Source organism: Monodon monoceros, unplaced genomic scaffold, assembly GCF_005190385.1.
Source record: "Monodon monoceros isolate NGI ecotype Baffin Bay Population unplaced genomic scaffold, NGI_Narwhal_1 Super_Scaffold_14, whole genome shotgun sequence".
NCBI classification, from domain to species: Eukaryota; Metazoa; Chordata; class Mammalia; order Artiodactyla; family Monodontidae; genus Monodon; species Monodon monoceros.
The window spans coordinates 3,589,763-3,661,851 of NW_021703770.1; positions in this window are offsets into that span (position 1 = coordinate 3,589,763).

Genomic DNA, 72,089 nt, shown 5'->3' on the forward strand with positions numbered 1-72,089 from the left:
TTTTTCTTTTAGCGAAGCTATGATATGTAAATCTTTTGAGTAAATGTTCTACTCTTTAATCGGTTTGTTGAGACTGCATGTTCCTAGATGGCAGCATCATCGCTGCAGTCTAAATAATCGGCAAAGACAGGGCTGCAAAGCTGTGTGCACTCAGGGCGTAGAGTCTGACAGACGGTGTACAACTTAATAAAGAAACCACTAGGTGGCGGTGTTGCCTTGCATTCTAGGGCAAGGGCAGTTCCAGACTCTCCCCATCCACCATTGGTAGGGCAAAATCAATAAAGCCTTTCCAAACAGGTGCATTGGTTTCTGTCTAAGCCGGTGAATTGATCAGTAATTTCTACTCTGATAAAGACGATATACTTTCACAAAGGCCATGAGAAATAAAAATGCCTCTCTTTGCCAACAATGTATAGGGATTTTCCCAAGAGAAATACAACTGTTTTTGCCAAAAAAAAAAGAGTATTTTGACATGGAATTTTAATCTATTTTGTAAAATGTGGTATATGACATCAATCTCTTGGCCTTTACATTGTCATTAACCTTTACTATCTTTGTTTTTTGGTTTGTTTTTTTTTTTTTTTTTTTGGCCACGTGGCATGGCATGCAGGATCTTAGCATGCTGGGGTTCTTAGTTCCCTGACCAGGGATGGAACCAGTGGCCCCTGCAATGGAAGCCCGAATCCTAACCACTGGACTGCCAGGGAAGTCCCGTTATCATTTTAAACAGGGTATTTGCTATGTCTGAGTTTCAGTCTCTTTATACGTAAAGATCAGGAGTTTGGTATGTATTATTGCTAAGGTGACATCGTAATTGGAGGTGATGCACCTCTCAGGTGTAGGTCTGTAGGACCTGCAGTCAGGTTTTAGGTTCTGCCACTGCACGTCTCTTTGCCTCTGGCACCGTGCCCCAGGGGCTATGAAATATGAGGTGTGGGGAATGGTACGATGGGCCTGTCTAGGCAAAATCTACCGTGAGGAAGGGGATGCATGACTGTTTGATTTCGGGCACCACTGTCCAACACAAATACAATGCAAGCCACATATGTAATTACGTTTTTTTCTAATAGTTACGTTTTTTTAAGTGAAAGAGAAAGGTAAATTAATTTTAATAATACATTCATGTAATCCAATATATCTAAAATGTTATCATGTCAGCATGTAATCAACATAACAAATTTATTAATGAGGTTGCTTACATTCTTTGTCATTTTACTAAATCTTAGACATGAGTGTGTATTTCACACTTTTAGCACATTTCAATCCGGATGCTGTATTTTCCTAGGGAATATGTGATCTCTGCTGAGGTTTCATAAAAATTGCAGTTGCAAAAGTAAATCCACATACCCAAGTTTTTGCAAACATAATGAAATGTTTTCCAGTAACTGAATATCAGATTTTTAAAAATTTAATTAATTACAATGAAATAAAACTAAAAATTCATTTCTTCAGATGTGCGTGCTGTGTGGGAAGTGCTCAATAACCATAAGAGTCTACAGGCTGCTGTACTTAAAATTTAAGGCATTGCACCACGCTGAAAATAATCTCCGTGGATCTTACTATAAATACCGGAGACACTCATTCTATAACCTCCTAAGGAATTTCCTGAACTGAGAACAACTGTATCACTGGCATAACTCATCTCCCCAGCATGACTGGACATCTTTTGAAAGAAGGTACCTTATATTTATTAATTTTTAAAATTCTAGCACAGTATTTGTCACACTTCAGAAATTTGATAAATATGTGTTGATTTAAATTGAATAATGAATCCCTTTACAGGTAGAATATATTCTGTGAAAATTAATGAAATTCATTAATTTTTATTGTGATGTTCCTGGCATTTGTCAAAGATGACTGCTTGTTGATTGGTATCCAGCTAATAACCTCTCCTTATGACCCCAAAAGTCTCAATTTAAATGAAGTTCACAGAAATGGCCAACATCAGATCATCTGACTGAGAGACATAAAAAAGAAACGAAACTTGCATTTTATTACATTTATATTCTTCCCCTGACAATTATTGAACTTTGCGAATCTCAACCTCATTACCTTTGGATAGGAGCCAACTGTCTTCAAGGAAAGAGTACTAAAAATTAATGATGGTGAATTGCAGGGAAAAAAAGTAGTGGAAAGGAGACATATGCTTAATGATGACATATTACTGCAGAAAAATGCAGGAGTTTGCACAAGTGCTGTTGACAGGAATTGGACAGGGGATGCTGTTAGCTCAAGTGGGCAGAGTTGGGAACCTCACAGGTCCTCTCGAAGCTACTTTGTGAAACTGACCATATTTGATATGCATCATTACTTCCTGGTTGGTGAGGTTCAGCATGTAATGGGACCGTGTCTCAAAGAAAGAACTGCAGGGGGAGGCGTCTTTCTTTATTTCCTTTCAATTGAATCTAGCTGCGTCTGAGTTTAGCACAAACATATGGAACATTTGAACACCCATACACCCAGCTCACCATCTTGGGTGCTGAGATGGCTGCATTATTAAATTTCTTGCCCAGAATAACAAAATAGTTTTTACTGTAGTCAGGAAATAATGGAATCTGAATGAAAGGCATTTTCTCTTTTCCAGAATAGAAAGGGTGTCCATCTCAATGTTATCAAAGGAACGTTCCCTCAGCATGCTGTATTCAGATGCTTTGTTTTCTGGAGTGGATAAAGGGCACTTGGAGTTTATTTTGAGAGAAAATGATGGGAGATATAAAGTTTAGTACAAGCATCTGGAATTTGTAAATACACCCACACCCACTTTACCTTGTCTATTTGAATTCCCATGAATCTTAAGGGAGTGACTTCCTCGTGATCCTTTAATGTTAATGGGATTTCATTTATCCAAACCAAATAAGAGGTTTATCCAACTTCTTATTTGGTTTGGATAAATGAAATAATCTTTAATAATCTAAAAAAAGATTACTAAAATTAAAGTGGGATTAGGGAAATAGATTGCAGAAACAGCCTTGATCCTGCCCAAATCCACAGTCAATCGTACCTGCAAGCTCATTAAAGCATGAGCATAAGGCAGGAAAAATAATCAATATATCAAAGAACATTTCATTGTTAGCCAGGCTTGACAATCAAACACTGAAACAAAGATTTGAGTCTCAAAGCTGACCATTCTCTTTTTAGAATCTTTTTAGAACTAGGTCTTGTCAGGTCAAACTCAGGAAGTGGGCGTAGAAGCAGCAACACACACACACACACCTATAAGTGGAGCATTTAATACACAGTGACCCTTGCCTCTTGGAGATATGGCCCAATCCGTGTTGAGATATGACCAATCCAGACATCTTGGGGAAAAGTGGATAAGAGAGGAATTCCTTCCTGTGCATTCTCACACAGTTGATGAAAGAATCCATCTTTATTTAAAACACACTTGAAATTGCCAAGATTTAGAATGGAAGGAGAATTTTCAAGGCCTCAGCAACCCTGCATGTGACCCCAGTCTCAGCTGTCTTCCTGCAATTGGGTTGAAGAGAGTGGTTTAACACTTTGATTCTTGCTGTCCCTGTTCTGGCCCCCAGGGGTCGCTCTTCCTTCCTCATTTTTCCAGCCCAACCATGCCCTCATACATGTTCTCTTTTATACTTAGCAATGCTGAGATGGACTGCACACACTACCATTCCTTAATAAGTAGAAAAGCCCAAAATACGGAAAATAAACAAAGATAGTACACAAAATATGAAAAAAATATGGCCCAGTTCTATCTGAAATAAACGTTCCTGCTCATCCTGGCTATGTCCATGGAATTCCTACCTGACCTGTCACAGCACAGATGAACTCCTTTGTTACCCTGTTTGCGGATGAATCTCCTCCCCAGAGTACTTGTTTTAGTTAAATTACAGACCATTTTGTAGCCTCACTTGCTGTAGAGTCACTTACAAGGCTGTCTTCCTCCCTTGCCTGATGTCGAACTCAATGCTAGGCTGTGTCTTGCCCTACAGCAGCGGTACGCAGAGGAACAAACAAACACATAACGTAAAACACACGCTTCAAATTGAAGTCTACAACTTATTAGAATGTAACTTTAGACTCATTTTATTCATCTTTATAATGGAAGTAACCATAATATCAACTTCATCATTCTTGAAAAGGGTTGAATGAATCTCAGTTTTCCTGGACCTAAAACATAGTAAGTTATTACTCATGTTTGTTAATTGACTAAACTACTGAATGAATGAAAAATTCATGTGAATGTCCACAACTACCTATAAACATCATGCAGGTGTGTATTTATTTTATTTTTTACAAATTTTGAGATAATTTAGATTCACATACAGTTGTAACAATCTGAAGAGATCCGTTATATGTACCCTTTATCCAGTTTCCCCAATTGTAACATCTGTGTAGTGATTTTAAGAATCTAAGTATTCCCCTACTCTAGCCTGATAGCAGGGTCTCAAGCTCAGTGAAATTTGAATTGGAATGGCATGAGCTAGGACTCAGAGCGGAAACTCTTGCCTCTGGCATCTTTATAACTGCTCCTCGCCAAGTGAGCAATGAAACTTCTGAAGGAAAAAAGGACGAGCATGTTCCTAAGACCGTCTTGCTTCTCTCCATCACTTGCAGGCTCCTAAGCCATCTCATGATTTGTATCCAAGACTTGGGTTGACCAGTTGCCCCAGTAGCACTGGAAAGAGTATGTTGTTTCTGCTCTGAGGAATTTGACAAAGTGTCATTCATGCGGCAGTGGCAAAAGGAATGCTATTCTCCATCCCTGAGGAGAGTTGGATGCCACAATCATAGCTGGAAAGCTGGGCACAGCTTGTGGACAAGTACTTGAAGCTCACAATCTGCCCTGCTAGAGCCTTGCCAGAGACAAGGCAGCTTGAACTAAAGGAAAACAGAGCAGCACAGGAACACTGAGTGTTTATACTGATACGTAATACATACACAGCGGTTCACATTTAGGTTTGTTTTATTCAAGCAAAATGCCAGTTCTAGTGGATTGAGTGGCCCCAAAGAACGCAACTCCTCAAAGCACCATGCAGTCCTTCATTCATGGATTTTCTTCCCACTTCTCAATGCTACTGGAAAGGCTTTACTCTACTTTAAAAATACACTGAATAATGAATAAGTGAATTCCACTTGGAAAGCTTTTCTTCATGGCATTTTCTCCACACCCTGACCCTCTCTCTGAGCTGCCAGATACCTTGCACTTAAACTCAAAACATTGTAGTTGCTTACATATACATTTCCCTCTATTCTACCAGCAGCTCGTTAAGGACATGGACCATTTAGTATACAAATTTTTATTTGCAGAACTTGGTGATATCCAGCACTTAGTAGGTGATCAATTAATGTTTGTTGATATAAAGAAATGAAATTATGAAATTCTTATTCTACTGTTTTCTTATTTTATTCTTTAAATTGAAGTATAGTTGATTTACAATGTTGTGTTACTTTCAGGTGTACAGCAAAGTGATTCCGTTATATATATATATATATATTCTTTTTTATATTCTTTTCCCTTCTAAGTTATTACAAAATACTGAGTACAGTTCCCTGTGCTATACAGTAGGTCCTTGTTGGGTATCTATTATATATATAGTATTGTTGAACTAGATAATATGGTCTCTATTCTTAATGGAATATGTGGTGAATTTACAACAAAAGGTAACATTTAAATTAATGCAATTAAATCCACAATTTATGACAGTCATGCCTCTTGCTAGTCTTATGAAAACAGAAAGTGTCATTTGCTAAAATTGGCATTCCCAACCTGAATGGTTTGTTTGAGGAGACTGAGAGTCTGCATTTTGCAGAAAGGGTTGTATACCAGTGCTGGACTTGCTTGATTTCACACGGCCTTTCCCCGTTTGCAAACTCCTCACATTTGAGCTTGACATCCCACACCTGGTCAATGGACATTGCCATGAAAGTTGAGAAAGCTGAAAAAGAGATTCTGGTTACTTCTATAAATATTTCCTCTATAATTATTTGAGTTGATGGACTTTATTAGCTCATCTCATTTGGACACAAACTTTAATTTCTGCAAATTGACTTCTAGTTCAGGGCTTGTTTCGCTTATTTCATTACAACATGGGCAAGTGTTAACTCTTACTTTTCCAAGGGGTTATGTGTGTCTTATTACAGAACACTGCTGACTCGGGTGAGAGGTGTCTCCATTTTCTAGTTAAAATTACTGGGGCTTATTGATTTGTTCAGATAAAGGATCTGAACTTAGATCTTCCAGCTCTAAATACCTAGCTCAGCTCTATTTATCCAAAGCTTCTTCACACGTCTACAATTGCAAGTAAGTGGGAAAGAGTGCCAACATTTCAGCCTAATTCTGGGAGCTGGGGTGGGAGAGGGGAGGAAAAGAGGAAATAAAAGGCAATGACTTTTTGGAAGCAGAAACCGCTTCAGATTAATTTATGATAGAAGGTGCTTATCAAGCAAAGTGTCTAGACTGATCAAGGCTCTCAGAGTGTCATGCTCCATTTAAGACATCATTGAAAGAAACGGTCACTGACAAGTATAGCACTGGGGACTCTTTGGGAGCGATTTATATGCCTAAAAGATGGGGTCGGCTTTCTTCATCTGATGTTGCTTTTTGCTTCCTTTCCCATCAAGATAACATGACAAACATGAAAGGCATCAGGAGGTAGGGGACCTACGTTTTATACCTGTTCTGGGCAGTATTAGTATCTACTGTCACTACTCATTGGTGACTGTTCACAATAGAATGGAAATTAATTAAAACTAACTAAAATGAAAAATTCTGTTCCTCAGCTGCACTAGCCACATTACAGGGGCTCAGTAGGGAAATGTTTTACGTGAACGTTTTCATCATCACAAAAGGTTCTACTAAGCAGGGCTGTTCCAGACACAACACCATTAGCTACTATCTATAAAATCCTGGGCACAGTACTTACCAAGCATTCAATTCTACATTTGTAAAATCTCTTATTCCACCCCCCGCACCAAAAAAAATACATGAGCAATAAACTCTCATTAGATTTGGAGATTCTGGGGATATAAATCTTGTTTTATTTAGGGTACTGTCTTCAGAGGCCCATACAGGCATGATATACACTAGCTACCCTATATGTGTTTGCTAAAAGAATAAGCAAATGTATGGCTATTTTTGTTTTCCTATTAGTGCTAGGATTTGTCATATTTCTCCAGCCAGTTCTATTCATTTACTAGGAAATCTATTCAACTGCTAAGAAAAGGGACACAAAAGATTTAACCGTGCATTAGGCTCATCCATTTATTATTTAATTTTATTTCCTTCAATAAGTCTACAGAAGAAAATAGTACCATATTAGGAGATTTGCCCAGAAATAACTAGTAAATGGAAGTATCAAGAGTCACAGTCAGGTTTATCGAAAAGGAAACTCATGTGTGTCCTATCACCCCAGTTTTCTTCTCCAAGTTAACATACCATTCTAGGAGGACCAAGAATAATATGTTCTTATTTAGAATTACAACAGGTTACTCACAGTGTTTAACATTTATACAGTGCTTCTATTTCTGGAAATAAAGTTGTCCCTTGACCTTAGGGATAACACACTATCCTCAAGATTCTTCAAATCTTTCTAACTGTCTCCTTTCAAGTTTTCTTTCATGGGTTCATCTTCCACTGATCCAGACTCAAATGTAGGAACGCATCAGAGGTCTTTCCTTACCTTCCTTGTCATCTCCAACCATAGCTTCCAGGCTGACTACCAAAATCCATATGAACAATCCTTTATTAACAATATAGACGATGATTTCATGAGTTTGGTTTCCCATCTCCTCCACCTTTTCCCCTTTCCTCAATCTTTTCCTCGTTGTTTTCTAGGTTCATACTTAGAATTTACTACTAAAATGTTCCCTCTTTATAATCAGATTATGACATTCTTCTGTTTAATACCCTTTAGTAAAGTCTCATTGCACTCATAATAAAGTTCCAATGCTGAACCATCCTGAATGAGGACCCCTTTAAATTCCATCAGTCTTCTCGTCCACTTCATCCACACCTTGCCCTTGCTGGTGCTCATCACTGGAATGCTACCGTCACTCACCGCTCTTTGCATTTCAGGTGCCTTCATAGCCTTCCACTCTTGGCATTAAATATTTATATAAAGTCTGTCTCCTAATTATCATGCCTCAGGACACAGCTTATTTTACAGTTCTTTTCCCCAATTTGTATCTATTCAATTCATGTGTTTATTAGTTACTGGTGCTTCGTCCTTTGCCCTCCTAGAATGTAAACTCCAGACTGGCATCTTTGTTGTTTAACTTGCTCTCCATCATCACCTCAGCACCTTACACAGAGTAGGCATTGAATAGATACTGATGATAGCATTATTTGGGTAATATTATTAGAAGCGTTTTTTGTACTATGAGGAGTCATGTCTATTATTTATTGGATGACTTTACATCCAATCACAAGTGTTTTCCATTAGGTAATCAAAACATCTTTGATACAAATAAGTCAGGAAGAGATCTTTGATGTCATTAAGATGGTTTTATCGCCAGGGAGCCCAAGGATGCCAAAATCTATCTCTGCCAATCACTTACTCTTCCCCAGAGGTTTTAAAAACAGATGCGCATATAAACCACAAGAGAAAAGAAAAGGTGTAATAATTAGCTGCTTCCTGGCTTTATTCACATAATCCCCGGGCAAAATCTGGTAATCTGGACCAGAACACCAAGTCTGGAAAAGCATTCACTCCTCTAATCCTATTCTACTCATCTAACATTAAAAATGTGCCATATGGAGGGTCAGGTGACTGAAAAAAAGGAAGGGGAGCAGAGGACAGGGAGGGGGTAGAGAGTCCTCCTCCTGCTATTGTAGACCCTGACACTTCAGCATGTAATTGGGAGAAGACAGAAACCATGTCCAAACTCAGGACCTTTAAATGACTCTGACCCCATCCACTCTCCAACACAGATCAGGTGGCGCAGAATTCTTTTTCCTGTGCTAACAAGAAGGAAAAGCAAAAGTGAGAACCATTAAGAACATCTGCTTCCCTGTAATCTGCTCTCTGAATGGTCTTTGCAGGCATGAAATTTTATATTTTCAGGTAAAGATGTCAGCGACTGTTAGGTTGGGGGATGGGACATTTTGGATGGGAGGGATAAAGAGGTCCTCTCTGACAAGGTGATGTTTGACCTGACACCTCATTGAAGTGATGGAGGAGACTATGTGAACTTCGGAGGAGAGAGAACTCCAGGCAGATCCTCCAGGATCAGGAGCAAGGGCCTTAAGGTGCAGGGCTGCTAGATGCTTCAGGAGGAGTAGGAAGGGCAGTGCTGCCAGAGCAGAGAAAACGAGGCTGGAGCGGTAAAGGAGGAGGTCCAATAATAACCAAACAACAGAGTATACAAGAATTTAGGGACTTTTTTTTTTATAAATTTATTTATTTATTAATTATTTTTGGCTGCGTTGGGTCTTCGTTGCTGCACACGGGCTTTCTCTAGTTCCGGCAATTCGTTGCGGTGCACGGGCTTCTCATTGCGGTGGCTTCTCTTACTGCGAAGCATGGGCTCTAGGCACGCGGGCTTCAGTAGTTGTGGCACAGGGGCTCAGTAGTTGTGGCTCGCAGGCTCTAGAGCGCAGGCTCAGTAGTTGTGGTGCACGGGCTTAGTTGCTCTGCGGCATGTGGGATCTTCCCAGACCAGGACTCGAACCCGTGTCCCCTGCATTGGCAGGCAGATTCTTAACCACTGCGCCACCAGGGAAGCCCATGAATTTAGGGACTTTAAGTTTCCTTTTGAGTGAGACAGGAAACCATAACTCATGTGGAGCAGAAGAATAATTGATTAAGCATTCATTTTTTAATCAAAAATAAAAGAAATGAGACTATGAAGTTAAGCGAGTAGACCGAGTGAATTCGGTCTGTAAGGGTGGGACCAGCGTTTGAACTCAGGTCTTCTGGAAGTGCAAACAGTACCATTCCAATGGCTGCTTCTCATAGAACCGAGTAGCTTGAATCAAGGCAGAACGTTGGAAATGCAATAAGCAAGGAAAAGTCAAGTTCGGCAAAGCAGAGGAGCCACTGGACACAACAGAGCTTATGATGTTATGTTTGTGGTTTTATAATTTTTTTTAATTGTGTGGGTACCCTATCCCTTAGAAGATGAATAGATGTAAGAAGTGTCCTTATGGTCATTTGGGGGCGGGGGGCGGGATGGTAAAGAAACACTTAATGACTACATTTATCCTCTGACTCCCTTCAGGCCTGAAATGGCCCAATTTCACTCCCCCTGGCTGACTTCTGTCCTGACTGCGCAGGAGAGAGGACAAATCAGGACCACTTACTTTGTCAGTCAGGTTGCAGGACTGCTAGCCATGTCCAAAATATTTGTCTTTGTTGGGAGTAGCTATTTCATGGCTTCACTAGCTGAAAATTTGATTTAATTTTACAGTCTTGAGAATACAAAATAAATAAGGCTAAAAGCCGCCACGTCAGATACATCTTTCAAGGGTTCTGCCAAAATCCGTCAACCTGAGCCTCTAAATAACAAGTGACAAATGTGGTGTTGACACATTTTTTCTTTTCCCAGTGAATAATTAACAGCAAATGTCAGGGAAGGCTGGTGAAATAATTTCAAACAAATAAAAACCTACTTCCAACTCATTTCAAGCATCCATAGCCCTCTCCACTGTAGACACACTTATGAAACAAAGCAAAGTCTTTGCAAAATTATCAGAAGACGGGGTGCCTTCTAGGTTTGGTGGAATTCTTTCTCTCTTAACATTGTCATAGTGAAAATACATACAGAGTAACAGTGTGGAGAGGTAGCTCAGTGAAGGGCGTGTGTTAATTCTATGGCAGTGGGGGCAGTGTGGTGTGAAATAAGCAGGTCCTTTTAAGCCAAATACACGCAAGTTCAAATCTTCGTAAAAACACCTTCTCCTACTGTGACTTTGAGCTCTTGAATTCACATCTCAGTTTTCTAACTTCTTAAACAGGAGTAATAACCCCTCGTTTGCAAGGCTGTTGGAAGTTTGAGATAACGTGTGCTTACTTTGTGAGGGTCAGAACAAGTGACACTGACAGATTCTCCAGGAGTAAGTGGAAAGATTGGTGAGCGAAGATGCATGGTACATCCCATCACACCTTGCACACAGTAGGTACCCACAAATTGTGCTTGCTCCCCTTCATTTTGCATTGAACACCTCTCCTTTGATAAATATTTTTGTATATATTTACTCCACGTTGTGGGGAGAACTGTGGAGTGAATGACAAGTTAATGAAATTTTCTAGGGTTATTCTTCATCTCTCAGATGGAAACTTTACAACCTGCTACAGAGGATGCTTTGTATATTAAACACAATTTTAGTTAGACCATTATACTATCCAGCTAAGAGTAAGTACTCAGTAAATGTAAATTAAATTTGAGTTATCCGAGATTCATGGTTTGTGTTTTTTTTAATCACTAAATTTAGAGTTTGTTCCTCCTAATATTTAAAAACAAAAGCTTTTCTCTGAGTACCACTAAGTACCTTTCATAGCAGAAAAATTGTAAAAATACAGTTCACCTTGGAAGAGATTCATTAACTAATTTTACATCTACTCTTAAATTACACAGTTTGCACAAACTTCATATCAGAAGAGAATTAGCAATAAAGACTGACATGGAAATCATTATGCTTACTTCCTGATGGGAAATCTATAAAAACCTATGACTATTCCTTGCCCTAAAGATTTTTTTAAAAAACTTATTTTTTAGTTAAAAAAGATGATTTTAAGGTTTATTCCCACAGCTGCCTTCCTGATGAAAATAGAGTAATTTTGTATCCGGATGAAATGTCATATTTTTACAGTGGTACTTATCAGTATATTTGTCAATTAATGTTTTTAAATTGGTTCAGCTATAAACAAACTAGACCAGACATAACCATTTTTACTTGGTATCATGAAAAAATCATCTTAAAGTGTTTTTAATTTTCACTTGAAATTTTATTTTTTTAACTTTTTATTTTATATTGGGAGTATAGCCCATTAACAAGGTTGTGATAGTTTCAGGCGCACAGCAAAGCGACTCAGCCATACGTATACATGTATCCATTCTCCCCCAGACTCCCCTCCCATCCAGGCTGCCACGTAACATTGAGCAGAGTTCCCTGTGCTATACAGTAGGTCCTTGTTGGTTATCCATCTTATTTTATTTTTTTTAAAGATTTTTTTTGATGTGGACCATTTTTAAAGTCTTTATTGAATTTGTTACAATACTGCTTCTGTTTTATGTTTTGGGTTTTGGCCGCAAGACATGCGGGATCTTAGCTCCCCAACCAGGGATTGAACTTGCACCCCCTGCATTGGAAGGCGAAGTCTTAACCACTGGACAGCCAGGGAAGTCTCAGGTTATCCATTTAAAATATAGCAGTGTGTACATCTCGATCCCAAACTCCCTAACTATCCCTTCCCCCCACCATTCTCCCCTGTAAGTTCATTCTCTAAGTCTGTGAGTCTGTTTCGTAATTAAGTTCATTTGTATCATTTCTTTTAGATTCTGTATATGAGAGATATCATACAATATTTCCCTTTCTCTGTCTGACTTATTTCACTCAGTATGACAATTTCTAGGTCCATCCATGTTGCTGCAAATGGCATTATTTTATTCTTTTTAATGGCTGAGTAATATACCATTGTATATGTGTACCACATCTTTATCCATTCCTCTGTTGATGGACATTTAGGTTGCTTCCCTGTCTTGGCTATTGTAAACAGTGCTTCAATGAACACTGGGGTGCATGTATCCTTTCAGACCATGTTTTTCTCTGGATATATGGCCAGGAGTAGGATTGTAGGGACATATGGTAGCTCTCTCTTTAGTTTTTTTAAGGAACTTCCATACATTTCTCCCTAGGGGCTGCACCAATTTACATTCCCACCAACAGTGCAGGAGGGTTCCCTCTCTCCACACCCTCTCCAGCATTTGTTGTTTGTGGATTTTTTGATGATAGTCATTTTGACTAGTGATATCTCATTGTAGTTTTTTTTTTTAATTAATAGTAATCTTTTATTTATTTATTTATTTATTTTTATATTTATTTTCGGCTGTGTTGGGTCTTCATTTCTGTGTGAGGGCTTTCTCTAGTTGCGGCGAGCGGGGGCCACTCTTCATCGCGGTGCGCGGGCCTCTTCACTATCGCGGCCTCTCTTGTTGCGGAGCACAGGCTCCAGACGCGCAGGCTCAGTAGTTGTGGCTCACGGGCCTAGTTGCTCCACGGCATGTGGGATCTTCCCAGACCAGGGCTCGAACCAGTGTCCCCTGCATTAGCAGGCAGATTCTCAACCACTGCGCCACCAGGGAAGCCCCTCATTGTAGTTTTGATTTGCATTTCTCTAATAATTAGTGATGATGAACATCTTTTCATGTGCCACTTGGCCATTTTTACGTCTTCTTTGGAGAAATGTCTATTTAGGTCTTCTGCCCATTTTTTTATTGGGTTTTTTGTTTTGATGATATTAAGCCTCATGAGCTGTTTGTACATTTTGGAGACTAATCCCTTGTCAGTCACATCATTTGCAAATATTTTTTCCCAATCAGTGGGTTGTCTTTTCATTTGCTTATGGTTTCCTTTGCTGTGCAAAAGCTTTTGAGTTTAATTAGATCCCACTTGTTTATTTTTGTTCTTATTTCCATTATTATGCGAGATGGATCGAAAACGATATTGCTGCGATTTATGTCAGAGAATGCTCTGACTATGTTCTCCTCTAGGAGTTTTACAGTGTCCGGTCTCACGTTTTGGTCTTGAAGCCATTTTGAGCTTATTTTTGTGTATGGTGTCAAAGAATGCTCTCATTTCATTTTTTTACATGTAACTGTCCAGTTTTCCCAGCACCATTTGTTGAAGAGACTGTCTTTCCACAATTGTGTAGTCTTGCCTCCTTTGTTGTAGATTAATTGACCGTAGGTGGGTGGGTTTATTTCTGGGCTTTCTACCCCTGTTCCACTGGTCTCTATTTCTATTTTTGCGTGCAATTTTGTTATATTTTTTACATACTTCTAAGTTTAAGGTTCGTTTACAAATGTACCCCTTTACAGCAGAAGACAGCCAACTATGGACTACCGCCTATTTCTGTGTGGCCCTCAAAAGTAAGAATGCTTCTTACACATTTAAATGATTTTTAAAAATCAAAAGAAGAGCAATTTTTTGTGATAGGTGAAAATTATACAAAATTCAAATTTCAGTGTCCATAAAGTCTTATTGAACACAGCCATGCTCATTTGTTTACATAGTATCTATCACTACTTTCTTGCTACGTGGTGAAGCCAAGCAAGTAATTGTTGTAGAAATTGTATGGCCTGTAAAATCTAAATTATTTGTTATCTGGCCTTAACAGAAAAAGTTTGCCAATCCCTGCTCTACAATTTATTTAAAGGTTTCCATATATTCAAACATAAAGATTGAACCAATTTGACAGCTGAGGCCCAGAGCGTTCGTGCCTTATCTAAAGGCACATCCCTACTCAGAGAGGTAGTTTGCACTGGAAAGTAGATTTTCTTGTCAAGGGATTTGGTAAATAGAGATGAGAAGAAGTGTTTATATCATTATATTAAAAATGCTTTATAAATTGCATGGGGAATTTATGAAAATTCAAACTTGCTAACTATGAATTTATCTGTGAGTGTCTAGAGACTGCTATGCTTGGCAAAAGAATTCCTTCCCAATTCAAATCAAATATGTTTTCTTCTTTGTGGGTTAAACATTTATGAGCTACATTTATTGGATCCTGAATAGTTTTTTTTTTTTTTTTGCAGTACGCGGGCCTCTCACTGTTGTGGCCTCTCCCGTTGAGGAGCACAGGCTCTGGACGCGCAGGCTCAGCGGCCATGGCTCACGGGCCTAGACACTCCGCGGCACATGGGACACTTCCCGCGGACCGGGGCACGAACCCACGTCCCCTGCATCGGCAGGCGGACTCTCAACCACTGTGCCATCAGGGAAGCCCTGAATAGTATTTTCATTTGCTGATACCAATAATTTGCTGGCCAAGGGCTCCATCTGATTGATGCATGGTCCTCTTTCCTCACAATCTAACCCTTCAGGCTTATTATGTCCACCCCTTTTTTCCTGGCATCCAGAAAGTTTGATTGTCTCAGAAAAGTGAGGGTGCTCAGGGCACAAGAACAGTTTCAGATTCAAAAAGCTAGTGAAGTTTATAAAACTCTGACCTAAAATGAGACCGTCAGGTGGATTTTCATCAGGTCACTCAGATGATCTTTTTCATTAAAAATCTGAATTTTTTCTGCTATAGTGGGACTGGACATTTGATGGAGCTATTTTTCTTAGTGATTCTCCAGCAAAAACAAGGAAAATAGGCATTCTGCTTTTTTTCTTTCTGATATAATGGCACACCAAAAAAATCCTGTCACAGAATTTGGCTGGTTTTTCCATATCGCTTGGTAGCCAAGTAGGACCTTATGGGACCTTCCCAGGATAGACCTCTCCCCCACATTCTCTGCTCTAGCTCCTCTCAGAAGTACCTGGATAATAGCATCTGATGCACATTTCCTGGGTTGTTTTACAGATGTGAAAACCCCCCACCAAAAGGAAGATGTTAACTACTTGATGACCATGAGCACACAGCCCCCAGGCCTCCTGGAGCCTAAGGATAGATAATGTTAATCTCTGTGACACCACCCTGTTACCTCACCATCAACCAATCAAAGAACTGTGCATGAGATGATCACATGCCCTGGGATGCCCCTCCCTCAGCTTGCCTTTAAAAACGCTTGGCTGAAACCTATCAGGGACTTCACGTGTTTTGAGCACTAGATGCCCTGGACTCCTTGCTTGGCGCCTGCAATAAGTGCTGCACATTCCTTCACCACAACCGGCTGTCAGTAGTTTGGCTTTACTGCATGGGGGAGTGGACCCAAGTTTTGTTTGGTAACAGTTTCAGGGCAAGATAAGATATATGAATATGGAAGCAGGCTAATTATGGGCACAGTGACAGAGTCTGACAACCTGATACGTGCAGACAACTTGGCTTCCTATTTGGTCAATAATTAAGACTGATTTAGATGGAAAGTGGTATCTAATTGAACTGCAATATTGGTTCTTCCCTGGGTCTCCAGCCTGCGAGCCCATCCTGCAGATCTGGTTCACTTATCTCCTTGGTTCTGTGTCTCTGAAGAACCCTGCCTAATATGGATTCTTAACTCTTTATGAAAAAAGAACTTCTATGTCCCAAACATTGTAACATTATCTGGTCTAAGGCTGTGCCTAGAGTGTAAATAAGTGCTTGGTGGGGATGAGTGTTTGTAGAACTTAAAGGAAGAACAGCAATGTTGTTAAGTGGAAAGAGTCCTGGCTTTCCATTCAGGGACCATTTCTCTGCTATTCAGTTGGCATCGAGAATTTCAGGCTGAATCACAGAAGAAGCAATGTAATAGGCATGACCTGAAGGAGGCAAAGTGGGAGAGTTCATTCTTTGGTTAGTGGTTTCCGGAGAACTTCCATATCCTTTAGTGGTTGGGACCATTAACTTATTTAGGATTTCCAAAATTATAGTGACACACCAAGAGAGATTTCTATGAGGTTACATTGTATTCTATCAAGGTAACACACTGGAAGAAGATAAAAGTAGATAAGGGATAAATACACTCCTATACCCAAACAATCCTGTGGTTGTAATGTCTATAGATTCAAGATTCATGACAAGTGGAACCAGGAAAAAGATCTTTGCAAGCAGGTGTGCAAAGGTCATCTGGACATAGGTGTTTATTATCATTTCTAGCATATAATGGGTTGTTCCTGATACCTATGCTCCACAATGAGGCTGAGTCTCAAAGACAGAGCCAGCTAAGTGGACTGGAAACCAGTTGAACGTGACTGAGGAGGATGGTGTATCTCCAATGGGTATGATCTGCTGAGTGAGCACTCTGGCAACAGGAGTGGCTGGGTTGAGATATTAGTTACAGTGAGGCCCATAATATCTCCTTGGTTCTACATGAGAAGGTTAGTTTAAGTTAACAAAGGACCCAATCAATGCACTAGGACTCTTGTCCTGGGATGACTAGCCCCCTAGGCAGGGATCTTGGGAGGCACTGCAGGATATTAGAACCCCAGTCACGTAGATTGGGATGCAGGACAGAACTTGTGACTTAGTGGAGAATTAGACTTCAATTTGTGATTCAAAGCAGAGACTAAATCATGTAATCAAGGACAAATCTAGGATTGATAGGAGGAGAGTGCTCTTCTGGAGCATGTGGGCATCCAAGATTTTACCACGGGCAAATATATTCTGAAATAGGTAGAATAATACCAGGTTTTATACTGATATACCACAAAGATTAATTTGAAAGGCTTATAGGCCAGGCAAGGTCGAGTCCTAATGGATGAAGACCTTCATTCCTGGCAGTTTTATTAGCCTCTGGCCAACTGAGGCCAGTTGCAGAAGTGATGACCAAATAGCCTAGAGAACTCATGTACTGTGCACAATTGCATCCACGCATTCTCTCCTGGGAAATCTTCAACAGAGATTTGGGTCCCTCATGGATAAAGGTGTAACATCACACAGATTTTACTATTATCGACTGATATGATTCACTGAGTTGGATACATATTTTTTTCTCTGTGTCTCTATAAGGCAGAGGAACAAGAATACAGTCTAGAGAATCAAAATCCTGGCTGACCTCCCAATCAATACCTATCTACAGTGGTAGTTCAATCTCCAGACAAGAAATAAAAATAAAATTTAGATTCCATTTGTTCAGTGCTATTTGCATGTGGCTGTCATTTTGTTTCTTTGGTTCAGTGATTTATCAAATCTTAATTTGGCAACATAACTTCCATCATCCTTCCTGCATACTGTTTTTCTGGGGAGACTATAAATTCTTTGAAATTAAATCATCATTGAAACGAACACAACATTGTAAATCAACTATACTCAAATATAAAGTAAAAATTAAATCATCTTGCATCTATAGAATCACAGAGCTAGACAGTGGTCTTAAAATCCACAATATCTAACGCCTCTCATTTTGAAGATGTGAAAACCCAGGGAACCCTAAGGGAAAAGATGTACATCAAATGCAAATTTCAAAGTGCTCTGAAAGGAAGTCAAAGGAGAGAGAGATGGGGTGGCCTGGGTTTAGGACAATCAGCCACATGCCAGCCTCCGAGTGATCTCAAAGCTCCCACATGATTTCCTTCACCGATGAGAGAGAGAAGCATAAGGCCAAGCTTCTGGGGTGATGGGGCTTCTGACATGCCTAGAAAAAAGTTTAAAATCTTTTGCACCTTATGGCATATTGTGTAGAATCCTGGTGTCAAGGCCTCTTTTCCAAAAGGCTGATGTAGTATGAGGGCTGAAGCCTTCTTCCATTTGGGAGATGTAGCTTTTTCACCGTTGTAAGTCAAAGCAGGAACTGATGGATTTGGGGAAAAGGGAAATGGAAGTAAAGATTTTGGTCTATTTCTAGTGCAGGCCAAATAAATCCCCATGGTTCATACATGGTTCAGATGATCCCACTTGATTCAGGCTTGATGGTGAAACATGAGTTGAAAACTCAGAGTTTTCAACTGACTATGTCTGTTCCAGCCTTTGCAAAGTCTACATCTAACTCTGTAAGCCAGGCTAGTGGCTGTGACTATGTTGAGTGGATGGCAGGTCATCTCCAACAAATCCCTTCCTTCTGAGATTCTCCCTGACCTTCGCTGACCTGCTCACACACTCATAGGCACTCTCATCCCTGCCCCTCCCTCCTGCTGGGATTCTAGATCCTCAAGTCCCTTAGTGAATATGTGCATCCTCTCATCCTAGCTCGTCATTTAGAGGGTAACACATTGTACTATTGTGATTTACAGTAAGAAATACGTATGTGGTCTATGTCCTTGTTCCTAGAACAGAGCTCCCTTGGAATTTCCTAAGTTATGAGAGCAGTAAAGATGTCTTCTGTTATGTTAACGAGGTGACTTTTGGACTCACCTAAGGATGGGGGCTGGTTGCCAGTGGAGTCAACCCTATAATTAGATGTTCGGAAATTTCAGTCTCACCCCCTGACCTACCAAAAGGGGAAAGGGGCTGGACACTGAGTAGAGTGACCAATGGCCAATGATGCTTTAGCCAATCACGCCTCTATAATGAAGCCTCCATAAAAACTCCAAAGGACTGGGTTATGAGAGATTCCAGTTGGTGAACCAGAAGGTTTCCACATGCCACCATGCTGGGCCCCAAACTCCACAAGGACAGGGGCTCCTTGCTTCAGGGCCTCACCCTATGTATCTCTTTATCTGGCTGGTGATGCATATCCTTTAATATCCTTTGTAATAAACTGATAATCTTGGGTTCCATTAATTTGCTAGAGACACTAACAGAATTCAGAAAACTCTAAGGCCCAGCTCCCTTGCTCTCAGCTCTGTGCTCTGCTGACCACTTTCTTTGAAGTTGACATTGATGGCTTAACTCTCATATAAAGGAGTCTTTTTACAAAGAAAATAAACAAACAGACAAACTTCTAGTCTTTTGACATGTGATTGCAATGCTGCTGCACTGCACCCACCCCCCACCCCCTTTTTCTTCCTTGTATTTTCCTTGATTTTGAAAATGTCTTGCAAAGCGTACAGGAACATACATCTTAAGTTCAACAAAACCAAACCAATATTTTGGGAATTTTCTGTACTCTATCTGACGCTATGAAAGAAGCAAAGAAGCAGGAGAGATGCAACATGTACTCAACTGGCCAAAAGGTAGGTTTGGGGACTACAGCCTACCTCTGGCCAGTTTAGGATTCTGTAAAGCTTGGGTGAGGGAAAGAAAATAGTATTGGAAGAGAAAGAAGAAAAAGACACACATACATGCATCACCTTTCCAATTACTGACTTTGAATGTGGCCATATCAGTACCTTTAATCTGAAAGAACACACCTGTATTTATTTTTCTTGGGAAAGACTGTAAGAAGGAATTAGATGAAAGGGAGAAGTCTGTACTTTCTACTTGCACACAAACCCAGGGGTTATGTTGTAAGAGGCACAAACACCCCCCTTTTGGATATCCTGCAAAAAAATAAAGAACAGAAAATTTTCGGCTTACGATCTTTGTAAATATAATCACTTAAATTTGTCTGTGTTTAGAATTCTTGGATGATATTTTTTCTTCACTTTTAAAGACAGCATTCTATTCTTTTCTGGCTTCCATCTTTGTTGTTATTATTGTTGCAAGGTAAACCATCAGCATTACTGTTGTCCTAATAAAGATCATGTGTTTTTTCCTCCAGCTGATTGAATGGTTTTTTTCTCATTATCTTTAATTTGTGCACTTTGATTGGGATGTGCTTTGATGAGGTTTTTCTTTGTATTTCTTGAGCATGGAGTTTATTAAGCTTCTTGAATTTGTGGGTTGATATTGTTCAGCACTTTTGGAACATCTCTGACATTATTTCTTCAAATTCTGTTTTGAACCCATGTTCTACATAAACGTTAGAGCATTCAGCTGTGTTCCATGCACCACTTACATTCTGCTTTGTTCTTCCTTTTTTTTTTTCTTTCTGTGGTTTGGTTTGGATCTTTTCAATTGATCTTCATCTTGTCCTCCAATGAACAATGAATTTTAGGTATTTTAATTTGGAGATCTAGAATATCTATTTGAATTTTCTTTTAAAATATTATTTTTTCTGTTGTCTCTTTTTTTGAACTGCTGTAAATATTTCTTTAATATTAAATCATTATATTGTACACCTCAAACTAATGGGATGTGTATGTCAATTATATTTCAATAAAAAAATAAAATTTCTAAAAAATTATCTCATTTAATTTTACTTGGATTTAGCAGGAAAAAAGCGAAGCGGAACTAGAGAAGTGGCTGAATTTTGTACATATGTACATTTCTTCAAAACAAGTTACTAAGGAACTCCTCAAAGAGATTACAAAAATATGTCTTTGTGTTGTCTCATTTTCAATAGTTGTTTTAAACTCCTTTTTCTGCTACTGAGTGGATAATAAGTAAACCTGTCTTACTATCTTTTTCGTTTTTCCTTGATTATCAGTTACATTTTTCTGCTTCCACACGTGTGTGTGTGTATATATATATACACATTTCTGTATATTAAGCCCCTATTTCTTATGCTGAGTGATGGCCTGCCATCACTGTTCCATCTTACTCAGAAATGGTGGTGTAAAGACCTGGATTTGAATTCCCACTCCTGCATTTACCAGCACTGAGTGAAATTCAGGGCAAGACATTTCTCTCTGAGCGTCAGTCTTTTCATTTACAAAACGGGGCTGAAATTGCACTAAATGTGTGACCTCCATCCAAAAGCTACAAAATAATAGTACAACATAATGTTATTTCCAAACCTAATGTTATTTCATCTTTTTCCCCACAAGACTTTCGACCTTTGGTTATTAATTCACAGTGACCTATTTTTAGGTTTGTTTTCTTCTGTAACAAATTCTATTGGTGTCACACCTGCTACATTGCAGTTGAAGGATTGTGAGCTTCTGGGCATGATACTCATGGTGCATGAAATATGAAATGACACTGAGAAGCAATGTTGTGGAGCACAGGGATCACACCAACAGAGACCTGATGTCTGCAACTAGAACAGCAGCTTGTAGATCATCCAAGGGGAAGTCAAGGTCAAAACAAGCCAAAGATGGATAAATAACAAAGTCCTCCTGTAGAGCACAGGAAACTATACTCAATATCGTGAGATAAACCATGGTGGAAAAGAATATAAAAAAAGAATGTCTATATATATGTATAACTATATCACTTTGCTGTACAGCAGAAATTAACACAACCTTGTAAATCAACTATACTTCAATTAAAAAAACAAGCCAAAGAAAGCATCATAGGTCATTGCCCAAAAAGCACACCCCTCATTTCACTGAGTAGATTGAGAATACGGGCATAGTTTAAAGGGAGGGGTTGAGTTTGAAGGGAAGAGAATTGAGGAAGACAGTGAAAAATAGGAGAGAGGCAAACCATGCAAAGCAACAACAACCAAGTTAACAGGAGAGAACAGGATGGAGAGAATAAAGGTCAGACATGAAGGGACAAGAGGATGTCCAAGGAAAGAGGCAAAGACAAGCAAAGATAGAGAGGGACACACGGAGTCAGAAGACTAAGGGTGAGACAGAGAAATTTACAAATGGAGATGGAAGGACACGGTGAGGACAAAGGGACATGTACAGGAAAGCAGTTAGAAAGCAGGAAAGAGAAATGGAGCACTGAGGCAGGCAGGAGGGACAGGGCCGGGGCCAGGAGTCACCACAGGGAAAGAGCTTTCCCGTGAGAAAGAGGACAGGATACAGAGAGGAAAAATTCTTTGTGAGGAAGGGCCGTCAGGAAGAGACAGATGTAGACCAAAAGGAGATGCACAGAGAACGGAGATACCACAGGAGAAAAAGAGGACAAGGGAAAGCAGGAAAGAAAAAGGAAAATACCCTTAAACATAATATTTGATTCAATTAAACAAGTGCAATGCACTAGACCCCCTGCAAACGTGGACTCCCATATTCACCAAAACAGCATGCAATGCAGCTGCCATTTTCCACATTTTATAAAGGTTGAAAATATTATTCAAGGTCATGTAGCTGGTGGTTAACTGGAAATCCATTCCAGGTCTGTATGTCTCTAAAGATCATGTGTTCTGTTGTTGTTTTCTTCTACTCTGCCAAGCACAAAGATAGCTGTGTGCAGAGAAAAAAGGTGACAGTTGTTTAAAGAGAATGAAAGATGGAGACAGAGGGGGCTCCGACAGAGGGTTGAGGACCCAAGGCTCACTTTGTCAAGACTGCAAGTTGTCTTTCTCTAAAACACGTTAAATTGCCAAGGTGATTTACCCAGTGTGGGGACGTCTCCAGAGCAAGTCATAATCTCCTGGTGTTAAATCACCTTGACTTAGGGAGGTGGCTACCTAACTTACAGAAGCCCGTTTGAGATAATGAGTGTCTGTTTTCTCGCTGTCGCTTGGTGTCAGATTGAATCAGCATCCTTTTCTGCCAGCGGCCCGGGCTCCCTGGGCTGCCTCCTGGGCACAGCCAAGCTGGTTGCCTCAGGGACATGCGTGAATCCAGAAAAAAAAACAAGGGACCCATTACAAGCCAGCGTTGGAGCAAGGGCGGGTTAAGTGCATGTCACAAACATGTATGGAGGAAATCAGAGCCAATATGTGATCCAAGTGGTTCTGAAGAAGTGCTGAATGCAGAATGGCTGTGTTAGAAAGGGATCCCAGTTGAGACAGGAGGGATAGGAACAGTCAGGGAGTTGCAACCAATCCCATCCTTTGTGTACCATTGCTGTTACCCTAGTTCTGGTCTTCCCTGTTATTTTGCAGTTATCACCTAGTAAGTGTCTTGTCCTCCATCCCATCTGTCTCTGTTTCATCACTCATTCCCCCCCTGGATCAATCCTCTTAAGGGCAGCCTGCCCATCCTGTTCTATGACTCATAAGACATTTGCTTCCCACTTGCTACCTTGACTGTGAAGACATTTCACAATTTGCCTTTAAGAAAAAAAAAATCATATTCTCATCTCATATATCTTCCTTTCATACACTTTAAGGTCTACCTGTGTTTTCATTGTTATCAATCCATGAACAAGTCTTATGATAGCTCACTTCAGGGACGGGAGGGATTTGCTGCCGCATAAAATCGTCTGGCATGGAGCTCTAAAAATGAACTTGAGTGAGTGTTAATTGCAGGCTAGACACAGGTTAAGGCTCAGGATAGTATGTTGTTATTTGCTGATATGAAGTCACTAATCCTCTAGGAGCTAGAAAGCCCAAGCACATCCAGGGCTTCCTCTGTGGGTGCACGGGTACATCTGGTCAAAGACTTTACCTGCGCACAAACATGGCATATGGCTCCTGGTCTCAGAGCCTGAGCTACAGTGTGAAAAGAACTTAAAGTACACTCCAAGACCTACTGATAATTAGATGTCATACTCCTGCGTGTCTATTATATACAGTTAGAAAGAAGGAAGAATACCAGGCCACCTTCTAGACTTACCTCTGCTTCTTATTGTCTGTGCCTCTTTGAGGAAGACACTTGAATTGTGCTGGACTCAGTTATTAAATTTGGAAAACAAAAAACAATTTGAGCTAGAATAATGCAACAAAATTTTTGAACACTTGAGTAATACTGCAATAATTTTACTATCATAGAACATTGTCCTACACTGAGAGTTAAGAGATACACCCCCCCACCAGATCAAATTAACTTTGCCACTAACTTGTTGGAATGTTACGGAATGAGTCATAGTTATCTCCTTTCTTTAGGACTCAGTTACTCTCAACTGGACTAGATCAGTTGCAAACTGGTAGCCCAGGGGCCAAAATACTCTTTACTATATCTGTGTTGTATTTAGTCCTGTCAGCACAATGTGTGTCAAAGTGTGTGTGTGTGTGTGTGTGTGTGTGTGTGTGTGTGTTGGCATTCAAATATCAGATATTATCAAAGTAAAATATTTATTAATGTTCTTTCCTTAAAAAGGTATCTTGACAAGTTAGGGGATCTGGTGATACTGGGCTTAGGTTCCTTCATGGAAAATCTCATCATGGGTGTGAGTAACAGTTTTCTTTTGACTTGGCTTGCGTTTTCCAGGTTACCACATCCCCTGTCCACTGTTTCCACTCATTTATATTATCTGCTTATCCTCCAAGGCTTCTGAATTTCTAGCAGCTGAGATAATTTGTAAGATGGCCTTCTGAACTTTTAAGACAATGTGGTGTGGAGAAGAAGGAACTCTCTTGCAGTGTTGGTGGGAATGTAAATTGATACAGCCACTATGGAGAACAGTATGGAGGTTCCTTAAAAAACTAAAACTAGAACTACCATACGACCCAGCAATCCCACTACTGGGCATATACCCAGAGAAAACCATAATTCAAAAAGACACATGCACCCCAATGTTCATTGCAGCTCTGTTTACAATAGCCAGGACATGGAAACAACCTAAGTGTCCATCAACAGATGAGTGGATAAAGAAGATGTGGCACATATATACAATGGAATATTACTCAGCCATAAAAAGGAACGAAATTGGGTCATTTGTAGAGACGTGGATGGACCTAGAGACAGTCATACAGAGTGAAGTAAGTCAGAAAGAGAAAAACAAATATCGTTTATTAATGCATATATGTGGAATCTGAAAAAATTGGTATAGACAATCTTATTTACAAAGCAGAATAGAGACACAGACGTAGAGAACAAACGTATGGATATCAAGGGGGGAGGAGGAATGGGATGAATTGGGAGATTGGGATTGACATATATACACTATTGATACTATGTATAAAATAGATGACTAATGAGAACCTACTGTAGAGCACAGGGAATTCTACTCAATGCTCTGTGGTAACTTAAATGGGAGGACATCCTAAAAAGAGGGGATGTTTGTATTCATATAGCTGATTCACTTGGCTGTGCAGTAGAAACTAACACAACATTGTAAAGCAACTATACTTCAATAAAAATTTTAAAAAAATAAAGCATAAGACATGACCTCCAATCAATCAAGAAAATTACTGGGAAAATAAAGAAGCCAAGGACCCCAGGTGCTGTTTTCAGGATTATCTGCCAAATTATTTTATTCCTCTCCTGTGTATTTTGTAATAAAGAATGCCTGCATCAACTCCCCTTGACATTAATTCTATTATTCGTGTTAATATGACAGGTATGTAAAACTGCCACTACAGAATCCTTACAAGGGATTTCTTTATCACAGCCAAAGCTAAGAGGTCTGCTAATTGTTAATGCTAATAAAAGTAGCTGCTATCACTTGGCTTTTAAAATATAATTACATGATAGGAATTCTCTGCTTCATTTTTCTCACGCAGCCTGCGTAATCACCATATAACAAAATTAGAAATGGATGAGGCTCAAAGGAAAGCAAAGTTAGCCATTTAGGAGATGGGAGATGCCCCAGATTAAAAAAAAAAAGAAGAAGAAATCATGGCAACTTTTTTAGCTGGTCCAGGAAGAAATTAAAGCACACCCAGAGGGATCTTTTTAAAGTGTAAGTCAGATTATGTAACTTCATCGCTCAAGCCCCACAAGAGGTTCCCACCCAGGTTAATGTCACCAAGGCCCCATAATGACCTTGGTAATCTCCCGTTATGGTCCATGTCTCAGGTTCTCAAGGCTCTCATCTCACTTTGCTCCAGCTACACTGGTCTCTTTTTATTTTTTCTTGAAGCTTCCAGGCACACTTTCACTGCAGGAATTTGTTTTCACTTTCTCTTCCCTCTGCCTGACACCCTCTTCTTCCAGGTATGGACCCTGTCCACCTCCTCACCTCCATCAGCTTTGATCTCATGGGGCATCGTCTCAGTGGGTCTTTCCCAGACTACCCAGGAGAATCGAGACACTGCCTTGCAACAGCTCCTACACCTTGTCTGCTCTTTCTTCCCCAGTGCTTACCACTAGCTGACACACTGGGCGCCATACATCACCGTTTGTTTAGACTCAGTCTTCATGTGCTTACATGCACACCCTTGACAACAGGTGTTTTTGTCGGGTATGTTTAATGATGTAACCCCAAGAAATAAGAACAGTGCCTGGCATGTAGTAAGTATTCAATAAATATTGGTGGAAGAAGAGTGAATAGTGAATAATCATACATTTATCTAATTTCAAAAAGATATTTAAATGGTGTTAAAAATTAATTCGTGCATATAACTTATCAATGATGAAGGATAAAAACCTTGAAAAGAGAGAGGAATGCAGTAGACAACTGAGATCATCTGGTTATTGGATGTGATCTGTAATTTGAGTGCAAAATAATCTTATAGCAACTTCTTTAAAATTCAAATTTTTTTAAGCCTAATGCCTCATGTAAACAAGCTACAGGCCACTTATAGCAACTTTGAGGCCCACTGTGACCTGCTGGCCAAACCCAGATGTAAAAACAACTTCTGTTTCTCCACAGACCCCTTTCCTAATATCTTGAAAGGACAGTTGTAGGCTGGTTGTTCCCCATTTATCCCTCCCTTCCCAGTGTGTGCTTTGCCCTTATTTGCCTGGGGAGTCCTACGGACTACACCACCTGGGCCTCCCCTTCCAGTTGGCATCCAGGAGGGTCCTTCAAGTGGGCGTGTCTAAGGGGGGATTAGCAGGTGGGAGGAGAGAGCCTGTGGGACTTAGCCTTCTCACCACCTCCCTGCCCTTTTTGCTTCCATGAATCTGAGTTGTCATTAGGTCACTTGTTACCAAATAGTTCTGAATAATCCAGCAATGTAAGATTTTTCTCTCACAGTTTGGGACGATAACAATACCTAAATATAATTATTGCTAGGGTGAAAAGTAAAAGCAAAGTTCATGAAAGTATTTGTGAAATATAAAATCCTAGACAGCCACTACATATAATTGTCATTGCTGTTAATTATGACCTGGAAGTGGCTGATGTATTGGGTATGTAGATTTCATGTTGATTTAAATGAATAGGACATCTGGTTAACGTTTTGCTGTGCGACTTACCAGATGAAAGGATTGTGGAAAGGGAGGAGAGCAGATCAATCATCTTCCTTGTCCTTTCCTCTAGAATCCTGATGTCTATGAATCCAGTTGTATGCCATTTGGCTTCTAAAATCAGAAAAAAAAATTCGGTCTGTCCCTAAAATCATGGTTCTTGGCCCTGGCTGAATATTATATTATCTATGGGACTAACAAAAAATACATTACCAAGGATATTCTCTTTTGGTAGGTCTTGGATGGGCACCTTGCATCTGTATTTTTAAGACTCTCTCTATAAAATTCTGATTTATTGGGCTTCCCTGGTGGCGCAGTGGTTGAGAGTCCGCCTGCCGATGCAAGGGACACGGGTTCGTGCCCCGGTCCGGGAAGATCCCACATGCCGCGGAGCGGCTGGGCCTGTGAGCCATGGCCGCTGAGCCTGCGCGTCCGGAGCCTGTGCTCCGCAACGGGAGAGGCCACAACAGTGAGAGGCTCGCGTACCGCAAGAAAAAAAAAAAAAAATTCTGATTTATTTATCAAGTATTTATGAGTTATTTAGTACATGTCTGACACTGTCTAGTAATGAGGATAATGATGAATAAGACAGACAAAGTTCTGCCCTTACAGAGCATAGAGTGCCCTGGGTACCTGGGTAGAGCAGAGAACTATTGCTCTGAACATTTCCACTCACAAATCCTGCTCCCTGATTCACTGGTTAATTGCAACTGTGTCACTTTAAATCCCATCCATGGCTCAGATCCCTGGGTTATATTCAGTTTAGCTAGCTAAAGTGATGTCTTTAACCCTATTATATTTGTTATGCATGAGGTCTTTTAGAAAACTGAAAAGTTTTGTCATTGAGAATTTGAGGTAATAGATATTTTAGATTATTGTACCAATGCTCAATAAAATATAGCCCAGATTAAACAAAGGGCTTTATCTCTCTCCTAAGGATTATTTAGGGTGGGATGGAAGTCTTGGATGTTTTAACAGTTTATGCTTTCCAACAGAGACTTTTTTTAAATGTCTTATTTAATTGTAGTATAGTCAATTTACAATGTTAGATTAGTTTTAGGTGTACAAAATAGTGATTCAATATTTTTTAAATTTTTATTTTATATTGGAATATAGTTGACAATGTTGTTTTAGTTTCAGGTGTACAGCAAAGTGATTCAGTTATACAAATACATGTTTCTCTTCTTTTTCAAATTACTTGTCCATTGAGGTTATTACAGAGTATTGAGCAGAGTTCCCTGTGCTACACAGTAGGTCCTTGTTGGTTATCTATTTTAGAGATTTGATACTGTGTTTCCACATTTTAACAGGAGAGCCCAGAGAATCAATATCTGTGATTGGAGCACAGATATCTTTTATTTGAGTGGCCATGTAGGGTTGAAATTTCACTCTTAAGTGTGACTCACTAAAAGTAGTGAGTTGGCAGGGAACATAGGACAAGTCAACCAGATGAAACATATCAACCCTGGGGTCTATGCAGTGAAAGATGCAAAGGTCATAATCTTCCTACAGGAAAAAAAAATTAATATACCATTCTCATTGTGCTTCTTTCTGCAAGAAAGACAAAGCCTTTGCCTGGCCCATTCTGTTTGTTTAGTTGACTTCCCAATGAACACGCATCTTTGTGCCCATGAGAGGTGGTGGAAAGATGTGGCGGTGATCTGAGTCAGGGACATCTAAGCATTAGTCCTGACTCACAGCCTACACAATGTGTCCCTGAAATATTCACGTGTTTTCTCTCTGTGGAGAAAGAGGGTTTACGAGGCACTCTCCAGCTCTAACATTCTGAATCCATCCTCTTAGTTGACAAATTAATCATTTTCCTATCCATCAATTATTTACATAAAATCTTTTCAAATCAATACTTTTATAAATAAAAACCACCCAATTCTCTTATCTAAGCCACAGGCAAAATTGGGCAATATTTCTACCTACCTTCCTCAGGAGAGATTCCTATTAAGCTCTTGCTGACAAGGCATGAATTATTAATATTCCAGCAATGTCTACCTTTAAGAGGTTCAGTCTTCTCCTCCTGTTAGCTATATAACTTTAATGTCTGGAGTATGGGTTTCAGGTATAGTCAATGAGGGTGTTGCATTCATTTTTTTGTGGGTTTAATGGGCATTAAATAATTAATACGTACAAAACCAATAATCTCTACTAACTTCTGTTTTTTTCTTTCCCAATTTTCCACTTTAAGTTTCTCAAAACGGACCTTTTAAGTGTTAGAAATTATGTCTCAAAGGAAGAATGATGGAAGAACCCTTTGGGAAGATATACTCGGCCAATGTTGCTTTATTGTAACGATCAATTATTTCATGTTAGTTGCCTGAGTATGCCTTGGGAATCTGGGATACTGGTTATTTTTTATACCATGTTTGCTGCATGATTACAGAATCAAATATTCTCTAAATGGAAAGGATTTTACTGGTTTGAAAATGATTCAGGCTTTTCTCTCCTCTTTTTTTTTTTTTTTTTTACATCTTTTTCTCTCCTCTTTAAAGTGTGGCTCCTTTTAACTGCCATCAGCAGAGAAGCAATAAACAGATCATTAGTACTGATGATGTCGTAATGGATAATGGATAAGCATTAATTTTCATAATATCACCATTAATTATAGCTAACACTGAAATGCAGTGGAGCTGATTTTGTCTTATTAAATGAAGCAAATGCTTTGAAATATTAATTAATAAAATCAATCTCAATAAATTGGTGATAGTAAAATTTATTGTTTAAGAAATTTTAAGCATCCAAAGTAAAGAAAGTTTTGTAGTTCAAGAAGATGCCATTAATATTATTTAGTGCTTCCATTTTATGTCACACTAACCCTTGGAAAATCACGAGAAAATCCAAGGAAATCCTTTTCATTTTCTTTGGTCTCAATTTTCATCATCAAAATGAGAATGATATGGCCTCTCTCCTATGTTAGTGTGTGGATTAAATGAGATCATTAATGGAAAAGCATCTATAAATAATCAAATATCTTACACCCATGAAGGACAACTTGCTACTCTATAGACAAGGTAGATTTGGCTGGGGGGAAGGGTACAGCCTTTACTTCGCACTTCTGAAACAGTAATCATAGTTACATAAAAGACGGCAAATAGTCAACAGTCATTAAATAATCCTGTGTGCCAGGTACTTTGTTAAACACTTTACATAGATTATCTTGTGTAATTCTCATAATAAACATTTGAAGGAAGATAAAATGCTCATTTCACCAATGGGTAAACAAAGAGGATTAAAGAGGCTAAATTCCTTGCTCAAGGTCACAGGTAATGAGTGATGGCACCAGACCTAGTGTACTCCAGAGACCATGCCCTTAATAAAAGGGTATCTCAGAGACTCTAGGCAGCTTCATCATGGCTTCTGGTTGACCAGTAGGCTTTCTGTAATTATTTTATGTAGGTCAGCATGTGAGAAAGAAATTAATGAAGGAGCTAAAATTGAAGAAAGAATCCTAAAGGGAGGTACTAGAACCTGACCTGGCTCATGTAAAAGGGAATTTTGTATGGGTGAAGTAATGATGAGAAAACTTCATATGTGTATAGTCTCTGATTGAATGCGAGTTTTGATATCATCACTATGTTAGTACCTAAAATCCAAAGTCCAACAGGATGTAGGTTTGTCCTTAAAGAGCATATGACATTTTATCTGGCCAAGTAATTGATTTTAATCCTTATTTTTTAAAGGAGATAGATTTGGAAAACAAATAAATTTTAATAGCATGTTCTCCCATGCTCCCATAATACTATGTGTATATGTCAGTTGGGACTCTTCCTAACTTGTACATTAATTCATTTCTTTTTTTTTTTTAACATCTTTATTGGAGTATAATTGCTTTACAATGGTGTATTAGTTTCTGCTTTATAACAAAGTGAATCAGTTATACATGTGTCCCCATATCTCTTCCCTCTTGCATCTCCCTCCCTCCTATCCTCCCTATCCCACCCCTCTAGGTGATCACAAAGCACCGAGCTGATCTCCCTGTGCTATGCGACTGCTTCTCACTAGCTATCTATTTTACGTTTGGTATTGTATATATGTCCATGCCACTCTCTCACTTTGCCCCAGCTTACCCTTCCCCCTCCCCGTGTCCTCAAGTCCATTCTCTAGTAGGTCTGCATCTTTACTACCGTCTTGACCCTGGCTATCGTAAATAGAGCTGCAATGAACATTTTGGTACATGACTCTTTGAATTATGGTTTTCTCAGGGTATATGCCCAGTAGTGGGATTGCTGGGTCGTATGGTAGTTCTAGTTTTAGTTTTTTAAGGAACATCCATACTGCTCTCCATAGTGGCTGTATCATTGTACATTCCTACCAACAGTGCAGGAGGGTTTCCTTTTCTCCACAGCCTCTACAGCATTTATTGTTTGGAGACTTTTTGATGATGGCCATTCTGACTGGTATGAGATGACATCTCATTATAGTTTTGATTTTCATTTCTCTAATGATTAATGATGTTGAGCATTCTTTCATGTGTTTGTTGGCAATCTGTATATCTTCTTTGGAGAAATGTCTATTTAGGTCTTCTGCCCATTTTTGGATTGGGTTGTTTGTTTTTTTAATATTGAGCTGCATGAGCTGCTTGTAAATTTTGGAGATTAATCCTTTGTCAGTTGCTTCATTTACAAATATTTTCTCCCATTCTGAGGGTTGTCTTTTCATCTTGTTTATGGTCTCCTTTGCTGTGTAAAAGCTTTTAAGTTTCATTAGCTCCCATTTCTTTACTTTTGTTTTCATTTCCATTTCTCTAGGAGGTGGGTCAAAAAGGATCTTGCTGTGATTATGTCATACAGTGTTCTGCCTATGTTTTCCTCTAAGAGTTTGAAGGTGTCTGGCCTTACATTTAGGTCTTTAATCCATTTTGAGTTTATTTTTTGTGTATGGTGTTAGGGAGTGTTCTAATTTCATTCTTTTACATGTAGCTGTCCAGTTTTCCCAGCACCACTTATTGAAGAGGCTGTCTTTTCTCCACTGTATATTCTTGCCTCCTTTATCAAAGATAAGGTGATCATATGTGCATGGGGTTATCTCTGGACTTTCTATCCTGTTCCATTGATCTATATTTCTGTTTCTGTGCCAGTACCATACTGTCTGGATTACTGTAGCTTTGCAGTATAGCCTGAAGTCGGGGAGCCTGATTCCTCCAGCTCCGTTTTTCTTTCTCAAGATTGCTTTGGCTATTCGGGGTCTTTTATGTTTCCATACAAATTGTGAAATATTTTATTCTAGTTCTCTGAAAAATGCCAGTGGTAGTTTGACAGGGATTGCATTGAATCTGTAGATTGCTTTGGGTAGTAGAGTCATTTTCACAATGTTGATTCTTCCAATCCAAGAACATGGTATATCTCTCCATCTGTTTGTACCATCTGTAATTTCTTTCATCAGTGTCTTATAATTTTCTGCATACAGGTCTTTTGTCTCCTTAGGAAGGTTTATTCCTACATATTTTATTCTTTTTGTTGCAATGGTAAATGGGAGTGTTTTCTTAATTTCACTTTCAGATTTTTCATCATTACTGTATAGGAATGCCAGAGATTTCTGTGCGTTAATTTTATATCCCGCTACTTTACCAAATTCATTGATTAGCTCTAGTAGTTTTCTGGTAGCATCTTTAGGATTCTGTATGTATAGTATCATGTCATCTGCAAACAGTGACAGTTTTACTTCTTCTTTTCCAATTTGAATTCCTTTTCTTTTTCTTCTCTGATTGCTGTGGCTAAAACTTCCAAAACTATATTGAATAACAGCGGTGAGAGTGGGCAACCTTGTCTTATTCCTGATCTTAGTGGAAATACTTTCAGTTTTTCACCATTGAGAATGATGTTGGCTGTGGGTTTGTCATATATGGCCTTTATTATGTCGAGGAAAGTTCCCTCTATGCCTACTTTCCAGAGGGTTTTTATCATAAATGGGTGTTGAATTTTGTCAAAAGCTTTCTCTGCATCTATTCAGATGATCATATGGTCTTTCTCCTTCATTTTTTTAATATGGTGTATCATGTTGATTGACTTGTGTACATTGAAGAATCCTTGTATTCCTAGGATAAACCCCACTTGGTCATAGTGTATGTTTAATGTGCTGTTGGATTCTGTTTGCTAGTATTTTGTTGAGGATTTTTGCATCTATGTTCATCAGTGATATTGGCCTGTAGTTTTCTTTCTTTGTGATATCTTTGTCTAGTTTTGGTATCAGAGTGATGGTGGCCTCGTAGAATGAGTTTGGGAGTGTCCCTCCCTCTGCTATATTTTGGAAGAGTTTGAGAAGGACAGGTGTTAGCTCTTCTCTAAATGTTTGATAGAATTCGCCTGTGAAGCCATCTGGTCCTGGGCTTTGGTTTGTTGGAAGATTTTTAAATCACAGTTTCAATTTCAGTGCTTGTGATTGGTCTGTTCATATTTTCTATTTCTTCCTGGTTCAGTCACGGAAGGTTGCGCATTTCTAAGAATTTGTCCATATCTTCCAGGTTGTCCATTTTATTGGCACATAGTTGCTTGTAGTCATCTCTCGTGATCCTTTGTATTTCTGCAGTGTCAGTTGTTAATTCTCCTTTTTCATTTCTAATTCTATTGATTTGAGTCTTCCGTTTTTTCTTGATAAGTCTGGCTAATGGTTTATCAATGTCATTTATCTTCTCAAAGAACCAGCTTATAGTATTATTGATCTTTGCTATCAATTCCTTCATTTCTTTTTCATTTATTTCTGATCTGATCTTCATGATTTCTTTCCTTCTGCTAACTTTGGGGTTTTCTGGTTCTTCTTTCTCTAATTGCTTTAGGTGTAAGGTTAGGTTGTTTATTTGAGATATTTCTTGTTTCTTAAGGTAGGATTGTATTGCTATAAACTTCCCTCTTAGAACTGCTTTTGCTGTTTCCCATAGGTTTTGGGTCATCGTGTTTTCATTGTTATTTTTTTCTAGGTATTTTTTGATTTCCTCTTTGATTTCTTCAGTGATCTCTTGGTTATTAAGTAGTGTGTTGTTTAGCCTCCAGGTGTTTGTATTTCTTACAGATTTTTTCCTGTAATTGATAACTAGTCCAATAGTGTTGTCAGAAAAGATACTTGATACAATTTCAATTTTCTTAAATTTACCAAGGCTTGATTTGTGACCCAAAATATGATCTATCTTGGAGAATGTTCCATGAGCACTTGAGAAGAAAGTGTATTCTGTTGTTTTAGGATGGAATGTTCTATAAATATCAACAAAGTCCATCTTATTTAATGTATCATTTAAAGCTTGTGTTTCCTTATTGATTTTCATTTTGGATGATCACTCCATTGGTGAACGTGGGGTGTTAAATTCCCCTACTATGACTGTGCTACTGTCAATATCCCCTTTTATGGCTGTTAGTATTTGCCTTATGTATTGAGGTGCTCCTATGTTGGGTGCATAAATATTTACAATTGTTATATCTTCTTCATGGATTGATCCCTTGATCATTATGTAGTGTCCTTCTTTGTCTCCTGTAATAGTCTTTGTTTTAAAGTCTATTTTGTCTGATATGAGAATTGCTTCTCCAACTTTCTTTTGATATCCATTTGCATGGAATATCTTTTTCTATCCCCTCACTTTCAGTCTGTATGTGTCCCTAGGTCTGAAGTGGGTCTCTTGTAGACAGCATATATATGGGTCTTGTTTTTGTATCCATTCAGCCAGTCTACGTCTTTTGGTTGGAGCATTTAATCCATTTACATTTAAGGTAATTATCGATATGTATGTTCCTATTCCCATTTTCTTAATTGTTTTGGGTTTGTTATTGTAGGTCTTTTCCTTCTCTTGTGTTTCCTTCCTAGAGAAGTTCCTTTAGCACTTGTTGTAAACCTGGTTTGGTGGTGCTGAATTCTCTTAGCTTTTGCTTGTCTGAAAAGGTTTTAATTTCTCTATCAAATCTGAATGAGATCCTTGCCGGCTAGAGTAATCTTGGTTGTAGATTTTTCTCCTTCATCACTTTAAATATGTCCTGCCACTGCCTTCTGGTGCAGAGTTTCTGCTGAAAGTTCAGCTGTTAACCTTATGGGGATTCCATTATGTGTTATTTGTTGTTTTTCCCTTGCTGCTTTTAATATTTGTTCTTTGTATTTAATTTTTGATAGTCTGATTAGTATGTGTCTTGGCATGTTTCTCCTTGGATTTACCCTGTATCAGACTCTCTGATCTTCCTGGACTTGATTAACTATTTCCTTTCCCATATTAGGGAAGTTTTCAACTATAATCTCTTCAAATATTTTCTCAGTCTCTTCTTCTTCTGGGACCCCTATAATTAGAATGTTGGTGCATTTAATGTTGTCCCAGAGGTCTCTGAGACTGTCCTCAATACTTTTCATTCTTTTTTCTTTATTCTGCTCTGCAGTAGTTATTTCAACTATTTTATCTTCCAGATCACCTATCCGTTCTTCTGCCTCAGCTATTCTGCCATTGATCCCTTCTAGAGAATTTTAAATTTCATTTATTGTGTTGTTCATCACTGTTTGCTCTTTAGTTCTTCTAGGTCCTTGTTAAACGTTTCTTGTATTTTCTCCATTCTATTTCCAAGATTTTGGATCATCTTTACTAATATTTTTCTGAATTCTTTTTCAGGTAGACTACCTATTTCCTCTTCATTTCTTAGGTCTGGTGGGTTTTTGTCTTGCTCCTTCATCTGCTGTGTATTTCTCTGTCTTCTCATTTTGCTTATCTTACTGTGTTTGGGGTCTCCTTTTCACAGGCTGCAGGTTTGTAGTTCCTGTTGTTGGTGGTGTCTGTCCCCAGTGGCTAAGGTTGGTTCAGTGGGTTGTGTAGGCTTCCTGGTGGAGGGGACTAGTGCCTGTGTTCTGGTGGATAAGGCTGGATATTGTCTTTCTGGTGGGCAGGTCCACGTCTGGTGGTGTGTTTTGGGGTGTCTTTGGCTTATTATGATTTTAGGCAGCCTCTCTGCTAATGGATGGGCCTGTGTTCCTGTCTTGCTAGTTGTTTGGCATAGGATGTCCAGCACTGTAGCTTGCTGGTCGTTGAGTGAAGCTGGGTGTTGGTGTTGAGATGGAGATCTCTGGGAGATTTTCACCGTTTGATATTACGTGGAGCTGGGAGGTCTCTTGTGGGCCAGTTTCCTGAACTTGGCTCTCCCACCTCAGTGGCGCAGCCTTGACACCTGGCTGGAGCACCAAGAGCCTGTCCTCCACATGGCTCAGAATAAAAGGGAGGAAAAAAAAAATGAAAGAAAGAAGAAGATAAAATGAAATGAAATAAAATAAAGTTATTAAAATAAAAAATAATTATTAAGAAAAAAAAATTTTTAATAAAAAATAAACAAACAAAAAAAAACCCGGACAGACAGAATCCTAGAACAAATGGTAAAAGCAAAGCTATACAGACAAAATCTCACACAGAAGCATACACATGCACACTCACAAAAAGAGAAAAAGGGAAAAAAATATATATATCATTGCTCCCAAAATCCACAGCCTCAATTTGGGATGATTCGTGGTCTATTCAGGTATTCCACAGATGCAGGTACATCAAGTTGATTGTGGAGATTTAATCTGCTGCTCCTGAGGCTGCTGGGAGAGATTTCCCTTTCTCTTCTTTGTTCTCACAGCTCCCGGGGCTCAGCTTTGGATTTGGCCCCACCTCTGCGTGTAGGTCGCCGGAGGGCGTCTGTTCTTCACTCAGACAGGACGGGGTTAAAGGAGCCGCTGATTCGGGGGCTCTGGCGCACTCAGGCCGGGGGAAGGGAGGGGCATGGAGTGCGGAGCGAGCCTGCGGCGTCAGAGGCGGCGTGACGTTGCACCAGCCTGAGGCGCGCCGTGCGTTCTCCCGGGGAAGTTGTCCCTGGATCCCGGGACCCTGGCAGTGGCTGGCTGCACAGGCTCCCCGGAAGGGAGGTGTGGAGAGTGACCTGTGCTCGCACACAGGCTTCTTGGTGGCGGCAGCAGCAGCCCTAGCGTCTCATGCCCGTCTCTGGGGTCCGCGCTTTTAGCCGCGGCTCGCGCCCGTCTCTGGAGCTCCTTTAAGCAGCGCTCTGAATCCCCTCCCCTCGCGCACCAGGAAACAAAGAGGGAAGAACAAGTCTCTTGCCTCTTCGGCAGCTCCAGGCTTTTCCCGGACTCCCTCCCGGGTAGCCACGGCGCACTAACCCCCTGCAGGCTGTGTTCACGCCGCCAACCCCAGTCCTCTCCCTTTGCTCCGACCGAAGCCCGAGCCTCATCTCCCAGCCCCGCCCGCCCCGGCGGGGGAGCAGACAAGCCTCTCGGGCTGGTGAGTGCCGGTCGGCCCTGATCCTCTGTGCGGGAATCTCCCCGCTTTGCCCTCCGCACCCCTGTTGCTGCGCTCTCCTCCGCTGCTTCGAAGCTCCCCCTCCGCCTCCCGCAGTCTCCGCCCGCGAAGGGGCTTCTAGTGTGTGAAAACCTTTCCTCCTTCACAGCTCCCTCCCACTGGTGCAGGGCCCGTCCCTATCCTTTTGTCTCTGTTTATTCTTTTTTTCTTTTGCCCTACCCAGGTACGTGGGGAGTTTCTTGCCTTTTGGGAGGTCTGAGGTCTTCTGCCAGCGTTCAGTTGGTGCTCCGTAGGAGTTGTTCCACGTGTAGATGTATTTCTGGTGTATTTGTGGGGAGGAAGGTGATCTCCGCGTCTTACTCTTCCGCCATCTTGAAGCTCCTCCTAATTCATTTATTTTCATGTCTTACTCTTGACTCTAGAATTTTCAAGAACTGGGATCATTATGCATTTTAGGTGTTCGCAGAAGATGGCAGTTAAGACACTGTCCTCACCCCTGAAGCCAGGTATCTGTATGACTATAGGCAAATTATCTTTTTAAATATAAGTTTTCTCATATTAAGATGGGACTAACAATAAAGTTGAATTATAGGTTTCTTGGGAAGATTAAAAGAGACGGCATACAGGGCCTGACTTATAGAAGGAACTTAGAATATACAGACTATTATTATCTGTATGTTTGTAACCAACACCTAGCCTGATATGCAAAACCATTCATTTTAATTAATTAAGTAATAGATTGATGTTGCCCAGAGCTGTCCATAGATAAAACCACTTCCTGTGAAATAGCAAATATCCTATCAGTATTAGGGGAGAGACTAGACACCCACCTGGTACGTATGTAACAAAATATTCATACACCAAATGATAGTTTGTGAAAGTATAGATTCAATCCTGCCCAAACCTTTGTGTCTATCATTCTATGAGCTGCAAATTAAATTCAGCATCATTTGAGATTCTTTTAGAAAGGTGATTCCATTTGTCTCTGAAGTAATAAAATAGTATAATATTGATATAATTTACACATTAGCAAGAAGTTTATTTATAAAGTATGGCATATGCATGTAGAAATGTATGTTTTCATGTCCACTGCTTAAAGGATTATGTGAGGAGCTATTTCTCAATCTCTTACTTTGCTAAGAAGATGGTTGAGAAACTAATACCCTCTGCTTAATTATTGATGCTGCATTGATTTGTTTTCTCATAGTCCAAGCGACAAAAATCCACTCAGAAATATAAGCAGCAAAGTTGCAGATAAAACTCACGGTTTAACTCAAGAGGAAAGATAAATGTAGCTAGATCTCGTTAATCTTTCAAATTTAATTTCTCTTCCTTTAAATGGGAAGATATAAGGAATGGATTACCATTTTAGCCAAACAATATAAACATTGAGTGTGTTAATAGCATCTTTTATTTAAAACTTACCACGTGCTAAGCAAAGGACTAAACACTTTTATATACTCTATCATAATCCATCCAATATATCCCTCAAGGAAGGTTTGATTATGCTTGTTTTACAGGTGAGGGCAATGATAGATAATGAACTTCTTTAAGTTTTCTATTTTTTTTTTCTAGAAAGTGACAAAGTGGTGCTTAATCAGATTCCAGTGCTTTACTTCTTTCCATTGTTCCTTGTGGTTGAAATCATGATTTTTTCCATATATTATTTCCTTAACATTACCCCTGCTCTTTCTTCTAAGTGTCTACTATGGTAAGACTGATGTGTTCCATGATCCTGGGTCCAAGAACACCATATGATATAAGTGGGCTTTACATAAGCAAGAGTAGAAAGAATGCACATTTGTTAAACTGGACACACAAGCAGTGGGGGAAAAGCTAGTTCAGAAGTCAGAGAGAGGGTGAGGATGCTCAAAATGGAGCCGTAGTGTTCAGGCTTGCCAATCTGTGATGGAGATGTCTAGTCCTGTACCAAAATCTGTCCCTTCATTTTCCATCATTGGGTCATGGCAAAGCCTGGCTAGACTTCATTCCACATCTTTCCATGCACTTTTGTGTAGTCATGTACCTAATTCACTGAAGTTACATGTTACAGAAGTTACATGTGTTCTGTAACACGTGAAGTTACAGAAATTACATGTGCTGCTTAGGGACCAAAGCTTTTAGCAGTGAAGGTGTCTCCTCCATGGCCTCTCTCTCTCTTTCCTCTGGCTGATGCGGTGAATAAGACTGAGTCTCTAGGATAGGTAACTAGATTCTATGTTTTTCTTCTTTCTTTTTCAACATCGATGTTCTAATCCTTTTGTGACCATTGTGAGCCTTCTTCTTTTCCCTTCTGGGTTGTACTTTGTGACTTTTCCTTTACATAAATGGCACAAATCACACAATATTGAATATGATTGTAGAATTTCTAGCGCTACGTACTAGTTGTTTCATAGTTTAGGTGATCTCACTGTGGTAAGGCAGAAGATAGCCATGTCCTAATCCCAGGAATTAAGAATATGTCAGACTATGTGGGAGGGGGAAACTGAGATCATAGATGGAGTTAATGTTGCGATCAGCTGACCTTGAGATGGGGGATTACGTTGGATTATCTGTGTGGGCTCAGTGTCATCACAAGGATCTTTATGAGAGGGCTGCAGGACAGTCAGAGTCAGAGTCAGAGAGAGATTTGAAAATGCTGCACCACTGGCTCTGAAGATGGCGGAAGGGGCCATGATCCAAGGAGTAGAGGCAGCTTCCAAGAGCTGGGAAAGATGAAGATTCTGCCCTAGAGGCTGAAGAGGGAACACAGCCCTGTTGATACCTTGACATTAGCCCAGTGAAACCCATTTCAGACTCTGATCACCAGAACCGTAAGATAATAAATTTGTGTTGCCTTAAGGCACTCATTTTGTAGTAATTTGTTACAACTATCACTCCACTAAACTAGAAGTTATTTGGTGAGAATCCAAGATCTTTCTTCCTATATCCTTGATAGGACCTAGACTACTGCATGGTCCAATTTAGACTATGACTGTGAGGTGGACTGAAGGGTACAATGCCCAAGTGTCCCTCAGAACCAGTGACAGAAGATCGAGGCAGATATGCTTTTCTTTAGTCAAACCTTTCGCAGCTGTACAAGCACAGCTTGTGCCAAATGATGTAGAAAAACTGAGTTGTCACAGTTTTTCAGGGAAGCAGCTTCGCCGTGTATGTGCAACCCAAGTTAAACAAGAGCCCTTGAAGTAAACCTTGTCACATGCAATCAGAATTTATCCAAGGATTCTGGCCACATGTACTGATAAATACCACTGGACAGGTCTGGGACAGTTTGGGAAATATGTGTCCGTTGGACAACAGAGAAAATCAGCTCTGGGGCTCGTCATGGTCATTTTTATTAATACATCCACCAAGGTCACAAATGATGCCAAACGAGAAAGGGATGAAAACATGAATTATGGTAAATGCAAAATAGAGGGTGTTGGAGAGAAACACTGATGTATTAGAACATCCATTGCCTTTTTACAGATATCATTAAAAGAGACAAGTTCCTGCTCACTCAACTTTCTAGCTCTTGTGTTCTTTTCTCCCTGAAAATAATGTAGAAGTGGCTTACATTTTATTATTCTTATTAATATTACATGGAACAGTTATTGCAGTGAGTGCTAATAAAAAGGAATATTTTGTGCTTATAATCTCTCTCTCTTTTTAGGAGAAGAATAAGCCTCTCTTGAAAGTCCAGAGTAAAGCATTTGCATCTTCATTTTATGAGTATAATTAGCACATTTGTCGGTGCTGTCATACATGATAATCAACATAATAATAACCCCTTCTGTTTATATAGCCATATAGAATTTACCAAGCATATTCCCATCCTTTATAATGTTATATCCGCCATCTCTCTGGATTTTGTTAATGATTCTTAGGGGAAGGCAGGGCAGAGAGGTATGCCTCCACTTTTTTTTTTTTAAGATGGGGAAATAAAGATTCAGAGAGAGGCATAACTAGATCTTGGATTAGGTCCCTAGTTTCCTAGTCTACTGGGTTGTGAGTTAGACAAAGCCACGTGAAGGTCATTTCCCTCAAAAACAAGTTTCATTCTTGATGCCGTTCTACTTGTCATTGAGTGCAATTTTTAATATCAACATCACTTTTCTTTCTTACTGAGAAGTTCATGACTAGGTAAGTCTTAGATATAATTTAAAAGACAGTTCAAATGTCAGCCAAACTCTCCTAATGTATTTAAACAAAAAAAGGGGTATAATTCCTTTATGTAACTCTACACACAAAGGGGGACTCTTTAGAGACACACTTAATTAATATTACAGTGTGATTTAAATAACTCGAGATTTGAGATCCCTGCCAGGTCCTTGGAGTCATTATCTTATATTGTATAGACGATTTTGTAAGCAGAAATTAGAAGAGTGCACAACCAGATGGACATATTAGGGAATCTTGGCTTTACCTTTTCTATCAAATTGAATGTATATAATTTCTTTGAGAAGTATCGATAAAAAAAGAGTTAACAATACCACTTTAATGTCTGGTTGTGAAGAGTTAAATTCAGTAACTCCATTTAAGCACCTAGCAAAGTTTAATTAAATATGTCTAATACAGGATTAGTATTTTAATTTTGTTGTCCCTCAAATAACAATCCAATGATCTCAAACAATATTGTGTGGCCAAGTGTGCAAAAACAAATGGTCATTGGTCTCTACGCTCTTAGTACCCTCATCCTCTGTCTCTGTCTTATATAGTTTTGGAAAAGTTTGGTGCTGCTTTGTCACTTTGGTAGCACTGCCACCACAGTTAGGCAGGCAGTGTTGTCTGAACTGCTCTGTCCTGGGTCACCTTTCACTACCACTTTGCCTCTCCACTGTGTGTTCACATCCCAGGACAGAACACAGTGAGTGTCCCGCAGCAAAGAGGTGCCGTCAGGTCAACCAATGAGTCAGGCAGGGCAGCACAGGTCTGGAAACAGTCATGAAGGATATTAAAACAAACCAAAAAAAACCCTTGTAAATCTAGTATAAAGACATAGATAGCTTGGAAGCCAGGATTCTGACAACAAGGTTTGAGCCGGCACCACGCCTACCCTCACCCCCCGATAAAAAGAGCAAGTGAACTGAGCACTGAGTTACCCAGGGGACAGGATCCGTCCTTCCTCTCTACCATCGCTGAAACCTGTCCCTAGTTCTATCACAAATTGCACTGACTTATATTTCCCATACCTGGCCTTATCCTCTTTCTAGACAGGGAGTTATAATTTTTGTTTTCACTTCCTCTCTGTTCAGTGTCTGACACCTTATAAGTATTCATTATGTACTTGGACCTGTTGAATTTGAATAGAACTGAGAACCAAGACGAGAGAGAGAGAGACAGAAAAACAGAGAGGCTAAGACACAGAGAGAGAGATATTAAGCAACAGGAAGTCCTGGTTGACACCCTGAAGCATTACAACCGTATCATGCTACTGTTCCAAGATTGGCCAAGCTTCCATTTGCCATATTCCTTTATTAATAAATCTATCTATATATGTTTATTAATGATAGCTATCATTTATTAAACTCCCATGTCAGATGCTTTACCAAAATCACTTCATATAATCTCTGTAATAATATATCAGGAAAGGGGTTATTATCTCTGTTTTCAGATCAGGAAATTGAGGGTGATAGAAGTGAGTAACTAACCCAATGTCACATCGCTGATGTGAGTAGTTTGATTCCAACGCCCCTGGACTCTTCCTGGTAATGCAAATGGGTTGTGATCCAAATGTAATGGGTTTTCTGGCACCTGTGTTCTGAATCTCACCAATAGAAGGAGCGTGGGGACAGTAGGAGACATCAGATGTCCAGGGAAGATCCTTCATCTTCCAGCTCCAGTGCCCACTTGATTTTTCTAACAATTAAGACTATATAAGAGGGGAAAAAAATGAAAGAAGAATAAGAAGAGGAATCAGCAGTTTGAATGCAGCCAGGAGTTCACTTCATTGCTTATAAACCTTAATTAAACCCAATTTGTAAATCTTAATTGAACCACATGTACAGGCATTAATGCAGCAGTTATAATAACGTCGTTCTCCCAGTAAGACAACACACTAATACTGAATACTTATATTCCTGGAAAATGCACTCGTGTGGGCCTCATCAAAGCATAATGGAGAAGCAGATAAACAATTACTCTCACTAATCGCAATCAAAGACCAAAAGTACAAATGAGTTGCCTAGAGGAATCAACTTTGCCAGATTTCCTCACAAACAGATACGATGCTAATGAAGTGACAGTGTGAATAAGCGAGCATCTGAGGAATTTTAAAACTCAGTTGGAATGTCAAGAGAAGGACATTCAAACTGGGGAAAACCAAGGCCTTCTCACGCAAAAGTCAGTCCCTTCAAGATAACGCTCAGATTCATTCATTCATTTATTTAACAACTGTACACTTAACGTTCACTCTAGTAATCACTAGCGATATATATGTGTTTCAGATCATCACGTTTTACACCTTAAACTCACACAGTGTTATATTTCAGCTATGCCTCAATAAAGCTAGAGAAAAAGAATTTTTAAAAAAACCCACTCGGTAAGCTGTTTACTGTTCTTGAAAACGAGGACTTGAACATAAAGGAGACATGTTCCTTGATAAGAAAGTGTGGAACAAGAAAAATTCAAGGACTGTTTGGGGTCAGACACTTTCATAGGTATCTCATTCATTTTTTTTGTTTTTTATTTCCACAACAACTTGAGAGTCAGGTGTTACTAATCACATTTTACAGATAAAATTATTCGGAAGTTCAGTAATTTGTTCCATGTCACATATTTGAATCCCTTACATTCATTCTCCCGAGTTCCTAGAAGGATCTCAAAAAAAAAAAAAAAAAAACCCAAATAAGCAAAAATATTTGACTTTATTACTTCCGCTGTTGAAGTCATTTAATGTCTCCTAGAATAAAAATCTAAATGATTTAATCATCTCTTAAAGATGTTCGTGATCCAGCTGTTGTTCACCTCCAAGCCCCCATCTCTTCATCCTCTCTATCAGTGTGACACATTCTAATTATACATTATTACTTTGTATTCTCTAAACAGCATCATCTCTAATTTTAACCTTTTTAGAAAAATTAATACTATTTTTTAGGGTAGTTTTAGGTTTACAGAAAAATTAGCAGAAAGTACAGAGAGTTTCCTTACACCCTTCTCCCCAAACCCCCAGTCCCCAGAGTCTCCCGTATTATTAACATTTTGCACTAGTGGGGGACTTTACAACTGAACCAATATTGATGCACTATTATTAACTAAAGTCCATAGTTTACATTACCCTTCATTCTTGAGCTGTACAATTCTATGACTTTTAGACTTTTTATGTGTTGCTCCCTCTGGGTGGAAGGCACTGCCACCTGTTCTTTATTTGTCTCAGTCATCCCTCTGGTTTAAACTTAGAGGCCCCCTCCGCCAGGAAGTCCTCCCTGCACTTAATACTGCTCCAGGCCACATTAGTGGAGACTAGGTGGATAAGTAAAGGTTTAAACTTATTTTAAAGAGGCACACTTTCTGCTCCAGATATGTTCCCTGATTACCTTTATTTCTGCATTTATATCACTGTATTTTAATAAGATGCTCCTTAACTGTGAAAGTCTTAAGAGTAGGGGCTAAGTCTCACTTATTCTTATATGTTCCATTGCCTAACAGGGTAACTGGCCAACAGTAGATAATCATTTTTGTTGTTGTTGTTAATTGGATAAATGCAACTCTCTTTCATTTTCTCCCAGGACATGTTTGGAGTCCTTAAAGAGTGGAACCACATTTGGCTGCCGGGATTCATAGTGTGGAATTCCTCAGATAGGATTGACCTAAAATCCCCAGCTAAAATCTCCAGCTACAGACTGAGCTATGTTCCACCTAACTGCTACCTGGGCCCCAGTTCACTAATAACTGTATTAAACAGGGCAGCTCACAACAGTTTTCGGACTTAACATAATCATCTCCTTTCCAAAAGAGAACATTATTTTTTGCTTTGCTTTGCTGGACAGTTGTGAGATGAACACCAGGGAATAAAAGGAGTTAAGGGTAATATATATTGTAAAATAACTCTACAAATGACAGTGCATAGATGTGTCTTGCAGATGCCCTTCCAACTCTACGATTAAAAGAAGCACCTTCTGTTCCTCACCTCTATTTACCCTTGACCTATGACACACGGCTTGATAGGAAACAATAAGCTAGACCAATCATATCCTTTTTCTAGGGACTTTAAGACACACTTTACATCTTTTGTCATTTTCACTGATCTGATAGTATAAAATTAAAGATGCCCTTTGATTATTAAACTCACTCTTGAGCTGTACCAATCTGATCTCCACATTGTATACTATTGAAGGCAGAACATTAGGCTTAATAATATTCATTCATCTGCCAGGAGTACGTTTCCTTTGTCCTAAATTTTATTAAATATTGTATCTCAGAAAATAAAAACAGACGGCTTGAACAAATGGGTGGAGGAGACAAAAGTGAAAATATGCCATGAATTTGAGCCAGACACATGGCAAGGCAAAGCTGCGTACAGATGCGGCTGAGTTCAGAGAAACCAGGCACAGGGTACAGCATGAGGAAGCCAGGAGGTAGTGATGGAATAAGCAAATAAGCGATGAACCAGAGGCTCCAAGAAGCTGCCATGTTTAATGTTTATCATTTGGTCCAGTAAGTTTTTTCACGTTATTTCTTTAATTTTTGTCACTTTAAATTATTATCCTCAATCTAGAGATGAGGAAACTGTCACTCAGAAATGTTAATCAACCTTCCAAATTTTTACACTAAGTCAAAGATTCCAGTCCCATCTGTCTGCCTCTTGTTTGTGTCCTTAACCTTGGCTTTGAGAGCCTTGGAGGGTCATATTTTCTATGGTGGATTGTTGGTCCGAAGTATCCATGGTTATTAATTCTAAACCATGACACGAAAGGCCCCAAATTGTGGAGTAGTGTCCAATCTGTGCTCTGTGTCTTATTATTCCTCTGATAATGGCCAGAGAATCCTACTCTCACTTGTGGCTACAGAGAACCTCCTCTTACTATGACCCTATACTCTGCACCAAAGGTCGGAAATACTTTTGCAAGAAGCCAGAATAGTAAATATTTTAGGCTTCTTGGGCCACAGAGTCGCTGCAAGAAAGCTGCCACAGACAAGATGTAAATAAATGAGGGTGACTTTGTTCTAATAAAAATGTATTTGTAAAAACAGGCAGCAGGCTGGATTTGGCCTGTGCGGGTTGGTGTGGGAATCTTTCAAGGCAGTGCTTTTCTAAGCTATTTTGGCCATACTGAGAGCTACTGTGGAACATCAGTTATATGCACCTGTGTCATGCATAATTAATAACAGAGGTTCTCAGAAAACATTTCAGGCCTACACCTGATGCACATTAATCATTTATTTTGTGTTTTATTTTATCGAGAGAAAAAGTGCTCGTCCTGCACCATAAATTGACTTCAAAATCTAATGTACAGTTTGAATAACACAAAATATTATGAAGATTAGAAAAACTGGATCACAGCAATTTCTTGGGAGAATCAGGAATTACATGGAGCAACAATAGAAGAAAGGGGGCAAAAAATCAGGTCTGGACATGTCATTAGAATCCCCAAAATAATGGCTTAGTCAATGGATAACTGAATACATTTTTTAAACAAAAATCACTTTCTTTTATAGGAAATATGTTACAATTCATCATCCAAAGAATTTTATCTCTTCTTGTGGGATTTTAGGCTCCCATATTGCTATGAAGATAGCTTTGACTAAGGAACATTGCCAGGTTCTACAAATCTGATATTTTCATTCCAAATATATTAGCGGAGTTCCCTCTATGTTTCAGGGACTATGCTGGGCAGGCAGGTGACAAAGACCACAAAAGCCACCATTCGTGGGAGAAGTGAGAATGATTGGGGCCAGCTATGTTGTGGGAAACAGAGTATGTTAGAAAAGCAAAGAAACAAGGCGTATGAATCAGGTTGAATTTCCTTATACACAGGCATATGTATTTTAACGGGATTTTTCTAAAAGTAGGAGGTCAGGAAAACAGATAAAATATTTTCTTTCTAGGTTTACTTGCAGGAGTCCTTTAAGCACAAAGCAATAGAATCAATGGCACACCATACCCCCCTCTAGGTTACCTGGAAACCCAGAGCTAAGTACAATACTCTAAACTAGAAAGTTCATTCATCCCAGGTCTTAGGTGCATCTGTCTCTCTCCACCTTAAGATTTATTTCTCTCTCTCTCTCTCTCAATCTTTTTCTTTATCATATATATGTATATACATATATAACTATATATTTTAACAATTTATAGTTATACACATAAGTATATACAATATATACAGATATAAATTTATATAGGTATGCATGTATATGTATATGTATAAATATATAACCGAATATGTGTAGCTACTTTTCATTTTTTATTGTAAATAATATATTTGTACACTAATAACACTCTCTGTCATCTTTCCCTTTCTGTCTCTCACACATATACACACATTGTAGCAACAATTTTAATATTACATTTTTTCAAATATTGGCCTAAATGGGATTACTTTAATTTAAAAATGAGTCTAGAAACTTTGGGAAAGCACTTTGTAAAACATGTTAACAGCAAATAACAATTAAACTATTTTGCTTGGTACTTTTATTTCACAGTAGTATTTCTGTTCATCACCTATGAAGAGTGATACCACATTCAGCAAATATAACATATAGGTTGCCCAGTTAGCTTTAATTTCAAATAAATAATAAATAGTATTTTACCATAAGTATAACCTATACATTTATTTAGGTCATATTTACATTAAACACACACATTTTTATTTTAAGTTCAAATGTAACTGATCATCATACATTTGATCTGGCAACTGTACCTGTGAAACAATCTTGAATTGGAAACAATGAAAGTGAGATATCTTAGGACTTCCCTGGTGGCGCAGTGGTTAAGAATCCGCCTGCCAATGCAGGGGACAAGGGTTCGAGCCCTGGTCCAGGAAGATCCCACATGCCCCAGAGCAACTAAGCTCATGCGCCACAACTACTGAGCCTGTACTCTAGAGCCCGTGAGCCACAACTACTGAGCCCACGTGCCTAGAGCCCATACTCTGCAACAAGAGAAGCCACCACAATGAGAAGCCCGCGCACCGCAACGAAGAGTAGCTTCCGCTCACGGCAACTAGAGAAAGCCCGCGCAGCAACGAAGACCCAACGCAGCCAAAAATAAATAAAATAAAAAGGAAAGTGAGATATCTTGATGACTGAAGGGAGCTTTTCAATATTCTCTGAAAACAAGTAAAACCCTGTCTTGCCCTCTGTTGTTAAGAGCTCTGATTCTTGACGAGTTTATTGAAATAATTACTTCCTTTCTATGAAGCCCGTAATGGTGTGCTTAAGAAATTTGTTATTTACTAACTTTGTTTCTCTACCCTTTTGCTGTGTTCTTAATCTGTCTGTATTGTGGAATCTGCATGTTAAAAAATATATTTTTTATCTATGACAGGGTGTTTGCGGTCTACGGTTTGAGTAGAATATGTTTTTTAAGAGGAAAATCATTATCAAGGCTGAAGCCTTGTAGGCTTGCTCATTAGTTTCACTGCACTTGGTTTTGATCTCCAGAACCTTCACGGAAAAGCATTTAATATGCAACCTTCCTATTTCCTTCTCGGTTCATTAATTTGAGCCACAATCGTATCCATTTCAGCACTGAGCTTTTACCAGGCACTGTCTAGATGAGCTGTCCAGCCAATAAATCCAATAAAGTCATTTCCCAAAGTGGAGAGATTTCTCCCACCGAACACTGTCTTGCAGCTGAGACATGCCTGTTGCTGCCAAAATTAGAGATTGACAGAAACATGGACTTATTTTGAGTTTTCCTAGAGAATCTTTGAATGAAGTGGAAAAATGTCTGGTTTGGGGTATCTTGTTTCTTACCGGGGATATGGGTTTTGAGAAATCATGTTCATTGCCCTCACCCCTTGGTATATTTAAAACCGATGGCATGGAGCTTCTGACTCATGCTTTTCCATTTTGAAGGCAATCGTATGACCATCATTTCACGTGAATATGAAAGCAATATGTTAATCGATATAATTCTCGATTGCCCTACATGGATTGAGATCAGGAGATATTTTATTCAGACTTGCCAAAACCATATTATTCTCTACTGCTTGATATTTCTGTTGTTTGTGAAACCACAGGAATCAATCACATTTTAGAGTCTAACTGATCACATTTCGGAATTTTTGTCCCAGTTTACTGTAAGAAGTGAATCAGATTCTAATTCATCTCATCCCTAAAAAAAACTGGAGAAGTAAAATTAATAACAATAACAGCGACCCTTCACTGAGTGTCTACCATAACCCTGTGAGCTATTGGCTCCATTTAACAGATGAAGAAAATGAAGTCACTCAGCTCATCAGTAAAAGAATGAGAGTTCTGGCCTTTGTACGCTGGCCTCCGAGCCCATGTCCTCCCCCTGGACCTCCTTTTTTCAGGGTTCTATGTGACAAATATTATTGATCCCCTTTTCTGAGCCAGATGCCGCCTGGGCACAGGCATAAACAGACCATTGACACGTTTCTTCTTATCATACAGCCTTCGTTTACAGTGTGAAAACAAAAAGTTAACAAGAAAAGAAACGCACACAATACAAGTATAAATATTGAGAGAGAGTAAGGGGTGCTCTAACTTCATTTCCAACCCTAACATGGGAAGCCAGAAAGAGCAATTCTGGAAGTCGAGTTTGGATAACATCTTTCATGAAATCTTTGAAAAGAAATGGTCAAAGTGAAGAAGCTGGGCAGAAAGAAAATCCTGGGGGGATGTGGCAAAAGCCAAGGACCCAGGACCAGGGAGAGGCAGAAACATAGCATGAGGAGCTGAAACCTCTGACATGAGCATGGGATGCTGGGTCAAGCAGACCAGATGCTAGACCGTCCTCTGCCTCTTCTAGACCCGTTCCCTTGGAAAGAGAGTTACCCACTACACCTCACTTCCACCCCAGCCCTGGTGCTTACTTAACCATGTGATCACTCTTTACAATATTTTATTTTTTTTACTGAAGTATAGTTGATTTACAATGATGTGCCAGTCTCTGCTGTCCAGCAAAGTGACTCAGTTATACACATAGAGACATTCTTTTTTTAAATATTCTTTTCCATTATGGTTTATCCCAGGAGATTGAATAGAGTTCCCTGTGCTATACAGTAGGACCTTGTTGTTTACCCATTCTAAATGTAATAGTTTGCATCTACCAACCCCAAATTCCCAGTCCATCCCTCTCCCTCCCGCTCTCCCCCTTGGCAGCCACAAGTCTGATCTCTATGTCTGTGAGTCTGTTTCTGTTTCATTACAATATCTTAAATGTGCTTCTTTATTTAAACTTCACAACAAACCAATGGCGCAGAGACTATTTTATTCCTAATTTACACGTGAAAGGTTTGAAAACAGAGATAAGAAGTTTCTTGCTCAAGGTCACATAGTCACTGAGTGGTGGGTTCAGGACCCAAACTCAGACATCTGATTCCAGAGCCCAGCTTCTTAACATCCTTCTGGATGAATTGGTGGAAAATAACAGATAATAAATTATAATAGCAGTTATTGGTGTTGAAAATATTATTTCCCTCCTTTAGATGTTACACTTGGATAGTTTTTAAATACCTTCCATTATATTCTCATCATATTCATGTTTTCCATTATACACCTGAGCATTCGTGGCATATTTATAATAGCTGTTTTCTGCAAATTCCGTCATCTCTGCATTCCGGGTTCTGTTTTCCTAATTCTTTTACTGTTTAGTAACTTTTAATTGGACGTATAGGCATTGCATATTTTATATTGTGAAGCATTCCACTGCATTCCTTTAAAGAGTGTTGGATTTTTACTGACAGGAAGTTGAGTTACTTGTGGATTTATTTGATCCTTTTGAATTTTCCTTTTAAGCTGTTTTAGGGCAGGTCAGATTCGCCTTTATTCTAGAGCTATTTGAGCCACGCTTATGTCATACTGGGGTCTCTGTTGAAAGTCCCATGTATTCAGCAAGATCTTTCTACTGCAGCTGGAATAGAAAAAAGTACAGAGTAAGGTTTCTCTCTACATATGAACAAGTTGGCATTCAGCCAAAGACTAAAGGGATCTTTGTAGAATCCACAGGTTTTAGCTGTCCTGGCTTCCTCAAACTTTCCTCTCTGTTTCCTCAGCTCAGCAAGATGGCTGGACTTTATTCCAATGTTCCCATCTGTGTCCAAGTCCATAGGTTATCTCCTGGGACAGAAAGCTTGGGTGACGGTTCGGTTCCCCTTGCTTGTGTTCCTTTTCTCAGAAATTGCAATCCTGTGCCCGCTGTCTTCCAATATCTGAATATATTTGTTTCTTGTACTTTATTGTCCTGTTTTCTGTCCTGCAGTTTACAGCAGGGTAATTCTCACTCACTCATTGGCAGAAGTGGAAATGCACTAATATTATGAATTTCTCATGAGATGATACCTGTAATATCCCCCTAGAGGGTGTTAAGTCCCTTGCATAGGGGCAGGGAATATACAATAGAAGTCCTCCCCCAGTCTGAAGAGGTTGAAGCACACAAGGAAGACTTCTTGGAAGAGGTGGGGCTTGAGCTGGTTCCCCGAAGCCTGATGAGTTTCCAAATATTAACACTCCTTTAGTTTAATCAGCATGCTAAGTTTAAGGAGAGCACAAATGAGTGATTGCAACTGCTTGACTTAGTGAAGCCTTAATAATAACCCTAATTCAGTGTATTTGGCATCTATCACTCATAGATGAATAGCTAATGCCTTTTCTAATAAAATAGTCATAATAAAATAAAGGAAGCCATAACATATGATTTTTATTCTTTTAATCACATACTCTCTTTTTTTTTTTTTGGCAGTACGTGGGCTTCTCACTGTTGTGGCCTCTCCCGTTGCGGAGCACAGGCTCCAGACGCACAGGCTCAGTGGCCATGGCTCACGGGCCCAGCCGCTCCGCGGCATGTGGGATCTTCCCGGACCGGGGCACGAACCCGTGTCCCCTGCATCGGCAGGCGGACTCTCAACCACTGCGCCACCAGGGAAGCCCTAATCACATACTTTCTAAATGAGGATACTAAATCTATTTGATTAGCTCTACAAAATGCTTTAATTCTCTCTCTTTTTTATTTCAAAATTGAATTTACTGGATACCACAACAGGAACCATTAACTGTTGTTTTCTTATCCTACTGGTAACTAAATAAAAATGGATTCCAATTGCAACTCTATGTATGGCTTTCTGGAAAAGGATTCTCCTTATAGGTGGAGGAAGCTGATCAAATGATCTGGATTTTGATCTACCTTCATCAGAATTTCTTTCTCTTGGGAGCTCTCAGAGCCCCCGCCTCATCCGTGAGCAGAGCAGACACTTGATATAACCTGTGCCCGTGAATGGTACAGATGGCTCTTCTCTCAATCCTTTTTTTTGTTTTGTTTTGTTTTGTATTTTGCGGTACGCGGGCCTCTCAATGTTGTGGCCTCTCCCGTTGTGGAGCACAGGCTCCGGACGCGCAGGCTCAGCGGCCATGGCTCACGGGCCCAGCCGCTCTGTGGCATGCGGGATCTTCCCGGACCGGGGCATGAACCCGTGTCCCCTGCATCGGCAGGCGGACTCTCAACCACTGCGCCACCAGGGAAGCCCTCAACTCTTTTTTACAGCAGATCAGACATATAGCCATTTCCAAAAAGAAATGCGAAGAGGGAAAAAAACATGACATTATCACAGAAAATACAAACGATACTAACCCATTCCATGTCCCAGATAGTAGCTTTGTCATCCTACCATAGCTGAGTATCTGTTAGTCCTTGGAGTTTACACAGTTCTCACAGCATCCTGCCTCACTGTCTTGATTGCTTTCTTAGCTCCTACACTGTCTCCACACGGTTGCTGTAGACAAGCCTAGGCTCAGTCACCTAAAAATGAAAGCTCAGAAAGCCTGGCCTTTTTGGAGTCAAGACTTAAAGAGAGGGGCTTCCGTGGTGGCGCAGTGGTTAAGAATCCACCTGCCAATGCAGGGGACACGGGTTCAAGCCCTGGTCCGGGAAGATCCCACATGCTGCAGAGCAACTAAGCCCGTGTGCCAAAACTACTGAGCCTGTGCTCTGGAGCCCGCGAGCCACAACTACTGAAGCCCGTGCGCCTAGAGCCCGTGCTCCACAACAAGAGAAGCCACCACCATGAGAAGCCCGTGCGCCGCAACTAGAGAAAGCCCACTCACAGCAACGAAGACCCAACACAGCCAAAAATAAATAAATGAATAAATAAATAAATTTTTAAATAAGACTTAAGGAGAGAAGGAAATTAAATTTATGGAACACCTGTAACACATGTAATGTGCCAGACATTAAATTAAAATGCAGTGCCCCTTTTAGTCTTTAAACTCTGAGGGGCTGTTATTTTATTTTTCATTAGTGAAGTAAAGTGAGTTGCTTAAAGTCACACAGTTAATGAATGGCAGACCTGGATCTCAGTTTCACCTGATTTACACACAAACCTTCATAGACACACGCCCTGCCCAGAGTGTAGGCATTAAGCCATGCTTCCTCCCAGAGTCGCTCCTACACACCTCTCGTTTCTGCCAGGAGGAATAGGCCTGTTCCTTGACTCTCTTATTCAAAACATTGACTGAGATCCCCCTGGGCTATGCATGAGGCTACATACCACAGGGAGCATGGTGAATAAATCCAAGCTCTGCACACTTCAAAATCTCACGTACAAGTAGAAAATGGAGAAAAGGAAATCATCATTTACCGGGAGTGTGTGAGAGGTGCTTCAGTAAAAGGAAGTGTCAGAGATCATGGGAGCAAAACAGCGAGAAACTTAATCCAGCCTGACTTACAGATGCGATGGTGGAGGTGGAGAGATAGATCTTCTCTGGCATGTATGCCGGGGCCACTCCTTACATAAAAATAGAGCTTTCCACATAGGTGGGAACGGGAGGTTCTCAGACGAGGTGGGCCAGTCATACAGGAGAGATGGACGTTGCTGATTCAGAAACTTGTCTATTTTAGTGGAGTTCAGTTATTAGCCCAGAGTTATCAAGGGGTGGGTGAGTAGTGGGGTGAGAGCTGAGAATGGGAGAAGATGGGGCTGGTTCATGTCTTATTCCTTATTTTTACTGAAATGCTCCATCTGAAATGTTTTCCACCTTGCTCTGCAATTTGTCCACCTGGTGAACTTCAACTCATTATGTGAATACTAAACATTTACTACTTTGCCCATGTTTCTGCTGTATGTTACAGGTACCTCTGCTTTTGCCTTTATCCCCCAGAACAACTTGTGTGCACCCACCCACCAGCCCCTCTGCACTGTGAGCTACTTAGGAAAGGGAGGCTCATGTCCTATTTAACTCACACTCCCAGAACCTAGAGTAGTTTGCGTGCTAGGCCTGGTGTGGCCATTCAATGGATGGTCTCTGGAAGCGCCACGAAATGAATTTTCAGCACGCCATGGGAGATATATAGTGGTGCATTTCAATTTTCCCCCAGATCCTTGGAATTAGCTAATATCTTTCCAGAATATTAATGTACTTGTCCTACCTCACCCTTTCACCCTATCTTCCCCTTCAGTCAGTATTCTTAGGACATTGTGAATTTGTGTTTAACCAAAGCCAATTTTTCTGTTGTCTGCCTGGGTCTCTGACTTCTCCAAGTCTATTTGCATCACGTCTCTATTCACTCTGTTGCTTGCTATGGCTTCGCTTTAGTGTAATTTGTGAATTTCATTAACATGCTATTTACTCTCACTTTGAAATCTCATATACTCTACCTCCTTCCTTGTAGCTTATCACCAAGAATAAAGTAGATGTCTACTAAATTAAATGTGCCAATGGTATTTAATTTGGAAGGGTTATGAATACAAAGGGAGAAAAATAATGGAAGAGGATTGAATAGATTTGGAGGAAAAAAACTCAGAGATGCTTATAAAGAGTTATTCATCAAGGGAAAACATGCTTGGGAAAAACAGATGAAACATATGTGCATTGAAGGTGTGAGATAATTGGAAAATAGTTATTTAGAGGAAAATGGGAGAAATGTTAATAGATAATGCAGCGCTTACATTTACAACAAAAAATAATAGTGTATATACTAGAACACTAGAGTGTCGGACCTGACGGCCACTCTGGGGATTCTGAAATGTGTTCTTATCTTTTTATAGACAGGTGAACAAGCCCTAAGGGACTTGGTAGAGGGCACACACCAAATGGTTACAGAGCAAATCCTAGAAGCCAGGTTTTCTGTTTCCTACTTAGCTGCTTTTTCCTCCTTTACCATCCTTTTACATGTGTAAGCCCTTATGGCTTATAAATGATTGGCACATAAATCATTTTGATTTGTACAATATACTTGTTAAAATAGGCATGGTACTTATCATTTTCCTTATTTAACACATTAAAAAATCTGAGGCTCAGAGAGACAGAGACTAATGGAAGGACAGACTTCTAGTTAGTGGCAAGGTCAGATGTGAGGCTCTCTTTTACTTATTCTAAACTTGGCATTCTTGCCAATAGACCTCGCTGACCCTGACATGAAATGAATGCCAAGTTACATTTGAAAGGGACATAACAATTAACTAGCTTATCTTCAGTCCAAAAGCTAAAGAAACATGATGACTGCTGAGATGACTGAAAAAGGAATTGTAGAAATTTGCCAATGGATGCAGCCTGGAGGGTGAACAGATTTCGCCCTGAATTCAGATAACCCAGAGTTGTTATCTAGTTTTGATGTTTCTGGTCCACATTGTGTTATTGAGATCAGCCTAACCTCATCGCTATATAAACCGTAAATGTGTTACTTGGGTAGGTCTACTCATAGATTGTATTTGAGTAGAATTGAGTAGAAGTAGGTCAATAGAATTGACCTATTTCCTGATGTTCATTTGCATGACAGACTGGGTACCAGGAAGGAATACCCTGCCTTCTAGTGCTTGGCTTCTCACACTTCTTTGTAAGCACGTTTCTGGGAAACAGAACACCAGGTCAATAGCTTTGACACATAGATCTGAATTTCTAGAATAGTTACTGAAATAGCTCATGCAGGAGGAGATTCTCAAGGTAAGGTGGAGGAAAATAAAGACAGGTGCTTTAGCATTGATCAAAATAGGTATTGTTTTTGAAATATTCTTCAGTTTAGTTAGAATGTCAGCACTATTTGATTTTTCACAACACTTTATGAAAATGTGCATTCTATGGAAACTCAGCAATACTCGTGTGTAGAAAAGAGTGTACACTGTTCCTACAGATATGGTGGCAATTAAAGCAAAAAGCTTGTGCTTTTGTATTGTGTCTTCACGCAGATAAACTCTGACTTGAAACTCCCGTTCCACATACTCACATTGCTAATCAGACCGGGGGTATTTAAGCATTTTTATAAGAATTCAGGCAGAAATATTTGCAGAAATCAGCACTTGATTTGCCTTAGAAGAGTACATCAAAATTCTTGTCCAATTTCCTGCTGTTCTTATTAGCCGTGTTACCCTGAGCTGGTTATTTGATTTTTCTGAATCCATTTTCTCAACTTTTAAGGAGAGAAATAGCATTTGTCCAAATCCAGCAGAGGGTCGTTGTATTATTATAATTTGAGGATGTTAGAAAGTCTGAGAGTTTCTCAAAGTGCCCAAAGACAGGGGTTTCCTAAACTTCAGTTGGATTAAGGCTAGAGTAACTATCTCAGGGGTCTGATTTTTTTGGATAGAAAATAGAAGTGGAGATTTCCAAGCAATGCTATACTCTAAATGAGGTTGCTGGTAATGCTACGGTTCCCCTTTTACAGTTTAACCAGACTCCAAGCCAATAACCTCAGAGGGGCAACAGGGTTTGGTCATGACACAAGAGGATGGGCAGGATTTGTTTCAGGACTCCAAGTAATGTATCTTCAAGGGGAAAACTGGAGTAAAAGTATGGAGCCAAAGCAGAAGAATTCCCGTCGTGGAACTTAAGGGAAGACCATAGTCTCTAAGAACAAGGGTCCGTTGGATGCTATCTATTATCACGAAACCCTAGCGAGTCCATGTGGAAAGAAAGGTGAGCTCAGTCTCACTGGCCAATCTGATCTCGAAGTTCAAATCATATTAGCTGGGGAAGGTACAGTCTGCAGATTTCTCCTGAGAGGAAGCACAAAAGTAATTTGGAGAGCTGAGCTAATGACCAAAGTGAAAAAAAAATCAAATAATTTTCATGGAGCAGTAGAGGCAGAAGGAGATCAAATGGTCAAGAGCACAGCAACCATGGGAGCAGCATGGCACACAATGGGACTGGAGCCGCAGAAGCTATCCTGGGCATGTCTTGGGTTCTGAAGATATCAGATATATATCACTGAGTTAGATTGCTAATGCTTAACTATTGCAGTTGGAATTCTGTAAGCTAGGTTGAGTAGGGGGTTGCCACTGCATCCTTTGGCAACCTAACATTAAGCTTATAAATTCAGTTTCCATGTAACATCTCTGTTTGCAAAAGCCTGGGAAGTGATATTTCCTTTCTGCACTGGGAGAAATATGGATGGAAGTTAAATGACCAGCCTTGCAAAACATGTATTTTAAGGCTTGGAAGAATGAGGACAATAAAAGTCAAACTAAATTTTAGTCTACCTAATTTAAGTATCTCTAATTCAACAGCATGACTGTTTCATCTTAATGGCACTATCTAGTGTAGCATTGTCATTCTCTTGCCAAAAATTGATTAGATGAGCTCTTTGTAAAAATTATGATGACTGGGAAAATATGGGTGAGTTTAATTTCATCAGTTCAGAAAATATGATCTCTTTTCCTTATGGAGTGGAACATAAAAAAAGGAAATAGAGAGCTAAGTTAGTTGCAGTAATTAGGGAGCTGGCCAAGAAACCAGGGTTATGGTTACTTAAGATACATTTACATGGAAGTCTGATCAAAGGATGCCTTGATTCTATTGAGCTGATAAAAGAGATATAGTTTATTAAGGAGTGAGTACAAAATAGACAAAGAACATTTTACTGCAGCTTTGGCATTTTTCTATTAATCACGGATTCAGTGTTATCAGGAGAAACTCAATCTCTGAATGTTAATCTGAAAGAGTTTTTCTTTTTTTACTTATTTTTGATTTTCAGCAAACATTTTCTCTTTTTTTTTTTTTTCAATGAATGAATTAGCAAAGGATCCTTTGGGATCTAACAGCCTTAGTTTACTCAATTTATCAACGATTTACTTGAAACCCACTAGATATTCTAGAGTATATGAAAGACTACTTGAAACAGTGGAGAACTATATGTGAGGATATTAAATTTTCATTTCCCCATAACAAATATAAGGTGATTAAAAGGCATAAGGAGAAACATGAAGTTATAGTGAAATTTTGGGGAAGAATTTCATTTTCTTGATAAGGTCTAAAAGATTTAATAAATTTTATAAAATAGATGAAATTTGCCTTGAGAATAGAAAAATTGATTGCAAATTCAGAAACTTCAGCCTTCAAAGAATAGAAAAATTGGAAAGATTTGGGAAGCATAGGCATAAATCCTAGAGTAAAAAGAAGATGTTTTTACAGAGCTCAAGTTCTAAACTCACATTCTTCACTTTTCAGAGACAGAATCACTTTCTTTCATTTTTAAGCCAAAAATAACATCATTATGAAAGATCATTTAACATTGTCAATTATTCCATTATTTTTTTATTGTCACATAATTTTGTATATTTGCCTCTAGAGCATACTAAAAGAAAGTATTAAAGCATATCACTCACTGTGGGTCTTATACACAAGAAATGATTGCTGACTTTCTTATGGCTGTGTGGTATATATAACAAAATGTGCGGTACAGAAGCTCTTTATCTCATACTCCTTACTTGGTTAATTAAGAATTAAATAGTAAAAGATGAAACACATATACAGTAAACAGTTAAGAAAAAAAAAGAAATGGGCATAGGGGAGAAACGTTGTTCATGTTGTAATTAGTCAATAACATTTTCTGGTTATCGATACTGCTTATTTTAATATCATCCAGGTATAGCCTGTATACGTTACCAAAACTTTCAAGTTCTGAATAATGTTGAATTTCCCCTGAACTCTTCGAAGCAGGTGTGGATATAATCTCGGTTATACAGATCAATTTTCTTCCTCTCAGAATATTAAATGACTTTCCCAAGGCTTCCCAGCTAATACATGAGCGTCTCTCTCTCTCTCTTAATTCCTAGCTATTAAGACTCACTAGTTTCTGTGGTGTGCATGAAAAATAAATGTGTAAAGCTTTTGGGAGAAAACTTAGGACAATATCTTTGCAATGTGGGAGTAGGTAACAATTTTTTGGATGGGATATAGAATGCAATAAACATACAATAACCAAGGATAAATTAGACCACATGAAAATTAAAATCTTTCCAGCCCCATCAAAAGACTTCTTAGGAAAATGAATTGGCAAGTCACAGGCTGGGACATTATTCACAATATATATATATATTTGACAAAGGGCTTGCATCCATAATATATAAATAACTCTCACAATTCTACAATGAAAAGACAGACAACCCACTAAAAGTGAAAACTATTTGAAGAGTCAGTTTATACTTAGGTGAAGCAAATAACCACTAGACACATGAGATGTTCGACTTCATTAGTCAGCCAGGGAATGCAAATTAAAGCCACAATGAGGCACCACTACACACCCATTAGAATGGGTAAACTTAAAAAAAAAATTAAAAGAAACCCCATAATACACAGTGTTGAAGATGTGGAGCAACTGGAAACTTCATAACTTGCCGGAGGGAATATGCAAAATGATATAATTTTGGAGAATAGTTTGGTATTTTCTTTTAAAGTTAAACATACATACAAGCCAGCAATTCCACTCCTAGGTATTTTACACAAGATAAGTACAAATACATGTCTACACAAAGACTTGTATACGAATATCCATGGCAGCTTCGCCCATATTGGAGAAAACACCACTGTCCATTAAGAAGGTGTATAAATAAAGGGGTGACACAGCTAATCAGATGACCACAATGTACACTTTAAGCATCTTACAATTTTATGTGTCAATTATACCTCAGTAAAGCTGAAAAAATAAAGCGGGGTATGTCCATACAACACAATACTATTTGCCAATAAAATAAATGAGCTACCAATAGATACACAACATGGATGAATCTCAAAAACATTATTTTGAGCAAATGGCGCTTATATAAAATAGTGCATCCTCTATGATGACATTTATATGAAAATCTGGGAAATGAAGATCTATCCTCTAGTGGGAGAATGTAAATCAGCGTGGAGTTCGGGATGGTGCAAAAATGGGCACAAGGCAACTTTGATGAGTGACGGGAACGTTCTCGATCTTGATCATGGTGACAGTTACGCAGCTGTATACATTTGTCATAACTCATTGAAATGTGCATTTAAAATTTGTTCATTTTGTTGTATGTAAATTATATGTCAATAAAGTTGATTTACAGAAATGTATGGCATTGCACTGTGATACTCCAATACAGAACAAAACTGGGCATTATATTTTAGATTAGGCAGGCAGAAGCCTTAGTTCGAGAAAGGTAAATGTGGTTTGACAATGTTTCTGGTAAAAAAAAATGCAAGTAGAAGACAAACAAATTAAAACAGGTGACAGTTGGCAGTTCTCAGGAGAGCCTGAGCTCCGTGACATATGGAGAAGGGAGATCCCTGAAGCTGTATGGGTGTACACAAGAGTGGCAAAAACCACAGACCGTTAAGTGTGAGCCACACATAGTGACTTTCCTCCGAAAAGTACTGCCGGAAAAGGAGAAACCAATGAGTAAGTTTACAGGGGATAAAGCTGACAAACACTGCCTCAACCAGATGGTCAAGATTAACATCAGCAAGAAGATTTTAACTGAGCCCAGAAGTATTAGTGAGAGTTTGATTTAAGATTTAAGAAGAAAAAAAAAAAGTACAATCTGTTTGTAGGACATATGTTAACCTTAAAAATGCATTCCAGTATACATTAGGTGCAGACAAATACTGTTTGATTCCACTTATACAAGGTACCTAGAATAGTCAAATTCATAAAGTTGGATAATACATTGGTAGATGCCAGGGGCTGGGGGGTGGGGGGATGGGATGGAGAGTTAATATTTAATGGGAACAGAGTTTCAGGTTAGGAAGGTGAAAAATTCAGGAGATGGATGATGGTGAGAGTTGCACAGCAATGTGAACGTACTTAGCGCCACTGAACTGTACAGTTAAATGTGGTTAAAATAGTATGCTTTATATTATGTGATTTTTACCACAATAAAAAAACATTTAAAAAAAGATCTAAGAAATATGTACAGAATAAAGGGGAGCATTTTGGGCAGAGGTGAAATTCCCAGAGCTGCGAGAGTGAGGAGGCATCTGCATTTGTGAGCTGTGAGCAGGGCAGTGTGCGGCCGCAGAGGCAGTCGGGGACGGGCCAGGAAATATCGCGATAGGGATTAGGGCCCGAGTGGCTTGAAGCAGAGAGGAACAGCAAAAAAAAAAACAAACAGTTTGGTGGTCAGGGAGGAGTTTTGTGAGCCACGGTGGGGAATTGATCCTGAGGTCCAGGCTCGTGATTATTAGAGTAATAGGCTCCCTAGCTCCCATCCTGAAAGCAAATCTTATCACTGGAAGAGGCATTTAATTTCCAAAGCATGGATTCACCAAGATGGTTATGACCATTGGGAATGTAATCCTGCATTGTCACTCAGGAACTTTTCCCAGAGATAATGTGCTCCTGCGGTGTCTTAAATTTCCTTGAAACTCCACGTTCTCAGACCAGTCAGCTTCCAAGTCTGAGATGAAAAATCTTTGACATGGGAACTTGTGCCCTTCATTCCCTCAAGCCACCGTTAGGTGGGAGCCTTGACTCCATCACAATAGTTAGTCTCAGTGTCGCCTGGGAGCCTTTCTCAAGACTGTGCGCCAGGCAGCCTCTTCCAAGTTATCAAGGAATATTAAGAGATAATAATGATAAGAAAATAAGAGTAAAATACTGACAATAAAATGAATAACAAATAACAATGGAGAGCTTGCCTTGATAAACATCTGTACTCACATGCATCATCTCATTTAACCCTCCCAAGAACCCCTCAGGTACATCTTGTCATTATTTCCAATTTTCAAACATGACGATTGAGTCTCAGAACAATTTTGATTTCTCAATATTACACATTCAGTAATTTGGTGGAGTAGAGATGTGAACTACTCTAACAGTAACACTTTAAAAGATGATGAACATTTGAATTTAGTTTTAGATTTACAGAAAAGTTATATAGTACAGAGATCCTCTGATACCCCAGGTTTTATATGTGTCCACATATCTACCATTTATCATACATTTAATCCCTCCTTGTAGATGCAATCTCCTATCCCAGTGTCATTTCCAGTCAAAGAGAACTTCCTTTAGCATTTTATATAATATTGCTCAGTTGATGATAAATTCTCTTAGAGTTTGTTTAGCTAAACATGTCTTTTTTTTTTTTACATTTTAAGTAATATTTCTACTGGACAGGTGATGGATTATGTGGGGTTGTTGTTTTAATCACTTTATGGATGGTATTCCATTGTTTTTTGTTGTTCATTGTTTCAGATAAAATGATAATTGTTTTTTGTTTCATTATTCCTTGCGTGTTATGTGTCTTTTTTTTTTCTGGCTCATTTTAAAGTGTTATGTTTTTCAATGGTTTTGAGCAGTTTTATTTGAATATGCCTAAGTGTGGTTTTACTGCTTTTGTTTTGTGCTGCTATGTAGATTAGATTCTTCCTGGACCTGTAGGTTAAGTTTTTAAAACAAATTTTTGGTGTTTTTGGTAATTAATTGATTAATCTTTCTCATTTCCTATTGTTTATTCTCCTTCTAGGACTCCAATTATATATATGTTGAAGCTTCATATCATCCCACAGGTCATCTCTTCTGCTCTCTATATAGTGACATATATCCTTATATACATATTTCTAATATTTAGGTAAATATCATATGTACATATAGGTATATAAACTATTTTTATATATTGCCCACATATGTATATGTATGTGTAAGCTTTCTTAATAATGGCTTAGTTCTAGTGGGGAATCTAGGTGTATGTATGTGTACATATTTATATGCATCAAGAATTTCAAAGTAAACAACATGCTATTTAAGAAGTATTAATTAGAATACATGAAAAACAACACACCTTGTTTTACCATTTACTAGGGAGGAATTACTCAGCTATAACTGAGCACCAGGAATACGTTAGTTCTTCAGGTGAACAGCAGACAAATGCTATACTTAGAAAAAAACGTCATCATTATTAATTGCTATGGGAACACTTTACTCTCCTCAACACCTTTGCTTCTGAGATATCGTCATCATTGCTCATCACATTCTGCTCATGGTAAGACATAGTTTCCTGCCAGAATGTAAGTGCCTTTGTAAAATGTTGAAGTGCTATCTGCAACATTCCAAAGCTGTCCTGGGCTTAAGTGAACAGATTCCCATACAGGTGTCTGCTGGTATTGGCAGGGGATTCGTTCTAGGACACCCCCACCAGTGGATATCAAAATCCAAGGATGCTCAAGTCCCTTATATACAGTGGAGTAGTACAGGGGTCCCTACATGTCCACAGTCCTACATCTGTGGATTCAATCAACCACAAATGCAAAACCCATGGATACGGAGGGCCCACTGTACTCAGATCTTCCCACCTAAAAGATTTGATAGAGGACCTGCCTCTGTGAAACTGACTGCCACATCTTTGTGTTAGGCTTCAATATCTCTCCAGAAATTTTCATCCTGTGTTTTTTTTAACTTCCTGATGAACCTTAATACCACGGTGTTCTATCAGCCACTCAACCACATTATAACTGGAATTGAACTTATCTTCATTGCCTCCCTAATCCCCTATTTTGTTGAATTCATGGTGCAATCACCACTTTTATTACTCAGCCTCCTTTCACAACAAATCAGTAAAATTTCTAGTTCAGTTGCTAACTTTCTGTACCCCTTAACTAATCTCCAAAATACTCTACACTGCGTCAAGTACTTCTCTGTTGTGAGTATATAGATGTGAACAAGCATAATCCCTGCATATATACTCTAAAGCAGAAGTGAGATGGTATAAATAAATGATAACACGTGATCTAAGCTCAAGAAGCATTCTATGCCATGAAGAAATATAAACCAGGATAAAGAAGACAGAAGGTGACAAGGAACTATTTTTCCATGGGAAAACCTTTCAAAGGATTCCTTTTCAGGTGTTTTCTGAATAGAGACCTGAATAAAGGCAGAGAAGGTGACATGGAGACATCTAGAAAAAAGAAAACTCCAGGCAGAAGGGGCATCATATACAAAAGGGCTGAGAGGGTCTCTGCTTGGCAAGATTTATGAGTGACGATATCGATAACACATAAAACCATCACCCTGAATGGTGACTATAAACCGGACACTGTGTTAAGCTCCTTTCATATATTAACACATTTAATAATCACAACAACCCAATGACATGGATATTGTCATTATTTTTCTCATTTTACAGATGTTTAAACTGAGGCACAGAGAGTATTGATGATTTTCTCAAGGTCAGACAGGTAGAAAATATTAGTTCAATAAATGAAAGTATAGTCAGAAGAGGCAATACCAAAACCATAAATTTTTGTAAACAAGATGAGTTATCTGGATTGTAGAAAATGCAGGGTATGAGTTGGAAGAGGGTGAAATTAGAGGCAGAGAATCAATTTAGGGAGTCCTGGCAAAAAACGATATGGGACGAACCAAGGAAGTAGCTTTAGGAAGTGAGAGGCAATGATGAGAAACGCTTAGGAACTCACAAGAAATGATGACTTGTTGGATATGGGTGATAAGGATTATGGTAAAGGAAGAGTTTTTTCAAAGTCTTGGCAGATTGAAATTATGCAATGTCCTTTCTGATTCTTCCCAAATTTGGGAAGCCCCAAATCTGAAATGCTGGACATTTCAGTAAATGTTGAAGTCATAGAATTTTAGTTTTAGAAGAAATAATGCCAATCTCATTACCCTATATCCTTATTTAAAGATGAAGAGATAGAGACCCAGATAGGCAGAGTTATTGACCTGAAGTCACTTACCATATGGGGAGAGATTCAATGCTGGGACCCGGGTCTCCTTTCGTGGTCCCTACATTATGAGGAAATCTAAGTAGCCATGCATTTTAGACTTTTATCTGACACCTGACACCAGATTTTTTTATAACATCTTTTCCTTCCTTGGTGCCCTGAAGTTCATTTGAATGTCCTGATAAAATAATGCTGAAAAAAATTCATTCACTTATTCTACAATTGTTGATGGTTATCAACAATATGGCAGGCGCTGTGCTAGGTCCTTAGGTCACCCTCTATGGCCCTGATACAATTTTTTAAATTGAAGTATGGTTGATTTACAATGTTGTGTTAGTTTCAGGTGTGCTAAAACTATTGATAAAATTTTCATTGAGTACCTACTGCATACTCAGGCATTGTTCAAATGCCTATCTTCGTAGGGTGTAAGTCTTGGGTTTTTTAAAAATTTTTATTGGAGTATAGTTGATTTACAATGTTGTGTTAGTTTCTGCTGTACAGCAAAGTGAGTCAGTTATACATATACATATATCCACTCTTTTTTAGATTCTTTTCCTATATAGGTCATTACAGAGTATCGAGTAGAGTTCCCTGTGCTGTACAGTAGGCCCTTATTGGTTATCGGCGTAAGTTTTAATACCTGAATTCAGATTGGAGTCAGTTTTATGCCAAAGTCCGTGTTCTTTCCACCAGGCAGAGATATTAGGCTGGAAACTGTCTTCGGTTTCTTTTTTTCAGTAATGACTTGCTCCCCTCTTTCTTCTGCCGCTTCCATATCTTATGAATCATAGTTGGCATTAGGTTATTCTCTACCACACTTCCTTATCTTTTCCTTCCAGGAAAGAGGATTTTTTTTTTTTTTTTATCCATATACCAGCACAGATAATGAGTTCTTGGAAGCACAGTTCCTGGTAGCCACTCGAGGAGTGACTAGCATCCTGCAATAAAGGATACCTTGTCTGTGAGCATCACAGAGGGAGTGACATGGATGGCACCTTGTCATCCAAGGAGAGCTGGCCCTCCACAGAACAGAGGGCCTTCTCAGCAGCCAAAGCTGATTTTTACGGAAATTTCCAATCTTGTTGGAATTGAGGCATGCCTTCACCAAGCAATCTCCCAAACTCTCATTCATCATCACGTTTTGACGAGGTCATTTTCTTACCACCAACACAAGCTAAGCCTAAGTAGGTTTTCCTGGGAAGGAGAGGGCGCGGGGAGGGTGGGAGGTTAAATGCGCACATTTTCAGTAATGTCTATGCAAAAACCTTTAACTACCTCCATCAATGGGATCCACAATTATTTTGAAATGGGCCTGTAATGAGTTTGCTAATGTCTATTTTTATAAGATCCTGTATCACCCTAACTACACTCAGAGTCAACTTGTCAGATGTCAACAATACGGGTGCTGGAATCTAGTTCCCGTTTATTAACTGCTGTGCCCTGTGGCATTTTCTCAGAATGACTGTATAACACTGAGCCAGAGGCCGCTTTTACTCCTCACCTAAATACAAGAAAAACCTTAATAAAGCAGATGAATTACACTGCAGTGTAAATTAGACTGTTCTAACGGACTCCGGCGGCGAATATAGTGAAACAGTAACCAGCGTGATTAGGTTTACTAGGCCGAAGACAGTGACTGTAAATCACGAAAGCCTGCCAATTTTTATTTTATTTTATTTTACTTTCTTTTATCGGTTTTCTCATTCACATCTCTCACCTCCTGAGGGAGCAGTTGATTTGCCCACGGACCACAGCTTAGCCTTCTGCAGCTTTTTCAGAATCACAAATACAAATGCAGAGAAAGTCCATAAGACCTGACGAGCGCATGCGTTCTGCAAAAAAATCTAAGCCCATGCCTGGTGGGCCTGAACCTCATCTCTTCTGAGGCATCAGAAATCGGGTTTGAATTATTTGTGTGGAGGTGATATGTTTCCTAGATTTTAGGAGTTATCATGTAAACGTATGTTCTGAGATCCCTTTACAGCAGTTTTTTGTTTGTTTTGTCTAGAAGAAACAGGCCAAGCAAAGGGAATTAGAGTGAACCCTGTAATAAAAGGGGTCAGAGGTGTGTTTTCAAGGATGGCTTGGGGACCAAAGCACCCCCTTGCACAAGTGGTATGTGAAGGTGAGGAGTTTAGAGGGAACACGAAGGAAAGTCGCTCTAGAAATGTTATTTTGTGGAGAAAATCATTTTTAAGAAGCAGGTAGTGTGACCAAAGCATTCAAACTAGGGGACGAAAGGGACAATCCCAGTGTAAAGTGGAAGGACGTAGTGAGGACAAGGATAAACTTTAGAAGGAAAGGTGAGTGTTTGTAAACATTCCGCAGTGGAACGTGGACAAGAAAAGGAAGTCAGTGATTTTTCTAAGAAAGCTGTGGGTCCACCAGGGAGATAACTCACCCCATGAGAAAGAATCAGAGGCCACTGGACTCTTGACTCAATGCACAGCCTCGGGCACCAGAGGAAAGACTTTTGAGAAAAACATATTGTCCGGCCTAGGTATGGATCCAGCCTCAAGGGCGTTCATGTGGAAACAGAGAGCAGTAAGAGAATAAAAGTAAGTTGTTTTATTAAATATTGGGGTAATGGGTACATGGCCTTGGTGATATTTCTTTCCAGACAAAACACAAAACAGAAGAGGACCTTGGCTTTCCACTTCAAGCTGCTATCAGACAGATGCCTGGAGAAATGGCTTGTTTGTATGGGGAACATTCATGGAAATAGCAATCACCTGTTTGTGTGGGAATCATCTGTGTTTATACATCTTCCTCGTTAGACAAAAAACGTTGGAGTAGGAGCTGTGCCCGATTCATCTCTGTATCGTACAGAGCACAAGTTCGGGAAGTAGGCACTGAATCATTTGCTGAAGGAAAGAACCAGGGAGCAGAGGTGGACTTGTAAAGCAGCTCAGGGATTGGTTTCCTGGGAAATGTTAATTCCACATGCTGGATATATTCAGAGCAGGACAGAAGGACCGAGAATTGATCTTGCTGGTTGTCCTTTACAAAAAGGAGGATGGTCGGGTGTTTTGACAGACACGGCATAGCTGTTGGGGGTGCCTCAATGGGCCTCTGCAGCAGACAGTTTGACAAGGGAAGGAGATGAGCTTGGAAGGCCACGTGCTGTGGGCAATTGGCAGTGGGCTGCAAGGATGAGAGCCTGTGGCCACTGACGCTGGGGGCTCTGTCGCACATCACACAGAACATTGGGCAGGAAAGGAGGGATGGCCAGGTTCCAGAGGAAGCCTGGAATCAAAGTTAACCAATAAGCAGGACTGTCTTAACCCAAGCAAACGAGCTGGCAAACATCTGTGTCACAATCGCAGTCCGAGCCCTAGAGGGCAAAGCAGGTAATGTCTACAACAGTTTTCTCTAAATCTAGGTAGGAGAACTTAGCCAGAGGCCAAGGCTAGACAAAGTTAGTGGCAGATCTGCGGGTTGCAAATCATGTTTCCTGATTTTTTTTTTTTTTACATATACATGTATCTATTCTTTTTCAAATTCTTTTCCCATTTAGGTTATTACAGAATATTGAGCTGAGTTCCCTGTGCTATGGAGTAGGTCCTTGTTCACTATCTATTTTAAATATAGCAGTGTGTACATGTCAATCCCAAACTCCCAATCTGTCCCTCCCCCCTACCTTTCCCCTCTGGTAACCGTAAATTTGTTCTGTGTGTCTGTGAGTCTGTTTCTGTTTTGTAAATAAATTCTTGCATCATCTCTTTTTTAGATTCCGCATACAAGCCATATCGTATAATATTTGTCTTTCTCTGTCTGACTTACTTGCAGCAACGTGGATGGACCTGGAGATTATCGTCCTGGTTATTCCTTAATCCATTCAATTCTTCGTTTTTATTCGTATATGAAACTTGAGTGCTACCAAGTGAACTAAGGATGAAAGTTACAGGCTCCCCTTTCGGTCTCATGTTCTGCCAATTGTTTTTTAAAGAGGTAAATAAATTCCAATCAAAGTGTGATTCACTCATTTCTTTGATACATATTGAGTTGCAACTTGGATTCAAGCTCTGGGCTTCATGCCGGGATTACTACTGAGGCCAGCCCTCCCCTCGCCTAATCTATCATTAAGCATACTCGCTCATGGATTTCGTAAAAGATATGATGATGTTTCGATACAAACACAGGGACAATGCAATTCAAGTGCAATGCTAATGTCTAGATCACCCAAGCGGAATATGTACCAATGGAGTGAAAACTCAAAGGAAGGGCAAAAGGGCTCTGTTTTATTGCTCTTGATGAGACCTTAACCCATCTGCAGTTTCTTCATGCTAAGGAGCCTGGTGGAAGGATTTCACCTTCAAGATCAAAAGACAATCGGAGAGTTAGGAGCGGGGACTGCGGGTACGAAGGACGAGTTGCTGACAAAGAGCAAAGTTTAAATAAAACATGTTCGGTGGAGATGAATCAATACTTTATTTGTTAAGGAGAAGTAAAAGTACAAAAAGGCTTGTACAGCAGAGCATAAAAAAAGTGAGAAATCAATTCTACTTAATTCAGAACGCTTGAAGAGTCACCTATGCCATTATGTATGAATAATGCAGAAACAGAAACTTATTGCAGACACATATTGTTTGGTTTGGATTTATTACTGGCCCTCATTTGACCTAAATCCTGTAAAAAATGATATTCAACTAATTGAAATAACATTTTTCAAGTAAGACAATGCCTCTGGGGTATTCTTGACGTGAACCTGACATAGAATTTAGCGGATGAAGTCTCAGATACAATTCATTTAAATAGTGTGATGTTATAGCACGTTAACTAGGATGAGTGAGGGTCCTCTTAGCTGTTCTTTGTCACAGGTTGGGGGGAACCAGAGCAAGGGAGCCCTGAAGATGTAGATGACTGCCTTTCTTCCTGTTGGTGTGAATCATACGTAAGCCAAGTCCGTTATTATTTTCTGCAGCTTACAGGCCAGCCCAGTGGATACTGTCAAAAGCAGTAAACTTAGGAAGGATACAGTAAGTCGGTGACGAAGGGAGTACCACTGCTCCATAAATAGAGTATGAGGGAAACACGCAAGTACTTAGTTCACTGGCACAAATTTAGAAACGAGGAACATGAGGATTAAGAGCTAAAGTGATCGGGCTTCCCTGGTGGCGCAGTGGTTGAGAGTCCGCCTGCCGATGCGGGGGACACGGGTTCATGCCCCGGTCCGGGAAGATCCCACATGCCGCAGAGCGGCTGGGCCCGTGAGCCATGGCCACTGAGCCTGCGCGTCCGGAGCCTGTGCTCCGCAACAGGAGAGGCCACAACAGTGAGAGGCCCGCGCACCGCAAAAAAAAAGAAAAAAAAAAAAAAAAGAGCTAAAGTGATTAACTTAAAGTCGTTCAACCAGCTAGCATAGAGTTTGAACCGAGATGAATGACCCTTCCTTAACTCAATGAAAATTCTCTCCCATATACTGTTATTCTCATGTTTTGTTGTGGTTGTTACTTCTAATACTATTAACGCTGTGCCTTCTATCACTAGCAGCTATATCACAATGCTTTTCTATACTATGTTAAAACCTGTCCCGAGACCTTGATTGATCAAACACTCATATATGAAGAAAGTGAAGTGCAGATGGCTAAACTGACATGTGTCACAGAGTATATAACTGGGCTAAAGTTCAAGTGCCCTCCAAGAGTGCCTTCTGAGACGAGAATGTACATACAAATCCCCTACACATTGTGCTACAATGCAGGTTCTGATGCAATAGGCCTAGGGAAGGACCTTAGAATCTGCATTTAAAATAAGCTCCTAGGTAATGGCTACTACTCCACACACTGCTGTTTAAGTGACAGTGACCAAAACCATGCTGTTGAATGGGACTAAACAGTCTTTTGGAAAGAATACAGTAAATTCTTGAAATCATATTATTAGGAAAACACAAAACATACACACACACAAAATAATACAGAGTAGCTGTAGTAGTCAGGGTCCTGCAGAGAACTAGAACCAATGTGATGTGTGTGTGTGTGTGTGTGCCTGTGTGTGTGTATACGTATTGAGAGAGAGAGAGAAAGAGAGAGAGAGATTTATTATAGGAAATTGGCTCACACAGCTATGGGGACTGACAAGCCCCAGGATCTGCATAGTGTTGGCAAGCTGGAGACCCATGAAAGCCAATGGTTTTGTGCCCATCTGAAGACTAATAGGTTCCAGAAAAACCAACGTTTCAGTTTGAGTCTTAAGGCAGGAAGAAACCTATATCCCAGTTCAAAGGCGGTCACGCAGGAGGAATCCCATTTTTCTTGGGCAAGGGTCAGTCTTTTTGTCTTATTTAGGCCTTCAACTGATTGTATGAGGCCCACTCACATTAGAGTGGGCAATCTGCTTTACTCGATCCACTGAGTTAAATGCTAATCTAATCCCCAGACATCCTCACCGGAACACCTAGAATAATCTGGATGTCTAATGGCCCTGTCAAGTTGACACATA